This window comes from Salvelinus namaycush, chromosome 1, assembly GCF_016432855.1.
Source record: "Salvelinus namaycush isolate Seneca chromosome 1, SaNama_1.0, whole genome shotgun sequence".
Taxonomy (NCBI): Eukaryota; Metazoa; Chordata; class Actinopteri; order Salmoniformes; family Salmonidae; genus Salvelinus; species Salvelinus namaycush.
In genome coordinates, this window is record NC_052307.1 from 67,761,877 (window position 1) to 67,833,965 (window position 72,089).

Below are 72,089 nucleotides of genomic sequence, written 5' to 3' on the forward strand. Positions count from 1 at the left end.
TGCTCTGTGTATTTATTCTAGTTGATTTGTGATGGTGGGTGCAATTGTAAACTATGATTTATACCTGAAATATGCACATTTTTCTAACAAAACCTATCCTATACAATAAATATGTTATCAGACTGTCATCTGATGAGGTTTTTTCTTGGTTAGTGGCTATCAATATCTTAGTTTAGCCGAATTGGTGATAGCTACTGGTGTTGAGAAAAAATGGTGGACAAAGAAAAATGGTGTCTTTTGCTAACGTGGTTAGCTAATAGATTTACATATTTTGTCTTCCCTGTAAAACATTTTAAAAATCTGAAATGGTGGCTTTATTCACAAGATCTGTATCTTTCATTTGGTGTCTTGGACTTGTGATTTAATGATATTTAGATGCTACTATTTAATTGTGACGCTATGCTAGCGATGCTAATCAGTGTGGGGGGGGTGGGGGATGTTGTCATAGGTGTACCGACCTCGGGCTTGCAGCCATAGATAACAGTAGTCAGTGTAAATGTAGCCTGAGGCTTCTAAGACACACAGCATGTATATTTATAACCATTGTTGGGGTCAGTTTCAATTACAATTGATATTCAGAAGTCATATCCATGTGAGACAAAATATGAGTTAGATGATCATATCCCTACCTTCCAATGCTGGAATTAAACTAGAACAGTCTCCGGAAGGGTTTCTGCAGGTCTTCATACACTGAGCTCCACATGCCTTGTAGTGCCACTCACATTCTCCAGTGGGGTTGTAGTAATCACAGAACAGTGCTGTTTGTGGTGGACAAAATATGATGGGCAAAAAATAGTTCATTAATTGAACTAGAATAATGATCCCTTTTCATGATCAACTGTCCAATATGATAATGTGTCAACCTGGTCCAGTAATGAATTGACAAGTGCCGTAATGTAGTTGAAAATCACATTTAATGTTGATTGTGAAGAAACTTACGGCAAATTCGAGGGGTTCTCCAGGCTACGCATGCTCCAGCTTCATTGCAGGCCTTTGCATAAGCTGCCACTGCGGTACAGAAGCACTCACAGTCTCCACCACTGTCACAAGCACATGAGTCTCTCACACAAGCATCGTAGTAAGGAGAGGGGTCCACCTTAAATGCACAGCAATGTGTTGTAAGATATACAGAAGTTGCATGGTGAAGTACATTTCTTAGTCCACAAAAGACAAATCCACATATCTTACTAGTAGTGTATCCTAGTTGAATATATCCATACCTGGTTCTGGCAGGCTGCGAAGACATCACTCTTAATGATGCTGCACTGTTTCTGGGCCCAAGACGCTCTGTACGGGTTGGAGGCACATGGGTGCACTACAGCGGATACACTTGGGCAGCTTGATGAAACTTTCCAGCTGTTTCCAAATTCCACCGGATCAACAACTGTCGCCTGGGCTCTAGTGGTGAAGTCATTGTTTGCGTTGCCATCATAGTTTCCACACAGACCACACACTTGCCCCTGAAGAAAATAGATCATGAATGAAAATGATTGATTTGGCAGGGTTCTACAAAAGTCTTGGTAATATCAGTTTTGACTGAATACTGAATTCATTTCTTCATCAGAGTATCTTAATGTACCTGGTATTGTGGGCTAAGCTTGATAAAGAGACTGGTCTTCTTGTCCCACATGAGGATTAGACCACTTTTGACCTCAATAACCAGATAATTCCCCAGAAGGCTGATCTGTTTAGGAAACTGCTCTTGTGGAGTACTCCTGACAACTTGAGCGGTCCCATCTGCCAATATGAGCTCACTGGTCTGTAATAGAGAAATATGTATTCATACATAACTTGGTCTAAAATCAGATCTCAACTTGATGTTTGGTTGATGATTTGTTGATTGTTCTTTACACGAGGGATGGAATGTACAGTATTGTGTGAAGTCAAGTTGCTCATTACCCCCAGGAAGAGCTTGATGGTCTTGGAGCAGGTGGTGCCTTTAGTTCCACAAGGAACGTTCTCAGTGAGAACTCTGAAGCTGCCACTGCCATTAGTATTGCCACAGTAGTCCTGTGCGAAAGGAAAATATTCTTAATATGTTTAAAATTCACACTTTCAATGCTGATACAATTCTACCAAATAAAGAGACACAAACCTGAATGAGAGTGTATTCACAGTTTCCATTAAAGTTGAACCTTTTCTCATCAAAGGTGATATAGTGACCCTCTCCGTAGATTGCACAAACTCCATCACAAAGATGTGTGGTACACTGCCATTGACTGTCCTTGCAAGTACTGTGAACAACACACACATAATGTCATAAAAATTGCCTGACATTTTTTTCATTATTTGTAAGTCTGTGTACTTTATGTTTTCTCCCCCTGAGGTGTAAGACACAAAACAGGCATACCATGTATTGCATTCAACCTTAAGAGTCTCTCCAGCTTGGTAAGTAGCTCCATTGTGAGAACAAGGACAAAGTTCCTCCTTGATGCAGTCTCCGTTCCCATCAGACACCAGTCCAGTGGGGCACATACAACCTGATGTGCACTCTGTGCTGATCTAAAGGGATTGAACAAAGTGCACACATAAGTCATGGCAAATTAAAGAGATATGGACTATGTTCTTGTACACCGGGGGAGGAGGGGGGTGGGTATTTGACATAATTGAGATTCTCAAAAGTTTTTGTTCAGTCAACACAAAACTCAGTATAATAGTGACAATATGTGACAATCCCATTTAGAGTGAATGGGGGACTCACACAGGTCATGTCCAGAGTTTTGCAGCTCTTCTGACACTCTGAACCTGAAGCTCCTGGAGGTGCAGTTGAGCAGTTGAAGAAAACCATTGGCAGTGTGCATACTGGGGATATATGAGAATACAAGTAAAAAAAACTATTTTCAATTCTCAAACAAGCAGAATATAATTATCATATATCCAGACATATCCACATTCATCATCATCATTAATCACATTGTCTTACATGAATTGCTTGAATCCTCTTGGTTAAAACCTTTTCTCAATAGGGGGTGCTGTTTGCACTTTGTAAAAAATTCGTTCCCAAATTAAACTGCCTCGTACTCAATTCTTGCTCGTACAATATGCATATTATTATTACTATTGGATAGAAAACACTCTCTAGTTTCTAAAACCGTTTGAATTATATCTGTGAGTAAAACAGAACTCGAGTTGGAGCAATTTTCCTATGAGGAAGTGAGAAATCTGAAATCTGCAAGCTGTTCTGAGGTCAGTTTATTAATTTGCCTGTCTTCTATTGGTTGAGATGCACTGCATACGCCTTCCCCTGGGTGTCAGCAAATAGTGAGAATTGGAATGGAGTTGCTAGGCAGATCTGAGGCCTTATAAATAGGCTCGGAACGTGGTGTCCTCCCTTTCCACCATTCGCCATGACGCAAGACAGACCTCGGGATGGCGTTCTAGAAAGCTCCCGTTATAGCCCTTAGATATATCCGGCTCTGATTTTATTCGATATAGGTGTTAAAGACATCATAATGTTGTTATTTTAAACCGAGTTATATCAGTTTATATCAGTATATTGCGATTTTCGGGATTTTCTTTGCTCTGCGTTATGCTGAGTTGGGCACGTCTTCGCCACATGGCTAATGTTTACTGCTAATTCCAAAGTTGAAGGCGACAATCTACAACCGAGCAACGATTCTTTTGGACAAAGGACAACTTGCCCAAGATTCTGATGGGAGCTCATCAAAAGTAAGAACTATTTATGATGTTAATTCGTTGTTCTGTTGAAAAATGTTGACCTACTATTCCGCCATTAATTTCGGTGCGGTCTCGCTTTAACGCACGCTGTATGTCGTAGTAACGTTAATTTTAAAAATCTAACACAGCGGTTGCATTAAGAACTAATGTATCTTTCATTTGCTGTCCAACCTGTATTTTTTAGTCAAGTTTATGATTAGTTACTGATTAGAATAGGTGCCTCTCCCAAGATTTCTCCCGACATATTGTTGGCAGCTTGGCTACTATTCTCATTGTATAACCACGATTTTTGCCGCTAAATATGCACATTTTCGAACAAACTCTATATGTATTGTGTAATATGATGTTATAGGACTGTCATCTGAAGAAGTTTGAGAAGGTTAGTGAAAAAATGTATATCTTTTGCTGGTTTATTCGTTATCGCTATTGTTGGCTTGAATCAATGCTGTTGTGTGGTTGGCTATTGTAGTAAGCTAATATAATGCTATATTGTGTTTTCGCTGTAAAACACTTAAAAAATCTGAAATATTGGCTGGATTCACAAGATCTTTGTCTTTCATTTGCTGTCCGCTGTGTATTTTTCATAAATGTTTTATGATGAGTATTTAGGTAATTCACGTTGGTCTCTGTAGTTATTCTAGTTGCTTTGGTGAGAGTTGTGATGGTGGCTGCAATGGTAAACTATGATTTATACCTGAAATATGCAAATTTTTCTAACAAAACATATGCTATACAATAAATATGTTATCAGACTGTCATCTGATGAAGTTGTTTCTTGGTTAGTGGCTATTTATATCTTTATTTGGTCGAAATTGTGATAGCTACCTATGCAGGAAAAAAATGGTGGAGAAAAAAAGTTGTGTCTTTTGCTATCGTGGTTAGCTAATAGATTTACATATTGTGTCTTCCCTGTAAAACATTTTAAAAATCAGAAATGATGGCTGGATTCACAAGATGTGTATCTTTCATCTGGTGTCTTGGACTTGTGATTTAATGATATTTAGATGCTAGTATTTACTTGTGACGCTATGCTAGGCTATGCTAGTCAGCTTTTTTACTGATGGGGGTGCTCCCGGATCCGGGATTGGGATGAAGTAGAAGTTAATTTCAAATGTACCTGTTTTGTGAAGGATGCATGTAAAGGGTTAAATCATATTGAGACATATTTTTTATAAATAAATTGATCAATTAAATTAATAAATTGAAAGCAAAGATCATAAACTTACTAAATAGTCTTGCTCCCCCAGTGCAACTCAGTGTCCCTTGTCTGCAAGTACTGTAAAATAGTTACAGTATTAATAGTTATAGATAGTAAGATAATCAAATTAACAGCAAATATCATTATGACATGATTTAATACACAGTTTTGAATATATCCATGAAGTTTCATTTGTACTTGTATTTATTTTGGTCTCTTAGCTTTATATGTATCAAATCAAATTAAATGTATTTATATAGCCCTTCTTACATCAGCTGATATATCAAAGTGCTGTACAGAAACCCAGCCTATAACCCCAAACAGCAAGCAATACAGGTGTAGAAGCACTGTGGCTAGGAAAAACTCCCTAGAAAGGTCAAAACCTAGTAAGAAACCTAGAGAGGAACCAGGCTATGAGGGGTGGCCAGTCCTCTTCTGGCTGTGCCGGGTGGAGATTATAACAGAACATGGCCAAGATGTTCAAATGTTCATAAATAATAATAATAATCACAGTAGTTGTCGAGGGTGCAACAACTCAGCACCTCAGGAATAAATGTCAGTTGGCTTTTCATAGCCAATCATTGAGAGTATCTCTACCGCTCCTGCTGTCTACTGCTGTCTTTATATGTATGAGGGAGGTTCTTACCAGGTGGCACCGTCTCTGCTGATAGTCTCTCCTGCAGGGACCACCGAGCCCTTGTCATAGCAGGGACAGTTGGTGGGGGCAACACACTTGGCAGCCTCGTCCATGTAGGTGCCCTCTGCACAGCCACAGCCGTCCACCAGAACAAACTTCACCTGGCAAGATTGGTCTGTCATGCTCAGTGAGCGGCAGGTGCGTCCACAGCTGGTCATGTTGTAGGTATAAACTGTTTGACTGGGACAGGTGGCGAATTTATCTGAGAAAAGTCATTAGATATGAGTAGTATTAGCAAGATATTGATTTCCTTATATCTTTGTATTTGTGCAGTTTTCAGGTTATTTGTATTTAGTAACTACTGTTGTTGTTTCAGTAAAATCATTCTATTCTAATCAATTTAATCAGCACTCATTATAATGACACATTGCGAGAGGTCTCCATGGTGCCGTGCTGTCTACTCACTGCAGATAGTGTCTCTCCAGCCACTGAGCTGGATACCCTCGGCAGCACAAGCGTGGACATAAGAGGAGACGGCAGCACACATGCAGTCCTCACTCTTCTCACAGTTACAGCTGTCATACATGCAGTTCTGTTGGAAAAAGAGTCAAAGTGTGTCAAGACTATAACCTCATCACATAAGAGTTTAATGGTTTTACTTTATGATTGTATCCTTCTTAACTAACTTACGGTTTTGTAGGTGTCTGGTCTTATTTCAGAATGGCAAGGGGAGAACACTCCTTTAGGATCCGATAACATGGAACACCAGTGCTGGGCATATTTCTCTGTGAAAAAGACAATCATAATATCAACATAAGCATATACTATCTTATATAACTTTGTTATAATCATTCAAATAGTGATTAATCCGTAGGCTTAATAAATATGTACCATTTTCGATGCTCAAACTGCAGGGGTTTTCAAAGCTAGTCTTGACATCAGGGCAGCTGGCCATGGTTTTCCATGTGTTGGCAAAAGCTACAGCTGTGCCCTCCACCAATCCACTGATGACTCTGAACTCATCTGCCTGAACGTCATTGTAGTTTCCGCAAAGGCCTGTGGAAAATAATTGAAGTTATTTGATGTTATTAGATGTTTATGAATAGAGATACCGAAGAAAAAGGTATGAAACTGATGGATGAATCTGAAGCATACCACAGGTTGTTCCTTTGTAGGATGAGATGGCAGTTATGTAGATCTGCATAACTGGTGAAAGCTGGATCTGAAGTTGAACTCCAAGAGTTGTCTGGATAACAATGTAGAATGAGGAGGGCTTGAAGACGGTCACTTCAGCTGCAATACATGAAATAAATAGATGGACATCATTAAGGCTTCATCTAGTGAATATAAATGATATGGAGTTCATACACTGATCCACACTACAATTTAATTTGGCATTACAATGGATTGTCTCACCTGTATTGAGTGGGAGCTGAGAAAGAATCTGATTTACAAAAACACTTCCACATGACTGGACTCGGATCACCTGTGAATTAGATAAGATAATGGATTCAAAAAAATTCTAATTGGTTCATATATGTTTATTGAACAATCCCCTCTAGACACAAACATTACCATGCATGAGCATTTTAAAAGATTGCAAACAGCCTGGCAATATTTGCCAAATCAGGGCAATTTTAAGAAGGTTATTGTGTGTGTAGTCAAAAAGTTTTAGGGACATTTATTTGCAAGCCAGTATAATTATCTTCAAGAAGTGATTTGGTTTGGAAATAGGTTGACAGGTCATTCTGTTATTTTCTCTGAAACATATTTGGAGAGTTGTCTTACGGTGGATCTGCTGGAGAGGGCTAGGGTAACAGCCCTCATACAGGTCTGAGTGTCAGTCAACCCACACTTCACAATGTCTCCCAGCACGGTGAATTCAGTTCCATTGCATTGCTGAAAGAAAACAAGCATGATTTTGAAGGCAAAAACATGAAACGAGAGTGACTCGTTTGGACCCATTTCTATGTCAACATATGGCTTCAGGAAAAGCTATTTTACCTCACCTTTTCACCTTAGTTTGCACTGTAAACGTATCAAGAGTTTCTACTTGCATCTATTGCTTTGCTATACTGCACCACATGCACTGACCTTGGTCAGAATGTAAGAGCAGTCCCCATGGAAGGTGTAGGCTTTCCCATCATAGGTGTTGATGTGGGATCCTCCCTCCACAGAGCAGGTCCCAGGACAGTCCTTGTCTGTACAGGCCCACTGACCACCAGCACATGTGCTAAAGGGAACATTTACAGGCTCATATCACAACTGCATTCATACAGTATTTTATAAATATTTATGATATAGTTTCTATATCACAATGTAGATTTTGGCATGATTCATGAAAATGAGGCATGGGATATGTGATGTTTAAATCAGATGATGTACTTGGCCTACCATTCTTTACAGTTGCTGGTGTAAGATTCTCCAGATTTGTATACTTGTCCATTGTGGACACAAAGGCATTCGCTCAATGGAATACAGCCACTGTTGCTGACATCATCAAAAACAGTACCTATTTGGTGAGAGATCAGGCAGAATTCAGTAGATTTAAGTTATTCTAATGTGTTCTTTACACAGAGAACTTCATTGACTCGAGAAAGTAACTGAGAGAAACATCCAATATTTACTTATTTCATTATCAAAGACTTTTGCACACGTTGACATAAAAGGCATAATGGGTAAAAGGTGTGGTGTTTTCATGATGTGCTTAAGGTTAACTTGTACAACAGAGTTGAACCTATGTGGTACCTAGAGGACAGAAGCAGCCGTCTGTACAGTGGTCTTCACACAACTGGCTGGCCTCTGGGTTGGAGCAGGTGTCAACACAGGGGCTTCCACACTCCTGGTACTCCATGTTGTAGGGGCATGTCTTATCTGAGAAAATAAAGATTGTGATTAACTGTTTCCTTAAAATAGATTGTGAACATGATCATTTAGTGTTTGCTGGTCATGTTGAAGAGTATATGCATGCTTACAGCAGAACTGTTCAGTCCTCCATTGCTGGGGCTTCCCCCCTGCGTGAACACACTGACGGGAGTACTCTGAGATGGTGTTGCACAGGCAGAAGGAGTTGGTGCTGTTATCACAGTGGCACAGGTCTGCAAGGCAGGTCTTGATGAAGGAGTCCATGTCCAAATAATTAGCGCAGCTACTGAAAGCTGCACTGGAGAGTAGCTGCTGACAAAATTCCTACAAATAGAGACAAACCACAAAAGGTTACCATATAGAAAACATTTGTTGGATCACATGGATTAATTGCTATTTCTAACTTCTATTAACATTGTTTTGTATTCTTCTTCTATGGTTTGAATTTGATACCTCATCTCCACAACTCTCCACAGAAGTTAGCATAGGCTCCTCACAGACTTCCAGAGGGCCATCCAGTTTCCAGAGGTTTCCATAGTCAGAGCTAGAGAGTTTCCCACCTGCAACAACACAGACATTGACAATTAGCTTTTCCACCTACAGTATGTAATGTAGGTACATTTCAGTTTTGGCATTTTCAGAAATTATTTTACCATTGATGATGAACTCGTTGTATGTTTGGACTTCATTGAAGTCACCACACAGTCCGCAGGTCTGGTTTCTGTACTTCTCGTTCATTTCAATCTGTAGAATGACCAGATACAATGTGTTTTGTTCACAAAATCTCATCCTGTTCAGCACCATTCACATGTTCAGTCTTGGCTATCCTCCATGTTAATACTCTTTATTTGTATTAAAGTCTTTGTATTAAAGTCTTCTTATTAAAGTCTTTGTCTTTGTATTAGGGAGTGACAGAAAATGTAATTCAAATCTACAAATATTTGCAAACACTTCATCAAATAAACATTGGAACATTAGCCTGTGTGTGTATAGCGTATACATCTTCACATATCCTGTTTAATTCATCCTCGTTCTTCAGGTAATTCTGCCTTTCAATGTTAATATTTTAGGAGGGGAGTAGACAGTGATTCAGCCAACAAGGTGCAGCCAAAAACAGGTGTCTCCCCCATCACGATCAACTGCTGATCATTGCCATTGAAGGCAAAGATGCTATGCTTTTAATCTAAAGAAAATTTTAACATTATTAACTAATCAACCATTGAAGAGTAAAATTAAGAAAAGCAGGTATTTTACCATTAGGGAGTCATCCTTGTTCCAAACAGCAACCAGCCCCAGTTTGGCTACGACCTTCACATTGGATGTAGTCTTCACGATGCTGACTCCAGACAAGCTGAACGGCAGGGTCACCCTTCAGGAGGAAGAAGATGCTTAAGGTCATCCTATACATTATTATTGTAAAGTTTATTAAATTCCAGAATGTAGCACAAAATCCTCAAGAGAGGTGCTTGCAGAATGGCGTATAAGTCAAATGACAGGGAAACTCACGTCTGCCCATTGACCACAACAACACCCTTGGATAGCTCCACCACTACACCATCCAGCTTCATGGTGATCTTGCTAATGGTGGGCTGGTTGTTCACCACCTGCCGCCTCATCTGTATGTTGAAAGCCTCATAGCTGCTCTTACACAGTGAGGTCACAACATGGTTGCAGGTGGAGGGGAGCTGAAAAAAATCCCCGTCGAAGGTCTTGAAATGGTAGTTACCCCATGTGCTGCAGACCTGGTCATTGTGTGAGGCATTCACTCCTGAGGGACAAGGAATACAAATGTCAGTTCCTTCTTAGCTTATTGATGGATACCCAGTAATTTATTCAGTGTGCATTCTGTCAGTCATTTACCTGAAAGTGTGGGTATCGTTGTGATCATTGTCGGGATGATTGTTACACTTGTTGTGGGGCTCACTGAAATAAAAGCAATTCATGAGTATTTTACAATATTATATGAACATTCCAGATGGAATTCAATCATTGCAGATATAGATTGTTGCACTGCGCTTTTAGAAGTGTATTTGATTTGCACAGCAGTATGTCCAGACGAAGGGACATTTGAGGCATGATGTGACCCATTCAATATTTATGGCGAACCTAAGGCTCCATTAAATCCGTATCGCCAAAGTTAAGCGCTATCATGCAACGGAATTTTAATGGGAATGTTCCTGCGTTCGCAGAGTTTGCGTTCATGGTAAACACTGCATATGTCGGCTCAATCGGAAATTACCTTCAAATTTCAAGTACGACAGTAGGGATTGAATCGAGACCCTAGTTTACCAAAAGCTGCATGGTTAATGTGGCACTTCATTTCACTTGACAATTGATTCAAACAGCTGCAAGGGGATAACAATTGTAAAATCAATGTTTTAGGGTCAATCTTCTCTGCCTGAACTACTTTGATGTTCTATGAATTGCGTAGGTGGGGTCAAAACTTTTGGAATAGTCAGCCCTGGCTGACAGGTCATCCGACACATGCAACAGGCTGAAGATTCCTTAATCAAGTGTCATCTGCTGTCTAAACTAAACACATTGAATTTCGATGACAGTTCAGTTCCTATTTTACATATTTAGGCATCAAATGTTTCCTGTCAGTATTATTTGAGTAATATCAGACATACTTACCACAACTGATATTTTAACGATATACATTTGAGTTTTTGTCTGTATTCTGTTCTTGTTTTCATTCCCAATCAACATTTTTATTGAACACACCCATTGTGGGGAGTGCTTTATGTATTTATAACACTATAAACTATGCTACAACCACTCATGATAACAATCACAAATTATAACGATTTCTACAAAGTTTCTGATTTTTCACCACAAATGTGTAACATTTTCAAATTTAGACAGAAACAATCTCATAAACAAATGTGTATAAGGAACAGAAATAGGATGAACATTTAAATGAATAATGTAATCATATGATCATATGACTGCTACTGTATGCCTACTGTCAAATTCTTTCAAATGCATGTATAATTCATGTAATCACTTTTCTGTGTGTTGGTACATTTCTGAATAGCTAATGCATTTTTTTTTTTTTACATAATGAGATTTTACATAAAATATATAGTGTATGTTATCAAATCTGAAAGTGACCTAATCATACTAAACTTGTGGTTACAGCTTTTAAAACCTATCGACCTGCTGAGTGTCAATAATCGTAATCATTTGGCGTTGTCCTGAATATTTACTATTTGTAATTAACAATCAGTCTGATTTATGAAATAATATGTAGATTTTACAGATTTGTCAGACTTTTAAAAATGTAGAATAATTATATTATAGTAATAATCAGAATAGTTTCTGATTCAGGCAAATTAATAAATATTCTACCAACCTGTTTGTGTTGATTTGATCAGTAGTGCCAGGCATATCAGCCTCCATATCGGTGTATCCTTGGTTGTCCCCATGGTGATCCGGTGGGTAGTGAACAGGTCCTACACAGGTGATATGAGAGAGGTGCTTAGGATGGATCTGGTTTTTATAACCACCTGTATTTGAGGAGGGACCTTAAAGGTTAACACAAAGGTGGGGCCAAAGGTTAAACATGGCTCAATGACGACTTTAAGACTTCAATGTTCTGTCTATGAGGTTTTTCAGTACATTAACAGTATATTAAGCATGAGCATTTTTATACAGATTTAGCTATTTTCATTAAGTATTCGATTATTGGGATTAGTTGTGTACCCCTATTGTTATTATAAACTCAGGGGGTTCATAATGTGCTTTATTATAGACCTACACATCTATATTGCACAAGAGAAGTTACTTAATAGTCTTATGTGATTCCATTTTTACAAGGAGAGGTGCCTTCCTTCCTCATTCAGTATCTATCTCAGGCAGCAACTCCACTCCAGTGGTTTAAGCTTTTGGTATTTGGTATTGTATTAGGATCTCCATTATCCAAAATGCAGCATATACTACTCCTGGTGTCCACAACACAATACATGTTTTTTTCTTTATGTAATGTAAATTTGAATGTGTAATTACAGATACATTCATAATAAATAAGTAGTGAGGTTTGATAGAACAAAAAAGTGTATCTCCACAGCCATCAAAAACTCAGCCAATGTATAGCGGATTAATAATACATTAATCCACTCTATTGGCTCAGTATCTTGAGCACACATTGTCCAAATGCAAACATTTGTCTCGCTGCTGTTGCTCAAAGGAGCGATCAGGCTAATTGTATTCATAGTTAGTATTCATGGACTAGTGTGACTCACCGAGCTGATCCAGGAACTGCATCCTGATTAAAAATATGTATATATTAAATTGAAAATAATTCAAAAATTATTTTAACACACTAATGTGCATTTTTGCACAACTATTGTAAGTATTATTTCACAACTATTATAACGTTAATCACTTCAGCTTTCTCATATGGCCACTAAGTCTATCAACAGTATCAAGCTATTATTTTTGGGGTGTTTTTAAACTCAACAGGAATAACTAGTTTGTATATAGCACATACAGCCCATGCTGTTGCAAAATTAACTTAGCTTTAGTAACATATTAGCATTTTTTATGTTTCATAGCATATCTATGTTTTCCAAATTCATGTTTGAAAATGTTACTTTTTTTACTTTTTTGTCAAACGTTCCCTGTTCAATTGATGGTTGTCATTTTAAGGCTTATGGTTATTGGTAAGATTAGACATACCTTCAAACCCTCACTTTAAGCATACATTTAAAAAATGTCAATATGTTACGTGTCTCAACATAAATATGTGCCACATGTAAAATATCACACTAAACGACCAGAAAGTACACATTTGACTTAAAACCCATTACACAAGTTTGCTATACCTGCATGGCTTTCTACATTTCATTTTACATTGATACTAACTTATTTTACCACCGTTGCATATGTAACTGCCAAAATAAAGGAATCACATGAGTAAATGAGGGATACAAATTGAAAAGCAGGTGCTTCCACACAGATGTGGTTCCTGAGTTAATTAAGCAATTAACATTCCATCATGTTTAGCATGGTCGTGTGTATGTGTGTGTGTGTGTGTGTGTGTGTGTGTGTGTGTGTGTGTGTGTGTGTGTGTGTGTGTGTGTGTGTGTGTGTGTGTGTGTGTGTGTGTGTGTGTGTGTGTGTGTGTGTGTGTGTGTGTGTGCGTGCGTGCGTGCGTGTGTGTGTGTGTGTGTGTGGGGGTTTATGTTCTAACGCCCAGTTAAGATACTTTATGTTGGTGTTTCCTTCATTTTGGCAGTTCTGTCAAGCCAAATCCTGTTTGGTTTTAGTGATTTTCCTGCCATGAATGTAACACATTAAATATTGTACCGTCAGGTGATCAACATTTGTGGAAGAGTTGCCTTTTTTTATGAGGTCAATCATCTAACTTTTTTTTATCATCCATTGCTGACAGAGCCGACCTATGTGTGAAATGATCATATCTGTATATGATCATGTCTACATTCATCTGCTATAGGGTAGAATCTGTTGCAGGTTTGCAGGTTTGCAGGTTAATCCTTTTTGTATCTGACCCATCTTTACATTGGACAATGGAATATTCATAGTGGTCAGTCTGGAATTCATACAGAGCTCAAACCTCACTACCGTACCTAGGGCACTCATCCAAAATGCTAATGACTGATTTATGACTGATAATTGACCCAGCCTTTAAATGTCTTTCACACCGCCTAGGCTATGGCATATGCCCTTGTGTCTACACCCCAGGTGGTTTCTTTCCTAACAAAGCCTTCACTGAATAGCCTATCCATCCTTCCCCACCCATCCCCACCTAGGTCTTGCCAGAGGCTGTGTGCGGCTCCACCTTACCCAAAGGCTTCAACAATGTTTGATGAGTTTAGCAGCTCTGGGTTGCGTATTTGGCTGCTCTATCGTCATAGCTATACTTGGTTTTTGTATAGAACCATTATTACACAAGCTCTGGGTAAATAGATTGAGGTTGAGAGTAAACTCAATTCAGCATACAGAAGTAATATTATACAGAGCAAGTTGATGAGCACTCTGAATAACTCAAACAAACTGTGATGATTTATGGGTGACAGCTTAATGTTAAGTGTAACTAAAGGTTAGATTGAGGTAGGTTGATACAGGAACCTTTATGTAAAAGTAAGTGTAATATTAAAACATGTTGAATAGAGTGGGAGAAATGACTCAGGATTAACTATCCAGGGTGGAGCACACAGTTGAGCAACATATGTTACTGTTTATTGGCTATATAGGCTAGTAAAGAGAAGTTCTCTACAACACTATGTTTGAGAAATGTTTACATAAAAAAATAATATATATTGCTTAATTATTATATTATTTCATGGGTATTTTACTGTGCCTGGTCTAATTATGTCACACATAGGACCCACTTCCTATGAGCTCAGAGTTCCTTTTTGATGACTTGGCAGCAAGTATACAGTGCCTGGAGCTGGGTAAAACTAATAAACAGTCCTAGTATTATGGCCTTTGGGCAATGGGGTCCCTATTAAGTTGACCCTACCTGTTTTACTGCATACTTTTAATCTCACAGAAATGTTGTTTGCCTACATAGGTGGGACTTTCAATGTTGATTCAGCGTCAATACAATTAGCATTGAAATGTGTATCTAATCCACTCCACCTCAAGGCATAATCTACAAAAAAATCTGTCTATCCTGCCCATAGCACTTGGCACCACACTGACTTTTATTGAAATCAATTGTATGTTTTTGAAAATCATTCTCTTTCAGGTTAGGGTCTTCAAAAAAACTGTCGAAAGTATTTTTCCTTTTAAACAGCCTCTTAAGCCTCAACTAACTAAAAGATGTCAGCAAAATGTCCTTTTGGACACCAACACTTGTTATGCCAGTTGTAGACAAGTCAGTACAACATGATCATGTTATAAAGCAGGTATAGTGCTCTTTTCTGCAATATTAGTTTTGATTTGAATCAAGTCTATTTCACATTTTGTCTGATTGTTGTGAGGCTACAACATCAGTAAGGTAAGTCATCTGTAACAGTGGACTGGTTATAATAGCAAAATAGTTATTTCATTCCCTCCAACTAAGGTGGGAACCTTCCCATTTCTGTTCACACAGTTTGACAAACACTATCAAAAACATTTGAAAGAAATCGTTTAAGTGCATAATACTTTATTACTTTATTATTCCTCTAAGATGAAATTGTGTCTTTAGTACTGTATAGGGAGGAGCACAGGGTCAGCCACAGTGCTGTCCCTGGATATATCTAGAGGTTAGCTAAGTAAGTTGCTCAAGGACAACAGTAGGAGGTGGTGCCAGGGATCTGAAACAGCAACCTTTAGATTTCTGATCCGTTTCTCTAAACTAACACCATCTCAAATTGAAATAAGTGTTTGACACTTTGAATTGTGGTTGTTCCAGACAGGAAGAGGATAAGTCATTGTTGAACTGGGTGTCTGCAATCAAATATTTCCCAACTTCATTTCTAAAGGAATGAAAACAAGCATGTGGTATATATGCATAGCCTATTGCCAACTTTATTTATGTGTTTTGAATGGCTAAAACAAAATAAACTGAATAAGAAGCTGAAACTATTTCTCTTACGTTTAGCAGATTACTTTGCAGGAAAGTGAACAAGTTGAACGTAAATAGAGAACTAATCTAAGCAGTAAATGGATGGTAGTGAAGAGTTATTCATCTTCTCCTGCGTCGTGACCTTGTGACCTGGGTCGCCTCTGGGGTCACGCACTCTGTCCTCTGGCAGCCACATTTATTGATGTGGATGTAGGAGTGGTTGAACTTTGACCCGTCTGGGCAGATCATCTCCACTTCCTTCTTGGTGGTGGATACTTCCCGACAGCAGGTACAAGAGCGCTCCATCATGTTGGCCTCACGAGAATACCTGAAAGAAGAAAGGAGAGGTGATGTTATTAAGTGGAAGTAATGATGGTAGCAGTTGTAATTATATAACATTGGCTGTGTTTACAAATATAATTTGTAGTTTGCATGTAGACAGGCAGCCCAATTCTGTTTAATTGGGAGGATTAATGTGTTAGTGTTCCTGAAATATTTCAGTAATGATCAAAATACTCACATGGCATAGGTGCCACAGGATCCACCGCATGTTGTCACGTCCACCTCGTTTGCAGACTTGCAGCCATTGCTGTCCAGGTACACTTTGCCCTTTGTCACGTTGCATGGCTTAGTTATTGGAATACCTGCACACAAAAGTGTCAATTTCAAAAGCTAAAATAGTTTTTTCAATGCATGATAAAGGGCAAGAATGATTTACAAATGTCTATCAAAAAGGATGGTGTTAAAAAGACACTCACAGACATGGCAGCAACCATCTGGAGCAATGACTTCAGTTCCCTTAAAAACAAGAAAATGGAAGAAAAAACAAGAACATTTTTAAGTCACTGACGTAGCGTTTACCAAACTGTCTCCACATGTTTTTCAGTGCAGTGTTCTTGCATTGTTCACTTTAAGCAGCAGGTGTCAATAACCTCACATAAATACACAGTAGGTATACTATATTAAGCAACAGGCCTTGGTCTGAGTGACTGGGCATGTTTAAACTGTATTTCACAAGTATGATTTTTCACATTGTCCAGTTGTTTTTAAATGGGCCAGTTTCCCAGACCCAGATAATTTGCCAGATGGTTATTGTAACTTACGGGTATGCAGTCTTCTGGGTAGAAGTCAGGGCACACAGTCTTAGCCTCAATTGGGATGAATTGGTCCATAATCTTTGCACACTCAAACTTGAGACACTTGTCTCCAGATGGTATCCAGACAGAACCAGGCTGTAGAGGTGAGAATGTGAAATATATCAACAGGAGATTCTTCAAATGATAAAAGATAAGATATACTATATCATTGCTAAGATAGTTATTTTGCGTAACACTTGAGTGCTAGATTACAATTACATGTTGCTCTTTTTAAATAATCAGGCTAAAATAGGACTGATATGTTTTATGAATTGTAAAAAACAAAATGCAATTTGCGAATCTGTGTGAGAGATAAATAATGCTGCCTGATGCTATTTTACCTGAATAGTGTGTGTGGTATTATCTGGCAGCATAACCACACAGCTTGTCTGTACACACTTCCCACAACACTGCCCAGGAACGGCTTGATGATCATAGCCCTGAAAGGAAGAAGACAGACCAGAGAGGAGAAAACCTTTATGATCTCTCTTATACCAATGTGTGATCCTGGTAACTCACAAGTAATTACACTTATCCAGTAGTAGCCCATAGTGGACACATAGGAATCAGGGTTATTATAATATTTTGACATGGATAAGGACTCACATTACACTAAGATTGTTGAATTACATAATGAGGCCAAAGGGTGTCGATGTGTCAATGGAGATCACTTACCTGCTGGCAGTGAGTGTCACATTCAGTAGGTTGACACTCAATGATATGTAGATGGGATTGGGCATCCACTCTGTCACCACACACACAATTTTTACACTTGTCCCCAGGAACATTGGCACCAGGCTGGAATGAGAAAATACAATATTTCAATGGAAAATCTATGAATTGAGATGCTTTTTTTGTCCTATCTAATGTGGATGGATGGATTGACCAAAAAATATTGTTGCACCCTGATAGCTTAATGAAGGTATTTGTTTAGTTGAACTTATTTTTTTATTAATGTATGCAAGTAAAATAACATTGTCCTCTTTTATTAATAAGTTACATTCAAAAGTGTTGATCATTTATAAGTGGTGGGACTGGCCAAATAACATAGCATAGAATGCATCCGCACCTGATATTCAGTGTTGTTAAACACACAGACATCCTTTGGTACTGTGGGGCAAAGAACATGGAAAATCATTTAATACTGCAACTAACATGTTGGGATTTCTAGGATATGCACAAATACTGTACACACACACTCAAGCACATGCAAACGCATACTCACGGCATTGATACGTTGGGCAGCAGACTCCCATAGTTGCCTCTGTCTCGAATCCGACTGGACAAGTTATCTTGGAAGCAGAGCATCGTGTGACATCACACTCTGTTTGGAAAGAAAAAAATATTGTAAAAAAAAATGTGCAAATGGCCACATTGGTTGCATATATTAGGTAATCACCAAAAATGTAAATGTTTTTACTGAGTTGTTCCAAAGCCTCCATAAAGAGCATATTATCCAAAGAAGTCACTCACCGCATTTGTCCTTTTGACAACAGTCAACGGTTTCTACGACCTTAACTTGGCCCTCCTGACCACAGGTGAGAGGAGGCTGATGTTGGCATGCCACAGGCTGACACTGGATTTCCAGACTGTTCGGGTCACAAACACAATCCTGGCAGTTGCTCACCCAGGTCTCATTAGCCTGCAATGAGGAACATTTTAAGCATATCAAGGTTTGTATGGACACTACCAGTACAAAGTTCAATCATTCAGTGTGTGGAATCCTAAATTACTGAAGCGCTTTGTTCTATGAAAAGCACTATAGAAATGTAATACATTATTATTATTATTATTGTAGTTATTATTATTGCATACATTATTGTACATGATTGTCAAAAGTGAACTACCCACATGATGTTAACGTGTATATCAGAAATGAATAGTTTATCTGCCCTCCTAAAACCCGTGAGTGAAATTCAAACACAATTTTACCTCTTTCCATTCTCCATTTGGCAACGGGCAAATATCTGATGAACCAAAGAGAAAAAAATACATTAAAAAACGAAGTCATTGAAGTCCATTACACTACTTAGTTTTGATAATGTACTGTATGTACCGGAATCACTTGATAAATCAATATCAATCAAAATAAACCAAACCCCACACCATTGAAGTGTCTGAAAAATGCTGTGGACATTTTTATTTATTTTTTTTTACAAAAAGCTAAACCAGCTTTCAAAAGACAACTACAGTAGCAATGAACAATTAACACTTTGTGCTTCCCAAAGTGAAGGTCAGCAGGATGTAGCTCCTATTACAATACAATACTGTAAGTCACCACACCCTCAATATACAATGCTGTTATTTGACCATTCTTACCACAGCTGGGGATACAGTAGTTTGAACTGGAACTCATCAAAGTGGTACCAGGGGGGCAATAGCATCCCTCCAATTGTATATCTCCCATGACGCTGAACTCATTTTGAGTCTGGATAAATTTGAAATTGTACCTGCAGAGATATTCAAAAAAATATCAATAGCTGAGAGACTTTTCCCAATCATTATACCCATCCACTGAACAAGAACAGCATTATACATACCAGGCATTACAGGTTGGTTCAACTTGTGGGCCGCAGGCATTATAAACCTTGGGTTTTTCGCATGTGAAGTCTGTAGCAGGAGATAAAAAGGTAAATAACCAATAAGTTACATCATAGAGAGGCTATCTGAGCTTTATGGTCTTGAGGAGTGACCTACTTACCACATTGTCCATTTGTATAATTTCTCCACTCAATACAGACTCCTGCTTGTGCACATGCGTCAGCATAGGTCTGCAAGCTGGTGCAGCCAATGGTAACATCATCCATATAACACGCATCAAAGATACATGCCACACGGAATGGCTCGTAGGGGATTATCTTATGGCAACTCTCAAAGACCCTTGAAAAGAGGTTATGCTTCAGTTAGAGTAGATACTTAAATATGATAATTCACTTTGTTTTGTCATCAGGATTTGTCAAATGATTGCCGTGTTTTAGTATGTCAAGTTATTGTTCGCACTGAGATTATTCTGATTGAGAGGTTATCGATACTACAGAGTAGATTTATTGTGAATACTAATTGCTACGTACTTGCTTTGAATGAGAAGACAAATGGGTGGATAGCAGCCTATTGTTTGTGTTGGTGGCTGCTCTGGTGGTGGTGGTGTGCACTGACTGTTATTGTGGTCAGAAACATGCCATTGGTGTGCCATGTCTGGACAAGATGAATCGATAGTCCCATTTGGCAAGCGGCAGTCATCTGTCCGGTTATTGTCACATGTACCTGAATGAGATTGAAAACCATCGTTAGACAATGAGACATCATGGGGTAATCATGGTAACAGAGTGACCATAAAACACCTTTACTCACCACACTGTCCCTCAGTGTTGCCACTGAACTTGTCCCAGGGCAGGTATATGCTAAACATAAGACCAGTGAAAGACACCTTGGCATTAATTGCTGGTATGACTAAAAGGGTCTCAATTCCATTGTCTGTGATGCGGAAGTCCTTGGTCTCATATGCTGGGATGATGCGTTGCTGGTTTACATAAATCTAAGACAAAAATATTAAGAGATCGACAAAATGGTTACAATAATTTGTATACCCAATATCTCCTATATCTAATACATAGAGGAAGTATATCCATCTTAAATGAAAGCTAATAAATATTTAAGCTAATCGAAAATCTAATCTCTATTATAGGAAAAATGTCTTGAACATACAGTATTTGAGATATTTTAGTTACCAGACTTGTGAACACTCCATCAACATCCTTCGTGGTCATGAATATCTTGTAAGATTGGTAATAAATTGTCAGAGACTGAGGGCAGGAAAGTCCATCTGGGGCATCACAATAGTAATTGTCGATTATAACACTGAAGTTGTACTTTGGCAGGATTTCTTTGACCAAGACGTAAGAACAATTTCCTTGGAAGCCATAGTATGTTCCATCAAAGGTGACATAGTGAGGATCTCCCCAACCATAGCAGATACCTTTGTAAGAAGAAAACAATTAGCATTTAGAAGGACACGGATATGGTAGTTTTATGCTAAATGAATAGTGTGGTGCTGAAATGTTTCCAATGTGAGACATTCATGTACATTTACTGCTATTAACTATAAGATAACTCTAAACCAGTCAAGAGTAAGGATTATGTTTCAGATTTTGAACTAAAATCAATCGCTAAAGTGCATTTTGTAAAACAAAGACTACACTTATTTTTAAATTTGTTGTGAACTTACATTGACACACATAGTGGAAACAGCATCCAGATTCGTCATACACTTTGATTGGAGGATAGTTATTTTCACATGCTATAGGCTTCGGAGTCTCACAATGTACATTCTCATTGATAACTTTCCCGTTGGCACATGTTCTGTTGCTGCACTGGTTATGTATCCAACTGTCACCATTCTACAAACACAGAAAAGTATTAGGCATACAGGAAATGTCTACAAAATCATAATTTTTTATATTTGTTATTAATCACCCTTTTGTAAATAATAATTCCAATGGAATGTTTCCAAAAAGGTTAGATATAGAAGAGAAAATACCAGTTTTGGAGGATGTACATGGGGACAGTTTTTCTCAGTTGGAAATTTTGTGGTGGTGGTTGGTCTTTCTGTTGTATGTGGTATTGTTGTTGTTGTTGTTGGGAGCAGTGTAGTGGTGGGTGAAGTAGTGGTAACTGGGGTAGTTGGTACATCACATCTGACGGAACGGATTTCTACTTTGCAAGTCTTGTTGCAGAGACCAATGTAGCACCATCCTTCATGGTCAGAGACATTGTAAACAATTGAGCCTGAAAGTATTTAGAAGAGTATTACATTTTGTACAATTTAACATGTATAATTCAATATAAATTGAACATTCGAATGGCTGAACTAATGGTAATATACAAAAGGTTTCAAATGTGAAAAGGTGGAGAAAAAAAAACTTACCAACGGAGAAATCACGATGATTGAAATAGCAAAAACAAACGTTTCCAGTGGATGGACTTGTTGGTGTTATTGTTCCACCAGTTATTACAGGAAATGAGGTTGTAGGAAAAGTACTAGTTATGGGTGGCTGAGTTGTTGTTGTTGTTGTCGTGGGAACCAATTCTGTGGTGATCGGGATGTGTGTTGTGGGCGCACATTGACAACATTTCACTCGTATCTCGTAATCGAAGCACTTTTGCTGAAGACCTTGCTTATTGTTTTGACAAATCAGTCCAACGGATGGATTGCAAGTCACGTCTTGGCCAAGCTGAGAGATCTGAAGTCCAGGGTATTGTTTTGCTCTACATTCAACTGCCTCTGGAGCTGAGCAAATGTGATAACCACTAGCAATGATGTTCTTAATGGATTCATTATCTCCACCTTCAGAGCCAGAGGTTGGCTGACCAAGGTTGATCCAGTCTGACCACACACAACTTTCTTCACCACTGCACGGGGTAGTGTATACTCCTGTTGAGGTTGATGTAGGAGTAGAGGTTGGAGGTGTAGTAGTGGTGGAAGGCAGAGTTGTTGTTTTTGTTGTAGATGTAGATGGAGCTGTCGAAGTTAAGATTGTAGTAGTGGGTGTAGGAGTAGTGGTAGAAGGAACTGTTGTTGTTGTCGGGACATGTGTTGTTGGCGCACATTGACAACATTTCACTCGTATCTCGTAATCGAAGCACTTTTGCTGAAGACCTTGCTTATTGTTTTGACAAATCAGTCCAACGGATGGATTGCAAGTCACGTCTTGGCCAAGCTGAGAGATCTGAAGTCCAGGGTATTGTTTTGCTCTACATTCAACTGCCTCTGGAGCTGAGCAAATGTGATAACCACTAGCAATGATGTTCTTAATGGATTCATTATCTCCACCTTCAGAGCCAGAGGTTGGCTGACCAAGGTTGATCCAGTCTGACCACACACAACTTTCTTCACCACTGCACGGGGTAGTGTATACTCCTGTTGAGGTTGATGTAGGAGTAGAGGTTGGAGGTGTAGTAGTGGTGGAAGGCAGAGTTGTTGTTTTTGTTGTAGATGTAGATGGAGCTGTCGAAGTTAACGTTGTAGAAGTCAGTGTAGGAGTAGTGGTAGAAGGAACTGTTGTTGTTGTTGTCGGGACATGTGTTGTTGGCGCACATTGACAACATTTCACTCGTATCTCGTAATCGAAGCACTTTTGCTGAAGACCTTGCTTATTGTTTTGACAAATCAGTCCAACGGATGGATTGCAAGTCACGTCTTGGCCAAGCTGAGAGATCTGAAGTCCAGGGTATTGTTTTGCTCTACATTCAACTGCCTCTGGAGCTGAGCAAATGTGATAACCACTAGCAATGATGTTCTTAATGGATTCATTATCTCCACCTTCAGAGCCAGAGGTTGGCTGACCAAGGTTGATCCAGTCTGACCACACACAACTTTCTTCACCACTGCACGGGGTAGTGTATACTCCTGTTGAGGTTGATGTAGGAGTAGAGGTTGGAGGTGTAGTAGTGGTGGAAGGCAGAGTTGTTGTTTTTGTTGTAGATGTATATGGAGCTGTCGAAGTTAAGATTGTAGTAGTGGGTGTAGGAGTAGTGGTAGAAGGAACTGTTGTTGTTGTCGGGATAAGTGTTGTTGGCGCACATTGACAACATTTCACTCGTATCTCGTAATCGAAGCACTTTTGCTGAAGACCTTGCTTATTGTTTTGACAAATCAGTCCAACGGATGGATTGCAAGTCACGTCTTGGCCAAGCTGAGAGATCTGAAGTCCAGGGTATTGTTTTGCTCTACATTCAACTGCCTCTGGAGCTGAGCAAATGTGATAACCACTAGCAATGATGTTCTTAATGGATTCATTATCTCCACCTTCAGAGCCAGAGGTTGGCTGACCAAGGTTGATCCAGTCTGACCACACACAACTTTCTTCACCACTGCACGGGGTAGTGTATACTCCTGTTGAGGTTGATGTAGGAGTAGAGGTTGGAGGTGTAGTAGTGGTGGAAGGCAGAGTTGTTGTTTTTGTTGTAGATGTAGATGGAGCTGTCGAAGTTAAGATTGTAGTAGTGGGTGTAGGAGTAGTGGTAGAAGGAACTGTTGTTGTTGTCGGGATATGTGTTGTGGGCGCACATTGACAACATTTCACTCGTATCTCGTAATCGAAGCACTTTTGCTGAAGACCTTGCTTATTGTTTTGACAAATCAGTCCAACGGATGGATTGCAAGTCACGTCTTGGCCAAGCTGAGAGATCTGAAGTCCAGGGTATTGTTTTGCTCTACATTCAACTGCCTCTGGAGCTGAGCAAATGTGATAACCACTAGCAATGATGTTCTTAATGGATTCATTATCTCCACCTTCAGAGCCAGAGGTTGGCTGACCAAGGTTGATCCAGTCTGACCACACACAACTTTCTTCACCACTGCACGGGGTAGTGTATACTCCTGTTGAGGTTGATGTAGGAGTAGAGGTTGGAGGTGTAGTAGTGGTGGAAGGCAGAGTTGTTGTTTTTGTTGTAGATGTAGATGGAGCTGTCGAAGTTAAGATTGTAGTAGTGGGTGTAGGAGTAGTGGTAGAAGGAACTGTTGTTGTTGTCGGGATATGTGTTGTGGGTGCACATTGACAACATTTCACTCGTATCTCGTAATCGAAGCACTTTTGCTGAAGACCTTGCTTATTGTTTTGACAAATCAGTCCAACGGATGGATTGCAAGTCACGTCTTGGCCAAGCTGAGAGATCTGAAGTCCAGGGTATTGTTTTGCTCTACATTCAACTGCCTCTGGAGCTGAGCAAATGTGATAACCACTAGCAATGATGTTCTTAATGGATTCATTATCTCCACCTTCAGAGCCAGAGGTTGGCTGACCAAGGTTGATCCAGTCTGACCACACACAACTTTCTTCACCACTGCACGGGGTAGTGTATACTCCTGTTGAGGTTGATGTAGGAGTAGAGGTTGGAGGTGTAGTAGTGGTGGAAGGCAGAGTTGTTGTTTTTGTTGTAGATGGAGCTGTCGAAGTTAGGATTGTAGTAGTGGGTGTAGGAGTAGTGGTAGAAGGAACTGTTGTTGTTGTTGTTGTCGGGATGTGTGTTGTTGGTGCACATTGACAACATTTCACTCGTATCTCGTAATCGAAGCACTTTTGCTGAAGACCTTGCTTATTGTTTTGACAAATCAGTCCAACGGATGGATTGCAAGTCACGTCTTGGCCAAGCTGAGAGATCTGAAGTCCAGGGTATTGTTTTGCTCTACATTCAACTGCCTCTGGAGCTGAGCAAATGTGATAACCACTAGCAATGATGTTCTTAATGGATTCATTATCTCCACCTTCAGAGCCAGAGGTTGGCTGACCAAGGTTGATCCAGTCTGACCACACACAACTTTCTTCACCACTGCACGGGGTAGTGTATACTCCTGTTGAGGTTGATGTAGGAGTAGAGGTTGGAGGTGTAGTAGTGGTGGAAGGCAGAGTTGTTGTTTTTGTTGTAGATGTAGATGGAGCTGTCGAAGTTAACGTTGTAGAAGTCAGTGTAGGAGTAGTGGTAGAAGGAACTGTTGTTGTTGTTGTCGGGACATGTGTTGTTGGCGCACATTGACAACATTTCACTCGTATCTCGTAATCGAAGCACTTTTGCTGAAGACCTTGCTTATTGTTTTGACAAATCAGTCCAACGGATGGATTGCAAGTCACGTCTTGGCCAAGCTGAGAGATCTGAAGTCCAGGGTATTGTTTTGCTCTACATTCAACTGCCTCTGGAGCTGAGCAAATGTGATAACCACTAGCAATGATGTTCTTAATGGATTCATTATCTCCACCTTCAGAGCCAGAGGTTGGCTGACCAAGGTTGATCCAGTCTGACCACACACAACTTTCTTCACCACTGCACGGGGTAGTGTATACTCCTGTTGAGGTTGATGTAGGAGTAGAGGTTGGAGGTGTAGTAGTGGTGGAAGGCAGAGTTGTTGTTTTTGTTGTAGATGTAGATGGAGCTGTCGAAGTTAGGATTGTAGTAGTGGGTGTAGGAGTAGTGGTAGAAGGAACTGTTGTTGTTGTCGGGATGTGTGTTGTTGGTGCACATTGACAACATTTCACTCGTATCTCGTAATCGAAGCACTTTTGCTGAAGACCTTGCTTATTGTTTTGACAAATCAGTCCAACGGATGGATTGCAAGTCACGTCTTGGCCAAGCTGAGAGATCTGAAGTCCAGGGTATTGTTTTGCTCTACATTCAACTGCCTCTGGAGCTGAGCAAATGTGATAACCACTAGCAATGATGTTCTTAATGGATTCATTATCTCCACCTTCAGAGCCAGAGGTTGGCTGACCAAGGTTGATCCAGTCTGACCACACACAACTTTCTTCACCACTGCACGGGGTAGTGTATACTCCTGTTGAGGTTGATGTAGGAGTAGAGGTTGGAGGTGTAGTAGTGGTGGAAGGCAGAGTTGTTGTTTTTGTTGTAGATGGAGCTGTCGAAGTTAGGATTGTAGTAGTGGGTGTAGGAGTAGTGGTAGAAGGAACTGCTGTTGTTGTTGTTGTCGGGATGTGTGTTGTTGGTGCACATTGACAACATTTCACTCGTATCTCGTAATCGAAGCACTTTTGCTGAAGACCTTGCTTATTGTTTTGACAAATCAGTCCAACGGATGGATTGCAAGTCACGTCTTGGCCAAGCTGAGAGATCTGAAGTCCAGGGTATTGTTTTGCTCTACATTCAACTGCCTCTGGAGCTGAGCAAATGTGATAACCACTAGCAATGATGTTCTTAATGGATTCATTATCTCCACCTTCAGAGCCAGAGGTTGGCTGACCAAGGTTGATCCAGTCTGACCACACACAACTTTCTTCACCACTGCACGGGGTAGTGTATACTCCTGTTGAGGTTGATGTAGGAGTAGAGGTTGGAGGTGTAGTAGTGGTGGAAGGCAGAGTTGTTGTTTTTGTTGTAGATGTAGATGGAGCTGTCGAAGTTAACGTTGTAGAAGTCGGTGTAGGAGTAGTGGTAGAAGGAACTGTTGTTGTTGTCGGGACATGTGTTGTTGGCGCACATTGACAACATTTCACTCGTATCTCGTAATCGAAGCACTTTTGCTGAAGACCTTGCTTATTGTTTTGACAAATCAGTCCAACGGATGGATTGCAAGTCACGTCTTGGCCAAGCTGAGAGATCTGAAGTCCAGGGTATTGTTTTGCTCTACATTCAACTGCCTCTGGAGCTGAGCAAATGTGATAACCACTAGCAATGATGTTCTTAATGGATTCATTATCTCCACCTTCAGAGCCAGAGGTTGGCTGACCAAGGTTGATCCAGTCTGACCACACACAACTTTCTTCACCACTGCACGGGGTAGTGTATACTCCTGTTGAGGTTGATGTAGGAGTAGAGGTTGGAGGTGTAGTAGTGGTGGAAGGCAGAGTTGTTGTTTTTGTTGTAGATGGAGCTGTCGAAGTTAGGATTGTAGTAGTGGGTGTAGGAGTAGTGGTAGAAGGAACTGTTGTTGTTGTTGTTGTCGGGATGTGTGTTGTTGGTGCACATTGACAACATTTCACTCGTATCTCGTAATCGAAGCACTTTTGCTGAAGACCGTGCTTATTGTTTTGACAAATCAGTCCAACGGATGGATTGCAAGTCACGTCTTGGCCAAGCTGAGAGATCTGAAGTCCAGGGTATTGTTTTGCTCTACATTCAACTGCCTCTGGAGCTGAGCAAATGTGATAACCACTAGCAATGATGTTCTTAATGGATTCATTATCTCCACCTTCAGAGCCAGAGGTTGGCTGACCAAGGTTGATCCAGTCTGACCACACACAACTTTCTTCACCACTGCACGGGGTAGTGTATACTCCTGTTGAGGTTGATGTAGGAGTAGAGGTTGGAGGTGTAGTAGTGGTGGAAGGCAGAGTTGTTGTTTTTGTTGTAGATGGAGCTGTCGAAGTTAGGATTGTAGTAGTGGGTGTAGGAGTAGTGGTAGAAGGAACTGTTGTTGTTGTTGTCGGGATGTGTGTTGTTGGTGCACATTGACAACATTTCACTCGTATCTCGTAATCGAAGCACTTTTGCTGAAGACCTTGCTTATTGTTTTGACAAATCAGTCCAACGGATGGATTGCAAGTCACGTCTTGGCCAAGCTGAGAGATCTGAAGTCCAGGGTATTGTTTTGCTCTACATTCAACTGCCTCTGGAGCTGAGCAAATGTGATAACCACTAGCAATGATGTTCTTAATGGATTCATTATCTCCACCTTCAGAGCCAGAGGTTGGCTGACCAAGGTTGATCCAGTCTGACCACACACAACTTTCTTCACCACTGCACGGGGTAGTGTATACTCCTGTTGAGGTTGATGTAGGAGTAGAGGTTGGAGGTGTAGTAGTGGTGGAAGGCAGAGTTGTTGTTTTTGTTGTAGATGTAGATGGAGCTGTCGAAGTTAACGTTGTAGAAGTCGGTGTAGGAGTAGTGGTAGAAGGAACTGTTGTTGTTGTCGGGACATGTGTTGTTGGCGCACATTGACAACATTTCACTCGTATCTCGTAATCGAAGCACTTTTGCTGAAGACCTTGCTTATTGTTTTGACAAATCAGTCCAACGGATGGATTGCAAGTCACGTCTTGGCCAAGCTGAGAGATCTGAAGTCCAGGGTATTGTTTTGCTCTACATTCAACTGCCTCTGGAGCTGAGCAAATGTGATAACCACTAGCAATGATGTTCTTAATGGATTCATTATCTCCACCTTCAGAGCCAGAGGTTGGCTGACCAAGGTTGATCCAGTCTGACCACACACAACTTTCTTCACCACTGCACGGGGTAGTGTATACTCCTGTTGAGGTTGATGTAGGAGTAGAGGTTGGAGGTGTAGTAGTGGTGGAAGGCAGAGTTGTTGTTTTTGTTGTAGATGGAGCTGTCGAAGTTAGGATTGTAGTAGTGGGTGTAGGAGTAGTGGTAGAAGGAACTGTTGTTGTTGTTGTCGGGATGTGTGTTGTTGGTGCACATTGACAACATTTCACTCGTATCTCGTAATCGAAGCACTTTTGCTGAAGACCTTGCTTATTGTTTTGACAAATCAGTCCAACGGATGGATTGCAAGTCACGTCTTGGCCAAGCTGAGAGATCTGAAGTCCAGGGTATTGTTTTGCTCTACATTCAACTGCCTCTGGAGCTGAGCAAATGTGATAACCACTAGCAATGATGTTCTTAATGGATTCATTATCTCCACCTTCAGAGCCAGAGGTTGGCTGACCAAGGTTGATCCAGTCTGACCACACACAACTTTCTTCACCACTGCACGGGGTAGTGTATACTCCTGTTGAGGTTGATGTAGGAGTAGAGGTTGGAGGTGTAGTAGTGGTGGAAGGCAGAGTTGTTGTTTTTGTTGTAGATGGAGCTGTCGAAGTTAGGATTGTAGTAGTGGGTGTAGGAGTAGTGGTAGAAGGAACTGTTGTTGTTGTTGTCGGGATGTGTGTTGTTGGTGCACATTGACAACATTTCACTCGTATCTCGTAATCGAAGCACTTTTGCTGAAGACCTTGCTTATTGTTTTGACAAATCAGTCCAACGGATGGATTGCAAGTCACGTCTTGGCCAAGCTGAGAGATCTGAAGTCCAGGGTATTGTTTTGCTCTACATTCAACTGCCTCTGGAGCTGAGCAAATGTGATAACCACTAGCAATGATGTTCTTAATGGATTCATTATCTCCACCTTCAGAGCCAGAGGTTGGCTGACCAAGGTTGATCCAGTCTGACCACACACAACTTTCTTCACCACTGCACGGGGTAGTGTATACTCCTGTTGAGGTTGATGTAGGAGTAGAGGTTGGAGGTGTAGTAGTGGTGGAAGGCAGAGTTGTTGTTTTTGTTGTAGATGTAGATGGAGCTGTCGAAGTTAACGATTGTAGTAAGTCGGTGTAGGAGTAGTGGTAGAAGGAACTGTTGTTGTTGTTGTCGGGACATATGTTGTTGTGGTCGCACATTGACAACATTTCACTCGTATCTCGTAATCGAAGCACTTTTGCTGAAGACCTTGCTTATTGTTTTGACAAATCAGTCCAACGGATGGATTGCAAGTCACGTCTTGGCCAAGCTGAGAGATCTGAAGTCCAGGGTATTGTTTTGCTCTACATTCAACTGCCTCTGGAGCTGAGCAAATGTGATAACCACTAGCAATGATGTTCTTAATGGATTCATTATCTCCACCTTCAGAGCCAGAGGTTGGCTGACCAAGGTTGATCCAGTCTGACCACACACAACTTTCTTCACCACTGCACGGGGTAGTGTATACTCCTGTTGAGGTTGATGTAGGAGTAGAGGTTGGAGGTGTAGTAGTGGTGGAAGGCAGAGTTGTTGTTTTTGTTGTAGATGGAGCTGTCGAAGTTAGGATTGTAGTAGTGGGTGTAGGAGTAGTGGTAGAAGGAACTGTTGTTGTTGTTGTCGGGATGTGTGTTGTTGGTGCACATTGACAACATTTCACTCGTATCTCGTAATCGAAGCACTTTTGCTGAAGACCTTGCTTATTGTTTTGACAAATCAGTCCAACGGATGGATTGCAAGTCACGTCTTGGCCAAGCTGAGAGATCTGAAGTCCAGGGTATTGTTTTGCTCTACATTCAACTGCCTCTGGAGCTGAGCAAATGTGATAACCACTAGCAATGATGTTCTTAATGGATTCATTATCTCCACCTTCAGAGCCAGAGGTTGGCTGACCAAGGTTGATCCAGTCTGACCACACACAACTTTCTTCACCACTGCACGGGGTAGTGTATACTCCTGTTGAGGTTGATGTAGGAGTAGAGGTTGGAGGTGTAGTAGTGGTGGAAGGCAGAGTTGTTGTTTTTGTTGTAGATGGAGCTGTCGAAGTTAGGATTGTAGTAGTGGGTGTAGGAGTAGTGGTAGAAGGAACTGTTGTTGTTGTTGTTGTCGGGATGTGTGTTGTTGGTGCACATTGACAACATTTCACTCGTATCTCGTAATCGAAGCACTTTTGCTGAAGACCGTGCTTATTGTTTTGACAAATCAGTCCAACGGATGGATTGCAAGTCACGTCTTGGCCAAGCTGAGAGATCTGAAGTCCAGGGTATTGTTTTGCTCTACATTCAACTGCCTCTGGAGCTGAGCAAATGTGATAACCACTAGCAATGATGTTCTTAATGGATTCATTATCTCCACCTTCAGAGCCAGAGGTTGGCTGACCAAGGTTGATCCAGTCTGACCACACACAACTTTCTTCACCACTGCACGGGGTAGTGTATACTCCTGTTGAGGTTGATGTAGGAGTAGAGGTTGGAGGTGTAGTAGTGGTGGAAGGCAGAGTTGTTGTTTTTGTTGTAGATGGAGCTGTCGAAGTTAGGATTGTAGTAGTGGGTGTAGGAGTAGTGGTAGAAGGAACTGTTGTTGTTGTTGTCGGGATGTGTGTTGTTGGTGCACATTGACAACATTTCACTCGTATCTCGTAATCGAAGCACTTTTGCTGAAGACCTTGCTTATTGTTTTGACAAATCAGTCCAACGGATGGATTGCAAGTCACGTCTTGGCCAAGCTGAGAGATCTGAAGTCCAGGGTATTGTTTTGCTCTACATTCAACTGCCTCTGGAGCTGAGCAAATGTGATAACCACTAGCAATGATGTTCTTAATGGATTCATTATCTCCACCTTCAGAGCCAGAGGTTGGCTGACCAAGGTTGATCCAGTCTGACCACACACAACTTTCTTCACCACTGCACGGGGTAGTGTATACTCCTGTTGAGGTTGATGTAGGAGTAGAGGTTGGAGGTGTAGTAGTGGTGGAAGGCAGAGTTGTTGTTTTTGTTGTAGATGGAGCTGTCGAAGTTAGGATTGTAGTAGTGGGTGTAGGAGTAGTGGTAGAAGGAACTGTTGTTGTTGTTGTCGGGATGTGTGTTGTTGGTGCACATTGACAACATTTCACTCGTATCTCGTAATCGAAGCACTTTTGCTGAAGACCTTGCTTATTGTTTTGACAAATCAGTCCAACGGATGGATTGCAAGTCACGTCTTGGCCAAGCTGAGAGATCTGAAGTCCAGGGTATTGTTTTGCTCTACATTCAACTGCCTCTGGAGCTGAGCAAATGTGATAACCACTAGCAATGATGTTCTTAATGGATTCATTATCTCCACCTTCAGAGCCAGAGGTTGGCTGACCAAGGTTGATCCAGTCTGACCACACACAACTTTCTTCACCACTGCACGGGGTAGTGTATACTCCTGTTGAGGTTGATGTAGGAGTAGAGGTTGGAGGTGTAGTAGTGGTGGAAGGCAGAGTTGTTGTTTTTGTTGTAGATGTAGATGGAGCTGTCGAAGTTAACGTTGTAGAAGTCGGTGTAGGAGTAGTGGTAGAAGGAACTGTTGTTGTTGTTGTCGGGACATGTGTTGTTGGCGCACATTGACAACATTTCACTCGTATCTCGTAATCGAAGCACTTTTGCTGAAGACCTTGCTTATTGTTTTGACAAATCAGTCCAACGGATGGATTGCAAGTCACGTCTTGGCCAAGCTGAGAGATCTGAAGTCCAGGGTATTGTTTTGCTCTACATTCAACTGCCTCTGGAGCTGAGCAAATGTGATAACCACTAGCAATGATGTTCTTAATGGATTCATTATCTCCACCTTCAGAGCCAGAGGTTGGCTGACCAAGGTTGATCCAGTCTGACCACACACAACTTTCTTCACCACTGCACGGGGTAGTGTATACTCCTGTTGAGGTTGATGTAGGAGTAGAGGTTGGAGGTGTAGTAGTGGTGGAAGGCAGAGTTGTTGTTTTTGTTGTAGATGGAGCTGTCGAAGTTAGGATTGTAGTAGTGGGTGTAGGAGTAGTGGTAGAAGGAACTGTTGTTGTTGTTGTCGGGATGTGTGTTGTTGGTGCACATTGACAACATTTCACTCGTATCTCGTAATCGAAGCACTTTTGCTGAAGACCTTGCTTATTGTTTTGACAAATCAGTCCAACGGATGGATTGCAAGTCACGTCTTGGCCAAGCTGAGAGATCTGAAGTCCAGGGTATTGTTTTGCTCTACATTCAACTGCCTCTGGAGCTGAGCAAATGTGATAACCACTAGCAATGATGTTCTTAATTGATTCATTATCTCCACCTTCAGAGCCAGAGGTTGGCTGACCAAGGTTGATCCAGTCTGACCACACACAACTTTCTTCACCACTGCACGGGGTAGTGTATACTCCTGTTGAGGTTGATGTAGGAGTAGAGGTTGGAGGTGTAGTAGTGGTGGAAGGCAGAGTTGTTGTTTTTGTTGTAGATGGAGCTGTCGAAGTTAGGATTGTAGTAGTGGGTGTAGGAGTAGTGGCCCAAGGAACTGTTGTTGATATGGTAGCTGGAGCAGTCGATGTCAACATTGTAGTAGTGGGTGTTGTAGTGGTGGTAGGAGTTGTAGTTGTGGTCAGAGGTTGAGTTGAGGTTGGAGGAGTAGTGATTGTCATTGGTTTACTTGTTATTGTAGTTAAAGTGGATGTTGACATTGTTGTAGTTGTGACAGTAGGTGTAGTTTCTTGTGTTGTAGTGTGACATTTCACAGTCTTACAACATTTGACCTTAATTTCATAGTCAAGGCATATTGGAGGAATACCTTGATCTTTGTTCTGGCATATTAATCCAACCTTCGTATTACATTCTACCTTCTGTCCTAATTCAGACAATGGGACCCCTGGATATCGCACTGCTTGGCATATGACATCTACTGGTTTTTCACAAATATCTTTCCCAGATTCTATAATCTTTTTAATTGATTCATTGTCGCCACCCCCAGGACCAAATTGAGGATAGTCCACATTATACCAAGGTGACCACTCACAAACTGTGCAGGTAGGGGTTTTTGTAGTCAACGTGGTTGTTGATAAAGTGGAGGTGGTTGCTGTTGTAGTTGTTGTTGTCTTCGTAACAGGTGGTCTTGTAGTTGTTGGTGAAATGGTTGTAGGCTTAGATGTGCAAAGATTTTCATCACAGCAGAGGACTCGAACTTGGTAGTTAAAGCACAGTGGGAATGGGCCTGACTGGTCTTCATTTCTGCAAGTCAACCCTTCTGCTACATTACACTGCACCACTTGGCCTACTTGGCTTATGCTAACATTTGGGTACTTCTCGGCTCTGCATTGGATCTTGCTTGGCTTCTCACATATATCGTGTCCCTCTGCTCTTATGTTGTTGTAGGTTTCAGAGTCTCCTCCTGGAGTTCCAAGTGTAGGGAATGTGGTATCAAACCATTGTGACCACACACATGGATATCCACATGTAGTAGTGAAGGTTGTTGGAGACGCTGTTGTCTCTGTTGAAGATGTGGCTGGCTCTATAGAATCAGGGTATACATTACAGTTAGTCAGTTAAATACAAAAATATAAAAATACCTTTTCTTCTTTTAGAGTGGTGGTAATGTAACACAATCTAAGGAAGGTGCCTAGTTAGCAATGTCTTCAGCCATTTTGATCATAAGAGATACTTGCTGTAGTGTTCACACTTCATATGCAACAATGGTGGCTGGTGGAACTTTAAACAGAGAGGACGGGCTCATAGTAATAACTGGAATGGAATAAATGGAATGGTCTCAAACACAAACACCTGATTTCCTTGTGTTTGACACCATTCCATTTACTCTTTCCCACTCATTATTATGAGCCGTCCTCCCCTCATCAGCCTACTCTGATATATAACCAAGTCATACTAGTCACTAGTCACTCAAGCATCAGTTTCAGGTACCCACCAGTTGGCGTTGGTGTTGAGAAAGTGAAAACATTTGTTGTCACTGTAGAGAATGATGTAGAGGTAGGAACATTCGTAGATGGAGTTGGATGAGATGGAATAGAAGTTGTTGGAGTTGTAGTTGAACATGGGTACATGTCCCTGTGAATGGTTCCATTCTTCCCACAAACTGCTGTCATACAGCTGCTATGTCCATCTGTTGTATCGTATATGATATGCCCATAGGGGTATTTGTTCCCATTGTAGGTGCAAGTGCAAGCTGAAATGATAAGATATATTTTAGGGTACTGGAATGTTGAAAACATTATTAATGTGTTTTTGTTTTTGTTCAGGGATGCATTCATACCTTGTACATCGTATTTGCAGTCAACTGTCACGGAATTACAATAGCTTTGGAAAAAGAAACATTTACAATTCTACTTAGTTTAATTTTTGACATTCAAACAAAGTTACGGTGTTCACAATTTTAGCCAAGACCAAGATTCTCTGTATTACTAAAGACATACCATGTCTGGCAGTTTTCTGTGGTCGGTACTTTTTCTCCATTATTGTAGTGTTTTCCATCTCTGCCATAGCAGCCACACTGCTCCTTCTCCACACACTTCATTATATCTTCATCAAAGAAAGGTTGAGCAGGAGGACATTTTGGATAGCAACCTAAAGAAGAAGAAAAATATTCAAATATTAATGATCAAAAAGTAATTGATTGATAGAGGTAATTTAAAGCTAGAATCTTTTGTTGCTACAGCAATTTTTTGACCTATAAATGAATAATATATACCCATTAATTCTTGAAGAATATAACTTATAAATGCCTCCTGAGCTTAGTTCAACTGTCGTACCCCATAAGAACCCAAAATACATGTTTGTTTTACCACAATGTTTGTAAACAATACAAATTAAGTCAAACACTGTGTAGCCTCAAAACATGGTTAAAACAATAATTTTTATATCATGAATGGTCAGCCCTTGCATCCATAGCCCTGTATGAATTTGAGAGTGAATACAATTCTCCTGGGCCATCTCTCAGCTTTTTACCGAAACAGAGGCGGGGTGGCGACTTTGTTACTGTTTCATTTAAGGACTCTAGCTTTAACATTAAATAAATAATAAGTACATGTTATGGAAAATTGTTGTTGCCCAAAATAGATCCTAAATTAATGTCTACTGTACCTTCAAGAGGTGGTATCTGAGTGGAGCAGCTCCCGGAAGGATTCCTGCAGGTCTTCATACACTGAGCTCCACATGCCTTGTAGTGCCACTCACATTCTCCAGGGGTGTTGTAGTAATCACAGAACAGTGCTGTATGTGATGGACAAAAGCTCTCTGTAAGTATTATCTTCAATTTGGTTTAAACTGAGTGGATTAAGCATATTTTTATGTCAGCACTTAAATTAATTGAACATTTCGAAACTCACGGCAGATTTGTGGGCTTCTCCAGGCTATGCAGGCTCCAGCCTCATTACAGGCCTCTGCATAAGCTGCCACAGCGGTACAGAAACACTCACAGTCTCCACCACTGTCGCAAGCACATGAGTCTGTCACACAAGCATCATAGAAAGAAGAGGGGTCCACCTAATTGGAGAACATAATTTAGTCAACATGATCATATAAAATTCCAAAACATTCAGTGAACGACTAAAGTCTAAACCTACTTTAGAATGGCAGTCTGCGAAAACTTTGCTCTGTATGATGCTGCACTGCTTCTGTGACCAAGACTGCCTGTAAGGGTTGGCAGTACAGGGGCTCCTTTTGCTCTTTGCATCGGGGCAGCTTGCAGAGACTTTCCAGCTGTTTCCAAAGTCGAGAGAATTGACAACAACTGCCTGGCTCCTGGTAGTGAAGTCATTGTTTGCGTTGCCATCATAGTTTCCACACAGACCACAGACATGTCCCTGAAGAGGACATAGCATTAGATTCAGTTGAATGATAAAAAGGAGTCATAACAGACTTGTGAATATCGGTTAATGGAATACTAGAAACATATTTTAATATCTCATTTGTCATCCAATCAAGGTTGAAATGTACCTTGAACTGTGGGTTAAGTTTGATGAACATGCTTGTTTTCCTGTCCCACATGAGAATCAAACCATTATTGGCTTCAATCACAAGGTAGATGCCCATTGTGCGAATCTGGTAAGGAACCGCCTCCCCTGTATTTCTCTCAACGACTTGGTAGTTCCCTTCTGTCAGGATTAATTCATTGTTCTGAAAGAGATTTTAAAAAAAATATAAATTTATCTAATTACTGATTATGTTATAATGTATGCTATAATGTGTTTTTTTTTGCCTAGCCTCATGAAGCTTTGATGTGTGTATTTTGTAATGTCTGCTTTATATTATGTATGTATTTATGTATGTATGTATGCATATATGTATGTATGTATGTATGACTGAAAAGTAGTAGTCTTGGCTTCAGTAATGGTATGTGCCAGGCAGGAAGCAGGAATCTAGTTACCCCCAGGAAGAGCTTGATGGCCTTGGAGCAGGTGGTGCCTGTTGTTCCACAAGGGATGTTCTCAGTGATGACTCTGAAGCTGCCATTGGCATTGTTGTTTCCACAGTAGTCCTGTTTAAGGTAGACTCAATTTCAGTCATAAATGTAACAACAGCCAACACAGTATTATGGTGGATGGTACATTATCTCCAACCACACGTGGTAAGTCAATCATTGAAATAATGAAAAGGTTCATCTCGTTGGGAATGCTACAGTAGCATTCACAAAGCAACAGCAGATAATGTCCAAACAGTTTCAAATATTGCTTTTAAGACTCCCCAGAAACACCTACAGTATATACCTTTAAAAAATGAACACAAACCCTTATTGGTCATCATGTATTAATACTTAACCAATAAAACAAATAATATTGGTGTTGATCACTTAGACTATCACGTTACCCTGCAAGCATACCTTTGTAAGAGTGTATTCACAGTCTCCTTCGAAAGTGAATCGTTTCCCGTCAAAAGTAATGTAGTGTCCATCTCCATAAATGGCACAGGTTCCATGGCACAGGTTAGTTGTGCACTGCCATTTTCTGTCTTTACAAGTGCTGAAAGTGGCAAAAACAGATATTAAACTGAAGTCTTAATTGGTTTAAAACCCCAAATGAGGCAAGATGAGCTTACCAGGTATTGCAGTCGACCTTGATTCTGTCTCCTGGTTGGTAAGTAGCTGCATTGTGAGAACAAGGACAAAGGTCTGGCATGATGCAGCCTCCTTTTCCATCGGATACCAGTCCAGAGGGACACATACAGCCTGAAATGCACTCTGTGCTGATCTGTAAAGTGAAAATTATTGATTTGAAAATCTGTTGTGTAAAAATGGTGTAAACTATAAGTTAATCTGGTTCCCAGAAAGTTCCGCCCAAATGCGTGAAGATTCTGGTGGACCAAAAGGTCAAACTTGGCCTTTGTTAGCCATTAGTCAATACAGAGAGACCAGGAGAAACTCCCAGCGCATAGGTATTGGCTTATTCGGCTTAATCTACCAAACAATCATCTCCCACAAAACCTTCCCAATAACCTTCCCCCATACACTAGCACATCACAAGCACAGAGCCACGCCTCGCAGTCGTGTGATTCGCTCAAATTAAATGATGGCAAATACTTTACTCAATAAGGAAACTCCCATAGAACTATATGATCACTCCCACTAAGGACAAAATGGAATCGTTAATGTACCAGGCTTATATACGCTGTGCACAATAGCTAGGAGACTATGTTAAATTTACCAATATATAAAAAACTGAAAGTTTATATTTTACACTTGATTTTTATTCACAATCCTTTGGCCATTAGATACACTGAGTGTAGAAACAATACGAACACCTGCTCTTTCAATAACATAGACTGACCAGGGGAATCCAGCTGAAAGCATTGATCCCTTATTGATGTCAATTGTTAAATCCACTTCAATAAGTGTAGATGAAGAGGAGGAGACAGGTTGAAGAAGGATTTTCAAGCCATTAGACAATTGAGACGGATTGTGTATTCATATCAATATTAGGAAAGTGTTCTTAATATTTTGTACACAGGTTTATATCCGCTGTGTGAAATGGCCTGGAGACGAAGTAAATAGGGGACTTACACAGGCCATATCCAGAATATTGCAGCTCTTCTGACACTCTAACCCTCTCACTCCTGGGCTTGCACTGGAGCAGTTGACGAAAACCATTGGTGCAACACATGCTGTGGAAATAAAGGGAATTCATGTATCATGACTCTGTTGTGTCTTTCACAAAATCAATATGCTCTGTAAAGTGTGTACTAGGATGGAGAGATGATAATTCAACATGCACATAGCCTGGTTATGTTGCCAATTGCATACTACTACCACACACCACATGTGTATATAGGATTTGACAGAGTGCCATTAAAAGAATAGACTTATTTCAAATTCAGTGTTGCCTGGCACAGTACAATATCTCAAAATTGTGAGATGTTTTGACAATTTATATACATGAACTTACATGGATGATCAGGTGAATCTCCAATACAATGGAGTTTGCCCTCCTTGCAGGTGCTGAAATAAAATGATGTTAATGGTACTTGAATGTCCCTATGCTCACTGCAGGAAAGCAAGGCCCAAGGCCCTTGGTTCATAAAGTCCAAAAAATATGCCTTTAAAATAAAATGTGTTGTGAATGACATTGATATGCAGTTTGAGTATAGGTAGGTAAATAACTCGGTCCATACCACATGGTTCCATCCTTGCTGATGACCTCTCCAGGGGACACCACTGAGCCCTTGTAATAACAAGGGCAGCTGGCTGGTGCAACACACTTGCCCTCATCATCCAGGTAGGTTCCCTCAGAACAGACACACCCATCCACAGACTCGAAGGTGATTGAACAGGTAAAGTCAGAGTCGCTGTAGCAACGGCAGGAGCGATCACTGCTTTTTATGCTGTAGCTGTAGACCATGGTGCTAGGGCACGAGGTGGAGTATTTGTCTGGGGATGGCAACAATTACTGTTAGATGTAAATATTTATCATATTTGTATCTTATTCTCCCACAATTGACACATCTTCTTAGGTATTATGGTGTGATTGTCACTCACTGCAGATAGTGTCTCTCCAGCCGCTGAGCTGGATACCCTCGGCAGCACAAGCGTGGACATAAGAGGAGACGGCAGCACACATGCAGTCCTCACTCTTCTCACAGTTACAGCTGTCATACATGCAGTTCTGAATAGAAAACCACAGTCAGAACAGCATCCATATTATACTGTACAATATTTTTAATTAGTTGTGTGTGCATAATATGCACAAACACTGTGCAGAAAACAATATTTAACAGCAAGCAAAATTATTCTCAATTGCCCCAGAACAAATGTAATCACATGATACATACATTTGTGTATTAGATATGCTCATGAAATATTCAGAAATGAATAGTATGGGGATGGGGTCTCACGTCTTTGTACATGTCTGGGCTTATTGCTGTGTGGCATGGAGCAAACAACCCTTTAGGATCAGCCAGCTGAGAGCACCAGTGCTGGGCATACTTCTCTGAAATAGTGAAAAAATAAACCACATGAATTAGTTAGGCCAACTTTAAGAAACACTTGCACCATTCTCCATAACAATTAAAACAGACATGGAAAGGGGATTAACCATGCAGCTACCATTGTCAAGACTTAAGCTGCAGGGGCTTTCAAAGCTACTCTTGATGTCTGGGCAGCTGGCTCGTGTTTTCCAGGTGTTTGCAAAACCAATGGCTGTGCCCTCAGTCACTCCACTCAGGACCTTGAAATCATCTCCTTGGTTGTTGTTGAAGTTTCCACAAAGACCTGTAGGGTGAACATGTATTTATGTACAGGGAAAATAAATCATTCCCAGAACATGAACACCTCAGTGGACTGTGGTGGTTGGTCAACGGATGATGAGACATACCACAAGTTCTCTGCTGCCAAACGGTGCTTGCAGCAATATAGACCTGCATGATTGGTGAGAGTTGGATTTCCAACTGGAGGCCAAAGGTGGTCTGGACGATGATGAAAAATGAGGAGGCTCTGAAAATAGTTACTCCAGCTATAAGGAACAAAGTGGGAAGAGGAAGGAGTAAGATTCAGCATTATGATGTTAAGTAAAATATGTGTCAGTGTTGAATGATAAAGCTACATCGCCATCACGACATTCCCATTTATCATAATGTATTCCCCATACAATGATGTGCTTACCTGTAGGACACAAATGTCATATATGCCTAGTCACGACTACATTGAGATGACGGTATGTTTATTGTGCAACTCTAACTTACCAACAGAAAAGGGCAGCTGAGAATAGATTCCATTTACAAAGGCTTTTCCATTGGGTTGTATGTTGATCACCTGCGTAGAGGGGCATTGTGTATCCATATTCTTATTCATGATATTCAAATTATACATTAAAGTCTAAAACCTAACAACATTAGGGGAAAAACATCTACTGCAGTCAAAGGCTGAGAGCATGTCAGTCAAAGAATACTTACAGTGGCTCCTTCTGAGAGGGACAGGGTAACAGCCTTTAGACAAGTCTCACTGTCAGAAAGCCCACACTGCACCAGATCACCCAGTACAGTGAATTGCATCCCATCACAGTCCTGAAAAAAACATGAATAAGTTGTTACAAATATTTGCCTTAATAAAAGGAAAAATCAATATCTCAGTGTAAAACAAGAGACAGAGTAAACATGAACAACCCAGATTTCTCCATAGATAAACGTATGAATGCAGGATGAATAGTATTGTCCCAACTCTGTTCCTGGAGAGCTACTCTCCTGTAGGTTTTTGCTCCATCCCCAGTTGTAACTAACCTGATTCAGCTCATCAACCAGCTAATTAGTAGAATCAGGTGCCCTAAATTAGGGTTGGAGTGAAAACCTACAGGACGGTAGCACTCCAGGAACATGGTTGGAGAGCCCTGTTCTATATAGTTTGATTACAATGTTCATCATAAACCTGGATTTGTTAGAAGAAAAGTAAAGAAGCTGGAGACAAAGCTGTAATACAGACATAATAACTACAAAAAAAGTTGACAAGTTGTAAGATGTCTTATGTGGATGAGATTGATGCACACAGATCTTTGGTGAGGAAACTGCATATTGACCTTGGTCAGAACATAAGAGCAGTCCCCATGGAAGGTGTAGGCTTTTCCATCATAGGTGTTGATGTGGGATCCTCCCTCCACAGCACAGGTGCCAGGACAGTCCTTGTCCACACACTTCCACTGACCACCAGCACAGGAGCTAAGGGCAACATATCAATTATTCAATGGAACTTACAAATTGTCACTGCTGGAATAAATTTTAGACTCAAGTCAAAATTCTTAGCCTGGTTTTCTTACCAATCTTTACAAGTGCTTGAATAAGACTCTCCGGGTGCGTAGGTTTTTCCATTGTGGCGGCAGGAGCATTGACTCAAGGAGATACAACCATTCTTGTTGACGTCATCAAAAACGGTTCCTTTGGGTGAGAGCATACATGTGTTTATTATGTCTCCATCCCAACATACTGCCCTACATAGGCAACACCTAGTAACTATGTTACTAGTTACAACACCTAGTAACTAAAATCTGAATTCAAAGTATTTTTCTGTCTAGACAGACAATAATTTCTGACACTCTGGCTTGTTTGTGTCAGGAAACTAAATACCACATGAATCAGATAATATACCTGGCCATTACAACAGATCAAAGATTTTTGACCAAATGTGTAGTTGCCTTTGTAACGCAACATAGTCCGGTCCACAATATGCAATCAATTGCTTTGCATTCTATCAGTATACAGTCTGCTACATTCCAATGCATTTTATCACATCTCTTTGAAGAAGAGGATGTGCAGAGAATGTTTAAATATGTCTGCCTACCTGGAGGACAAAAGCAGCCATCTGAGCAGTGTTCCTCACACAGCTGGCCTCTCTCAGGGTTGGAGCAGGTGTCAACACAGGGGTTTCCACACTCCTGGTACTCCATGTTGAAGGGGCATGTCTTATCTGCAAAAATAAGGTTATTTCAAAATATTAGTATACTGTTGCAACTAACCAATGTGCGATTAGATTTTTGATATGGGGAGTAATGGCATGCTTACAGCAGAACTGTTCAGTCCTCCATTGTTTTGGCTTCCCCCCTGCGTGAACACACTGACGGGAGTACTCTGAGATGGTGTTGCACAGGCAGAAGGAGTTGGTGCTGTTATCACAGTGGCACAGGTCAGATACACAGGCCTCAACAAATGAGTCGATGGCCAACAAGTCCTTACAGCTGCTGAAGGCAGGACCGGAGAGCAACTGCTCACAAATTGGTTTCTATCAAACAAAAACAGAGAGATGTTATAATTAGGACATATACAGTGGAGTCTGAAATTATTGACACCCTTGATAAAAACGAGTAGAAAGGACTGTATAAAATAAATAATTCAAAAATGTAACGATATTGTATGCAAAACAAATTTGGGATTTTTTTCAATTTTATATTAATACAATTGCTTCTAGAAAGAGATTTTGTCTAAAAAGTAATACAAAAAAATCTCTAAAAGGTAGGGGTCAAAATTATTGACATCGTTGTTTTCACTATCTTTCAATACCTCACCTTGCAAGGAAAACTGCAATAATCCTTTTTTTAAATGTTTTATGAGTTGAAGAACACATTAGGAGCACAGGAGGTTGGTGGGAACTTGATTGGGGAGGACGGGTTCGTGGTAATGGCTAGAGCGGAATTAGTGGAATGGTATCAAATACATCAAACACATGTTCTCCATGTGTTTGATGCCATCTCCATTATGGCATCAAACACTCCGTTCCAGCTCCGTTCCAGCTATTATTACGAGCCGTCTTTACCTCAGCAGCCTCCACTGATTAGGATCCTTGATAATCATCGTCTGTTCTTATGGACGGCCTTTAATTCAAACCACAGATTTTCAGTGGGTTTCAAAGAGAGACTGAGATGGCCATTGCAAAAAGGGGCTATTTTGCAGTCTCCGAACTTGACACCCATTGAAAATCTGTGGTTTGAATTGAAGGGCAGTCCATAAGCACAGACAAAGGATATCAAGGATTTGGAAGGATTCTTTATGGAGGAATGGTTTAAAATCCCTCCCAATATGTTCTCCAACTCATAAAACATTTTTAGAAAAAGGCTCAGTCCTATTATTCTCTCAAGGTATTGAAAGGTATTGAAAACAGGGGTGTCAATAATTTTGACCCCTGACCGGAGAGAAAGAAAATATGACTTTTAAACAAAATCTCTTTCTCAGAGCAATTGTATTAGTATAAAATAATATATTTTTCAAAGAAATGGAGCATATATACTGTAGCAGTATACAGTATAGTCATTTTTGCTAATCTTTATCAAGGGAGTCAGTCATTTCGGACCCCACATGTTGTTAAGTACACAGCAGCCTAGCCAATATCCCTATTCTTATCATAAGCGATAAAGTTTAACCTACCAGATTGGGGCATTTATGATTCGAAGGTAGTGTATTTTCAGTACAGCTTTCAGTTGGACCATCCAATTTCCAGAAGTTTCCGAAGTCGACAGGGGACAATTTCATACCTTTGGCATAAAAATAAATCAAATTATTGTTGAATGTCAACTGTATTCCAAATAATAGGCAATGGTTGATGTGTTGATAGTGTCAGTGAAAATGTACCATGGCTATAGAACTCATCAAATTGTTGAACTCCATTAAAATCTCCACATAGACCACAGGTCTTGTTTCTGAATTTGATGTCCATCTCCACCTGAAATAGAAGACCATTAGACATTTTAGGGCGACAGTTTACCTCCATAACCGCATAACACTCGACAAAAACGGGAAATGACTGTAACAAAACGAACATTTAACCGCAGTGATAACCTATTACTTAAAATAACTTTAGATTAGTACTACCTATAGTCATTCCAAATGCCTACATTCATTCCAAGTGCCCACCACAGCACAGGCCTTCAAATGTATACATTAACCACACTGCAAAAACCTAACTCCACAACAGAAATATTCATAAATGCATAATTGTTGTACTACCAAGAAGGAATCCTCCTGGTTCCATATGGCTACCAATCCCAGTTTTGCTTTGATCTTGATGTGGGAGGGAGTCTCTTCAATGAGAATACCAGACTGGCTGAATGGTAAGGTGGCACTGGAGGAAGAGGAAGACAAAGCATTAGATTTAACTAGAACTTAGTCAGACCAACCAATTTTACATTAGCTCAATTGACTTCATTTTAAGACATTTTCATTAGTAGTACAAAAACAGCAATCTCATCTCAATCACTGTAAAAATGTGCTGGAGCATAATTACACAGTATAAAGTTGCGTCTAATCTTTTAAGTCAAAGTGACTGGGACAACAATATGACCTCCAACTACTTGAGCACTGATTGAGAAATACAGCTACATGAGAAATTCTTGACGAACTTACTTCTTCCCATTAACAACAACGGAACCCTTGGATAGCTCCACCACTGCGCCATCCAGCTTCATGGTGATCCTGCTAATGGTGGGCTGGTGGTCCACCACCTGCCGCCTCATCTGGATGTTGAAATCCTCATAACTGCTATGGCACAGTGAGGTCACAACATAGTTGCAGGTGGAGGGGAGCTGAAAGATGTCTCCGTCAAATGTCTTGAAGTGGTAGTTACCCCATGTGCTGCAGACCTGGCCATTATGTATAGGACTCACTCCTGAGGAAACGGATAACCAATTCAGCTATGATAGCATACAATTCAGCAGGTTTTATCTTTAGATACAGAGAAAGAAATGAGTAGACAACGGGGAGCAGAATTATTTCAAACTTTTGCCCCTTGTAAGATCTTGCTTTTAACTAGTAGTCCATTGGTTGACTGCAAGATTGGCCTCACTCACTCACCATAAGAGTCTACTGACACACCCGTGTGTCAATCTCATTAACATCATGAAAACATCCTCATCAAAATCTGTCAGTTTAAGCTAAAGATCTGTTTTTTTGCATGGGCTCTCTGTCTGTAGCGTCCGAACCGTTTGGTCTACGACCCCCACAAGTGTCACGGGACACGTCTGATGTCAGTACCACCGATGTGCCAACCTCTGTCTGTAGCGTCAGAACCGTTTGGTCTACGACCCCCATAAGTGTCACGGGACTCGTCTGATGTCAGTACCACCGATGTGCCAACCTCTGTCTGTAGCGTCCGAACCGTTTGGTCTACGACCCCCACAAGTGTCACGGGACTCGTCTGATGTCAGTACCACCGATGTGCCAACCTCTGTCTGTAGCGTCCGAACCGTTTGGTCTACGACCCCCACAAGTGTCACGGGACTCGTCTGATGTCAGTACCACCGATGTGCCAACCTCTGTCTGTAGCGTCAGAACCGTTTGGTCTACGACCCCCATAAGTGTCACGGGACTCGTCTGATGTCAGTACCACCGATGTGCCAACCTCTGTCTGTAGCGTCCGAACCGTTTGGTCTACGACCCCCACAAGTGTCACGGGACTCGTCTGATGTCAGTACCACCGATGTGCCAACCTCTGTCTGTAGCGTCCGAACCGTTTGGTCTACGACCCCCACAAGTGTCACGGGACACGTCTGATGTCAGTACCACCGATGTGCCAACCTCTGTCTGTAGCGTCAGAACCGTTTGGTCTACGACCCCCTCAAGTGTCACTGAATGGAAGCATGGCGGTAGTTTTGTGCCAACAAAAAAAAGGGGTTAAATATGTGTAAAAAAACACAAATATATCCTGAGCTTTCTTATATCTCCAGACATTTCAAAACCTTATTCCTTAGGATACATTTTTTGGGCATTTATGAACGTGTTATTCAAGGCGTTTCTATGGCCAAATTCAATATTTGATCAACTAAAAACCAAGAATTTTCAAAGTACATCCAATCTCTATCATGTTTATAAACTGAATTATTTAGGCTACTTCATGCTTTTCAAAAACAGCTAATCCACAAAACCTGTTGCACAACTTGCTATGACTGTCTCCATCATGGTTATTGTCCTTTCACCATTGTCTGTGGATATATAAGGCTGCAGTGTTGATCATTGTCATCATCCTCAGGGCTCACACATCTGTATAACACATGTATTATGAAGCTTACCTGCAATCTCAGGCATCCTTGACATTGAGGGAATGATGTTAACTGTGGCCTTTGATGTATCCTCTGAAATCAAAGTGTATGTTAATAAGTTATATGAAGTTTTACTGTAAATCATTGTGGAATCCTGTGTATTTCAGGCTCTGTTATGTAGTTCTCTTGCCAATCCTACATTTACCTATTCATCAATCATAACTCATGCTTAAAAGCACATAAAAGCAGGACTTAGCATTGACAAATATTCCCTCATTGTTTGGCTGTCCAATGAGATAAACATTGGCGCTATTGTGAGAGTGCTATGACATACAGTAACATACAGTTTAGCCCTGTCAACACTAAATTACAAGGTTTCATGTAAAAAACAATAATGGATTCTACCTACCACTTTGAGAGGCAGTTAAACCAATCGCCAGAGCCATCCATATTAACACCCATGTGGGTGTCTGTGTTGTCCCCATGGTCATCCTCTGGGTAGTGAACACAGGTGGTATGAGAAAGGTACTTGTTGGTTCTTGGCTTTATACCACCTGAGTGAAGGGAAGGTCCTTGGTTTTTCTGGACGTGAAGGTGTGGCAGAAGGGCTGGCTCCGTTCCAAGCATTTCATGGCCATCTCATGCCAATATGAGAGGTTTAAACCCCATTTTCTCAATGCACAGAAAAACGTGTAATAAACAAGTGGTTCCTAGATTTGTTTACCTTCTGACCAAGTTCCAAAATGTATCGTGACCAACCAAATAAACCAAACGTATATGTCAACCTAGTCTTGAGTTGAGCCAGGAGGATATAGCCCTGACCCATCATTCAGGAGACACAGTGTCCATAGACAATGTTCATAACCATTATTATTGCATTAGTTAGATTATTGCATTAGTTAATCTATTAGATTAATTGTATTTATTAATTCATATATATATATATGGACTAAATAAAACACCAAAACAGGTCATGAAGTGTTTGTGTTCATTTGTTTATCTCTTATGACTCATTTAATAGACCAACATAACACAATGCAGGTGTGTTCCTATGATAAGAGTGATTACTGATTCAATCTATTGTCCGTACACTGAGGCTGAAATGTCTTATTGTTTCTCCTGTCACAAAGAGTTTTTACACACAATGGCAATATTGCTCATGACTTGATATGAAGGAAAACCCTTGTTTACTTTACTAATTAATTGTTTTATAAACACGAAACATTTTCAAAATGCCATTAGTATTGTTGCAATGCACAATGTGGTTATGTGGTAATGTGTAATGTAGCTCCACCATCTCATGTCCTTATGTCAATATTCTTGTAGAAGGGTCGTTCCATTTGATTTCGATAACTTTTTGACTGCTCACCTTTTAACTAGAACAAAACTTTCTAGACATTTTTGCCCATCATAGAGGTAGTTGGCAGGTAGCCTAGTGGTTAAAGCGTTGGGCCAGTAACCTGAAAATGTTTTTACCTTTAACATCAATAATCCCAAAATGCATGAACTGATTCAAAAAATATTTTTTTGCATATGTTGTAGCTTAGACCCTATTTTACATCATCTGCAGTTTTTGTGTTGTGCTTGACATCGGTTTAGACACAGCATGCTCTTGAATACAGGTTGTGTGTAATGTTTTGGCTGATAAAATCAACATTTTAACTTTTAAAGGTTTTAAAAGTAAAACTTTTTTAAATGGTTGGAGTTCCACATATCACAGAATGTTGAAATGAATGGGAATATCAGTTGTTTTAAACTATGCTGTCAATCTTCCACACAAAACCTATTGAAATCATAGAAATATAGATAATAGAATAGCCATTCCTATTTAAGTTGATGTTCGACAGTGTGTGGACCGGAAGCCTTCTTTGTGGATAAAAAAAAATCTAGTTTTATTTAAAAATGTATTTTCAGGATTTTATCAAATTGTTTTACAACCCTGTTTGTAAGATTTTAAATGATTTAAAATTAAACCGTTTATCTTTTCCAGTGCTGAAGACATGGATGCCTCATGGTAGGGTGGGGTATGCAAAATGGGTCAACTTTGAAAACCTCTATCTCCTAAATGTTTCTGACAGCTTCTACCACAGCAAATAAGTATGGAAAGTTTTGATCAAATCAAAAGGGGTGCGGTCAAAAACGGATTGAAATCAAATGGAACGACCCAGAACTAAGGTTCAAAACGAGAGTGTTTTGGCATGAAAACCCCTTTTTGGCTTCAAAATATGCCCATTAAAACTGTGAATTAATAGAATGTATTGTTGAAAGCTGTGTTCCATTTGCAAAGCATCACTTGACTTGAGATTAGAAAATGTCACCTTTTTTTAACCAGGTAGGCTAGTTGAGAACAATGATATTGATACCATATTGTGATTTAAACATATAGTCATATCCTTGAAAGTAAATAAATGGTAACATTTTATATGTTGGTACACATATTAGCCGCTAATATGTAGTTCATCAGTATGTACAGTACATACGCATCTAATAGCAATTAGCAACTAAACTTCTTTCCATAGCATCTTTAAATTAGAATGACCACTATGTATTATCACTTGCTGCTAGTATACTGTACAGTGGTCTCCATGTGAATTTGGACAGTGATGCTCTCCATATGAATTTAATGTGTCAAATGAGGTCATTTCTGGACAATATCTCTGCAAGTATCTTTAAATATGAAAGGCAACTATGTATTAGCACTTGCTGCTATTTCTGCAAATAACACACTGTCTTTATTAGTTCCACATTGAGACAGCTACTAAGAGTATGTTTCTTGTGTAACTTTCTCTTTATTAAATAGTAATGTCTTTATTATGGCTAACACATGACTTATAATGTGTGAATAGGAAAACACTTAAACAAGGCCTAATATATGGCTAATAAGACACAATAAAGGCATTTTAGCTACTTATATACACACTTGTAAACTAAAAACAAGTGGTTTATACTGTATGTGTAGCCTACCTTAAAGTAAAGTGTTACCAAATAAATCAGTTTGTATATTATACCAGTATTCATGTTTAACAACACAAGAAGAATAATACGTAATTACCCCATAACATGTTGCAAAATAATTGGTTTTAGTCATTAGCACACAGTTCCATGGAGACTACACACTAGAAGGGCCATACACACCTGGACACAACAACCACACCTGGACACAACAACCAACCTATGCAGCTCTATGCCGTGTATCCCTATGGCAAATAATGAACTTAATAATACTTTTGGGTCATCGGTACAGATATCCAGGACTGTACATATACCATACATCAAAATTAGTTGGGTCATAAATTTTTAGCTAGCAGTGGCTAAAGTTAGCTGACATTTGTAGTGGCTGTTTAGAGAACTGATTACAGTTTCTCCTGGCCCACAGACTACTTTTAGGATGAGGAACCATCTAATGACAAGTTGTAAAATCCTGAACTTCCCCTTTAACAAAGCCTGTTTTGCTTTATGTCTTGCTGTATGTACTGTATAGCAGCTTTCAATTCATCTTGAAATTAGGAAGAAATGTCAGCCCGTCTAGCCATATAACACAAGAAAAATTGGACTGCACTGATGCCTCAACCTCTTCACTTAAACAGACGCATTTTGATGGGTATTTTTTTATTACCTTAATTTGATTTCTGTGGGGGCACAGAAATTGTAGGCTAAGGGTTGAAGGTGTGACAATTGAATCATTCCATAGTTCATTAATCACCTGAAAAATGTGCCATTGATTGGTCATTCCCAATTCATTCAATGCCACTCCTTAGAATCACCAAATGGTTGCACTGCCAAAATTAGTCAGCATTACACTTTCAAGATTAGGATCTGGATCCCGGCACTCATGGATATGCACCCATTTAAAAAGTAATAAAGCTGTATTTGATGTCCTTGACGTGATAGAATTATCATATAATTATGATTTGAAACTAATCATTTGATGGGGGACCTCCCTGAGAGGTCAGCAGGCCTTACATTTACCCATGAGTTATATCAGAACAACAATTTCTCAAGCGTAGCTCAAAGGAGTATCACTCTGGCAGTCTCACAGGGACTTAGCTATTCAATCAATCCTGCAAACAATCCTGCTATACATACACTCCCCTTCGTATTTATTTGGACAGTGAAGCTGTGGTGACATGGTGACATTCTGTACTGTTGCCTCATATAATACATTTGATCTCACATCCAAAATGCTGGAGTATAGAGCTAAAAGTTTTAGCTTCACTGTCCAAATAAATATGTAGGGGAGAGTACATACATAACTGCATGGGATTCAACGTTTCTTAAGTCTCTGTATATATGTTGTTTTAGACTTATTCAAGTCAAAAACAACATTGGTAACTTAGGTCCCAAAGATGCAAAATCCCAGAAAATGTAAAGATGCAACATCAGAGCGAAAAGTATTTATTTTGTTGAACCATAAACTGATTTATAATCGCCGACTCCATTTAGAAGAAGGAAATATACATGCATCAAACAATACCTACCAAAAATCACTATCACTTCCTCCTTCCTGATTTGGAAATGTCTCATTCCATATCTGTGACAGGGCTATTTAGTCCAAAGGGGAAATGCACAGCCCATGCCAGTGAGGATGATGTCTAGCTAAGGCTGGGTTTATACTCCACCAAACATTCACCGTAGCAAAACACCAGTACTTAAAGCTGTAACATTCAGCATGCAACAACATCTCTGTACTTAGCCCTCTGTGTAGTGCATGGTGATGTCACAAAGCCTCTACTGAGTGTGTCTAGGGGAGTATAAATTCAGCCTAATACAACATTTGCTAAGTGAAAACCCTGATCAGTAACGTGTCCCTCTCTCCACATCATGTTGATATTTTACACACAGAGCTTTTCATTTTACAGTTGCAACCCATAGGTCTGTGGTTAGAACTCCATGGGTGGAGTGTGGATTTCTTTCTGGGACGAGATTGTCAATGTACATGGTGTGTCACTGAGAGCCAGACAAACCTGGGCGTTAGTCTACGTCTTTATTGTAACCAAGCAGACAAAACAATACGTAAACATAGCTAAACAAAGTGGGGTAACTACATACTGTATACTCTACATTTGGTGTGATGTTATGATGCAGACAACAACAAAAAAAGCTTCCAAAATAAATGTTTTTAGTTATTTAGTTTGTATGTCAAGCAAATTTCTGTTTGCATATATTAACTTTACAAGTGGAAGCTTTTCATTCCCACTTGATATCTTAATTCTGTTATCTATATTAGTTCTGAGCAAATTCATTAATAATACTATGCAAGGCTTGGTTAATCTCTCAAACTAACAATATCCTTCAAATGTTTTTTGAAGAGTTTTTCTATACATACATGTAGCTATAAAGAATTCAGAAACCTCAAAAAAGTGTTTGATGAATTGTGGAATGTTCCAGCATCAGTTCATACTGTGGGTTCTATCACCATTGACAAGGTACTGGTTCAAAAGCCCTACCCACCTCTAGATACACAGGTGGAGCGGCTGCCCACAGGGAGTGTCAGGAAGCAGTGACTCAGATTTGTGAAAAAAGTTCTGGACGGAAAGACCTTACGTGGTGAAACACAGGCGCTTAACATATGCGTCTGTTTGCGTATGCAATTATACAGTCCCTGCTGTGTGTCCATACCTCAATACTTGTCAGCCCTTATGCAAATATTTGCAACTCATTGGTGCCATCCAAGTTACACATTGGTAAGCAACCAAAAAACCTGCTAGTCTTTCTCACGCTAATATTAGCATACAACCACTTTGCCAAAATTACAGTCTAGCATTATCTTAAAATGTATAACATGTACCTAGGTTGTAACAAATGCACTGACAGACAGATCCCACCCCCAACCCTAGAGCAATCTGGAAGTCAGGGCAAGGGTCATGTGGTTGAGACCTCAGATAATGAGAATCAAAACCTCTCTGCCTCAAGTGTATGTGGCTGCATTTACGTATGTACAGTAGAACAACAGTCTAATGTTGTAAATAGAACGTCAAATATGATTCGTTGCTACAATTAGCCCTTTTCTATCTTGATATGTGGAATTTACGTCATGCTTTTCTTTCTCAAGCTCAGTTGGGACAACATCAGGTTACAGCATTACCAAACAATGATAAACTCCTTCAACCAAGTTGTCACGCCCTGACCATAGTTTGCTTTGTATGTTTCTATGTTTTGTTTGGTCAGGGTGTGATGTGGGTGGGCATTCTATGTTGTATGTCTAGGTTGCCTATTTCTGTGTTTGGCCTAGCATGGTTCCCAATCAGAGGCAGGTGTCAGTCGTTGTCTCTGATTGGGAGCCATATTTAGGTAGCCTGTTTTCCTTTGGGTTTTGTGGGTGGTTGTATCCTGTGTTAGTGTTTTCACCATACGGGACTGTTTTGGGTTGTTTGTTTTGTACTTTTGTTATTTCGTTCAGTGTTCTGTTTGATTGATTAAATATATCATTATGGACACTTACCACGCTGTGTATTGGTCCGATCCTTGCTACTCCTCCTCAGACGAAGAGGACGAAACCCGTTACAGAACCACCCACCAAAAAAGGACCAAGCAGCGTGGTATCGGGCAGCAGCGAGTTCTGGACTCCTGGACATGGGAGGAGATTTTGGACAGTAAAAGACCCTGGTCACAGGCTGGGGAATATCGCCGCCCCAAGGCATAGCTGGAGGCAGCGAAAGCTGAGCGGCGGCGATATGAGGAGGCAGCACGGCAGCGCGACAGGTACGAGAGGCAGCCCCCCCCAAAATTGTGGGGGGGAGGCACATGGGGAGTGTGGCAGAGTCAGGTTGGAGACCTGAGCCCACTCCTCGTGCTTATTATAAGCAGCGCGTTACTGGTCAGGCACCGTGTTATGCGGTTAAGCGCACGGTGTCACCAGTGCGCGTCCATAGCCCGGTGCGCTACAGGACAGCCCCCCGAAAGTGTCATGCGAGTGTGGGCATCCAGCCAGGGCGTATTGTGCCTGCTCAGTGTGTCTGGTCTCCGGTACGCTGTTTCTGTCCAGGGTATCCTGCGCCGGCTCTGCGTGCTGTGTCTCCGGGGCGCTGGGAGGGTGCAGTGCGTCCTATGCCTGCGCTCAGCTCGTGCCGGGCGAATGTGGGTATTGAGCCTAAGGGGGAGGTGCGCGTAGTATGCACCAGATCTCCAGTGCTCACCCACACCCCGGTTCAACCTGTGCCTGCACTCTGGAGGGTCCGGGCTAGAGTAGTCATCCAGCCTGGGGGAGTGGTGCCAAGGCTGCGCACCAGAGCTCCAGTGCTCCCCCACAGCCCGGTCCTTCCGGTGCCTCCTCCAAGCACCAGGCCTTATGTAGGTCTCCCCAGCCTGGTGGGTCCTGTGGCAGCCCCACGCACCAGGCTGTCTCTCCGTCTCCTCCCTACAGGTGCTTCCGTCTGTCCTGAGCCGCCTGAGCCGCCCGTCTGTCCTGAGCCGCCTGAGCCGCCCGTCTGTCCTGAGCCGCCTGAGCCGCCCGTCAGTCAGGAGCCGCCTGAGCCGCCCGTCAGTCAGGAGCCGCCTGGGCCGCCCGTCAGTCAGGAGCCGCCTGAGCCGCCCGTCAGTCTGGATCCGCCTGAGCCGCCCTCCAGTCCGGATCTGCCAGAGTCTCCCTCCAGTCCGGATCTGCCAGAGTCTCCCTCCAGTCCAGAGCTGCCCCTCAGTCCGGAGCTGCCCCTCAGTCCAGAGCTGCCCCTCAGTCCAGAGCTGCCCCTCAGTCCAGAGGCGCCCCTCAGTCCAGTGGTGCCCTTTATTAGTGTTCCTAGTCCAAGGTCGGCGGCGAAGGTCGCCGCGCCAAAGACGCCACTTAAGCGGGCTAAGACTATGGTGGAGTGGGGTCCACGTCCCGCGCCAGAGTCGCCACCGCGGACAGATGCCCACCCAGACCCTCCCCTATAGGTTCAGGCTTTACGGCCGGAGTCCGCACCTTTGGGGGGGGGTACTGTCACGCCCTGACCATAGTTTGCTTTGTATGTTTCTATGTTTTGTTTGGACAGGGTGTGATGTGGGTGGGCATTCTATGTTGTATGTCTAGGTTGCCTATTTCTGTGTTTGGCCTAGCATGGTTCCCAATCAGAGGTAGGTGTCAGTCGTTGTCTCTGATTGGGAGCCATATTTAGGTAGCCTGTTTTCCTTTGGGTTTTGTGGGTGGTTGTATCCTGTGTTAGTGTTTTCACCATACGGGACTGTTTCGGGTTGTTTGTTTTGTACTTTTGTTATTTCGTTCAGTGTTCTGTTTGATTGATTAAATATATCATTATGGACACTTACCACGCTGCGTATTGGTCCGATCCTTGCTACTCCTCCTCAGACGAAGAGGACGAAACCCGTTACACAAGTCATATTGGACATGGGACATTATAGTTTGTGTTGAACACGGAAAACTACTTATTGTGATTTGAAATGTGTGGAATTTTGAAAAAATTACAAATAAAGCACTAATATATCTTGACTAGATACAGTATTCAACCCCCTGAGTCAATACATGTTAGAATCACCTTTGGCAGTGATTACAGCTATGAGTCTTTCTGGGTAAGTCTCTAAGAGCTTTCCACACCTGGATTGTGCAACATTTGCCCATTATTATTAAAACATTTTTTGGTTGTTTATTATTGCTAGACAACCATTTCCAGGTCTTGCCATTTTCAAGTAGATATAAGTCAAAACTGTAACTCGGCCACTCAGGAACATTCACTGTTTTCTTGGTAAGCAACTCCAGTGTAGATTTGGCCTTAAGTTTAAGGTTATTGTCCTGCTGAGGTGAATTCATCTCCCATCAGACTGAATCAGGTTTTTCCTCTAGGATTTGCCTGCGCTTAGCTCCATCCCATTTCTTATCCTGATCCCCAGTCCTTGATAATTACAAGCATACCCATAACACTATGCTAGAAAACAAGGAGAGTGGTATTCAGTAATGTGTTGTATTGGATTTTCCCCAAACATTATTGCGGTATTACTTTAGTGCCTTGCTGCAAACAGGATGCATGTTTTGGAATATTTTTATTCGGTAAAGGCTACCCTCTTTTCTCTCTGTCAATTAGGTTAGCATTATGTCGTAACTACAAGGTTGTTAATCGATCCTCAGTTTTTTCCTATCCCATCTATTAAACTTTGCAACTGTTTTAAAGTCACCATTGGCCTCATGGTGAAATCCCTGAGAGTTTTTTGTAATATTTTTTATTGTTATTAGATTTTTTAAACCTTTATTTAACTAGGCAAGTCAGTTAAGAACAAATTATTATTTACGACGCTGGGCCAATTGTGCACCACCCTATGGGACTCCCATTCATGGCCGGATGTGATACAGTCTGGATTCAAACCAGGGACTGCAGTGATGCCTCTTGCACTGAGATGCGGTGCCTTATACCGCTGCGCCACTCAGGAGCCCAAACTGAGTTAGGAAGGGCGCCTGTATCTTCGTACTAATATTCATTCTCTGCTTGTTTTTTTTACCCATCTACCAATAGGTGCCCTTCTTTGTGAGGCATGGTTGAATCAGTGTTTGAAATTCACTGCTCTACTGAGGTACCTTACAGATACTTGTTTGTGTGAGGTACAGAGATGAGGTAGCCATTCAAAAATCATGTAAAACACTATTATTGCATGGAACTTATTATGTGACTTGATAAGCACATTTTTACTCCTGAACTTATTTAGGCTTGCCATAACAAAGGGATTCAATACTTATTGAGATTTCAGCTTTTCATTTTTTTTAAAATTTGTAAACATTTCTAAAAACATAATTCCTCTTTGACATTATGGGGTATTATGGGCCACTGACCCCAAAATCCAAAAATAATAAATGTTTAATTCATGCTGTGACACAACAGAATGCGTAAAAGGTCAGGTGGTGTGAATGCTTTCTGAAGGCACTGTACATCATTAGTAGGCTTAGTAGACAATTAGCCTTGTATAACCACCATTGTTCTGTAGGCCTAAGAGCATGCATTTCACAGCCTACATAGCCTATATAGTATAGCCTACCTAAAACAACCGTTAATACATTTCAAGTCCCTAAACTCGGCAAGAGTCTATTGTCCTGCTAATAGCCCATCAAGGGTGGGTGGCTTCTTTTGTATTCCAATTTATTGGAAAGGCTACCAAACCATTTACACCTAGACTACGGCTTTTTAGCGTACTTACAGTTCACATTCACTCCGTTCTCCACCTGCCTCTCCTTCCATGACACCAGATACTTCATTCTATTGTTGTTAACTATTTAAGTGATAATGCCCTTGAACCTGGTGTTTGGGGGATATATTGGCACGGGTGTTGGGCAACCATGCCAATATATCCTCCAAACACCGGCTTCAAGGGCATTATAACTTTTATACAACTGGCCTGCCTGTCTGTCTCGTCCCGACTCCCGACCCCTACACGTTCATTACTATAAGACAGCTGGAGATCGAATTTGAATATTGAAACAATGTAGCAAATGTTGGCGAGACATCCAGCAATGTTTTTACAAATCTCAGCTGTTGAAAACGAAATGTTCATCTAAAAGAAATGTTAGACAATGTCTATATACTTTTAATTGTGGCGATCAAGTTTATAACTTGCCTGGCTGGGCTGATGACAGTGTATTGCGCAGTCAGATGGAACAGAGTAAATTGGCATTTTAATGTCATAGATTTATCCGGTGGTTACTTGTGGAAGACACCGGCTGGAATGTGCTTTTAACCAATCAGCATTAAACCCACCCGTTGTATAATTGGTGACATTCCACATGTAAATGTAATGAATAAAATAAATAAATTAAATAGTGCAGGTCTTGTAAATATGTGAAACCTTTTTATTTTATTTTATTTATCTGTGCTCAGTTGCCGAGGCTACTTGTTAATTTAGCAGACATCACTTGCGTATATTCAGTCAACCCATATATTTTAGGAATATAATGGAATATAACAGAACATCTTAATATCTCTTAGAATTAAAACATTTCAGAGTAACAACAGTTATAGCAAGTAATAGACCACAGTTCAGATACAGCTTCTTCTGACAAAGTAGAAACAAAAAAGAGGTGTCTTTTCCAGGTGTGCGCACGGGACAGAGGAAGATCAATTCTTCCGCTATTATTCTAAATTCAATCAACCTCTTTTTCATCCTCATCATTCCGTTAATTCAATTGAAGTCAAGTGCACAATTGTCAGTTTCTATGTGGTTTCTATCACACGTTCATCAATTCACGTCATTCCTTCAGTGAGGAGAAAAAACCATTAGCGCCTGGGTTCCAAAGCTTTACACTGAACCCAAAAGCATAATCAGCGTTCTAACTTCCCCCTGTGGTGACATAATTTATTGTACTATACCACAATCTACCTGAATGCACTGCTGTGTAGACTCAAAACTATTCATTAAAGAACCAATGTAGCAAATGCTTTTGTGTTATTTACAGTAAAAAATAAATGTAGACACTGCTAGTTTCCAGTGACCTGCTCCCTTTCATTTCTAAGGATTCATCCCAATGTTTCTCTGTGTGGAACCTGCTTAGGCACTGTTAGGTATTTGATTAGAATGGTATAATTTCCCATAAGATTGATTTACATTCCTATTATTTACAGTGTTCACTTCAAAATGTGTCAAAACATTTGATCTAAACAAATCCATAAGTAACTCAGGCTTCTAACGTGAACTAGTTAACCCACTAGAGTCCAACCCTGTCATATGGAATTTTATTTATTTATTTTATTTCACCTTTATTTAACCAGGTAGGCTAGTTGAGAACAAGTTCTCATTTGCAACTGCGACCTGGCCCGTATAAAGTAAAGCAGTTCGACACATACAACAACACAGAGTTACACATGGAATAAACAAACATACAATCAATAATACAGTAGAAAAATCTATATACAGCATGTGCAAATGAGGTAGGATAACTGAGGTAAGGCAATTAATAGGCCATGGGGGCGAAGTAATTACAATATAGCAATTAAACACTGGAATGGTAGGGTGTGCAGAAGATGAATGTGCAATTAGAGATACTGGGGTGCAAAGGAGCAAGAGAAATAAATTAATACAGTATGGGGATGAGGTAGATTGGATGGGCTATTTACAGATGAGCTATGTACAGGTGCAGTGATCTGGGAGCTGCTCTGACAGCTAGTGCTTAAAGCTAGTGAGGGTAGTAAGAGTCTCCAGCTTCAGAGATTTTTATTTTATTTTACCGTTATTTTACCAGGTAAGTTGACTGAGAACACATTCTCATTTGCAGCAACGACCTGGGGAATAGTTACAGGGGAGAGGAGGGGGATGAATGAGCCAATTGTAAACTGGGGATTATTAGGTGACCATGATGGTTTGAGGGCCAGATTGGGAATTTAGCCAGGACACCGGGGTTAACACCCCTACTCTTACGATAAGTGCCATGGGATCTTTAATGACCTCAGAGAGTCAGGACACCCGTTTAACGTCCCATCCGAAAGACGGCACCCTATACAGGACAGTGTCCCCAATCACTGCCCTGGGGCATTGGGATATTGTTTAGACCAGAGGAAAGAGTGCCTCCTACTGGCCCTCCAACACCACTTCCAGCAGCATCTGGTCTCCCATCCAGGGACTGACCAGGACCAACCCTGCTTAGCTTCAGAAGCAAGCCAGCAGTGCTATGCAGGGTGGTATGCTGCTGGCATGAGATGTTTGCAGTTCGTTCCAATCATTGGCAGCAGAGAACTGGAAGGAGAGGCGGCCAAAGGAAGATTCGGCTTTGGGGGTGACCAGTGAGATATACCTGCTGGAGCGCGTGCTACGGGTGGGTGCTGCTATGGTGACCAGTGAGCTGAGATAAGGCAGGGCTTTACCTAGCAGAGACTTGTAGATGACCTGGAGCCAGTGGGTTTGGCGACGAGTATGAAGCGAGGGACAGCCAACGAGAGCATACAGGTTGCAGTGGTGGGTAGTATATGGGGCTTTGGGCTTTGGTGATTTTTAAGATCGCCATACCAAGGATCATTTAGCTATTTGATTTTTAATTTTAAGACCCCTTAAGGTACGAAAAAAAATCTATACAAAAATTATGGGATGAAACATGGAACAACAGATCCCCAAAAAATCCAAAGGAAGTTTGTTCTAAAGTGTCTGTCCTATACCTGAGATACATAAGAAATAAACTATATACAGTATATATTTTTTTTTACATGTATTTATCCCCTTATTTTAGGCACTAAACTATGTCCATATACAGTATACATTACATCAGCAAAATTATGTGGACACCCCTTCAAATTAGTGGATTAGGCTATTTCAGCCACACCCATTGCTGATAGGTGTATGAAATTGAGCAAAGTGCCATGCAATCTCCATAGACAAACATTGGCAGTAGAATGGCCTGTACTGAAGAGCTCAGTGACTTTCAATGTGGCACTGTCATAGGATGCCACCTTTCCAAAAGTCAGTTCATTAAATTTCTGCTCTGCTAGAGCTGCCCCGGTCAACTGTAAGTGCTGTTATTGTGAAGTGGAAACATCTAGGAGCATCAACGGCTCAGCCACGAAGGGGTAGGCCACACAAGCTCAGAGAACGGGACCGCCGAGTGCTGAAGTCTGTCCTCGGTTGCAAACTCAGTACCTAGTCCCAAACTGCGTCTGGAAGCAAAGTCAGCACAATAACTGTTCATCAGGAGCTTCATGAAATGTGTTTCCATGGCCAAGCAGCCACACAGAAGTCTAAGATTACCATACGCAATGCCAAGCGTTGGCTGGAGTGGTGTAAAGCTCGCCGCCATTGGGCTCTGGAGCAGTGGAAATGCGTTCTCTGTAGTGATGAAACACGCTTCACCATCTGGCAGTCTGACAGACGAATATGGGTTTGGCGGATGCCAGGAGAATGCTACCTGCCCAAATGCATAGTGCCCACTGTAAAGTTTGGTGGAGGAGAAATAAGGGTCTGGGGCATGTTTTTCATGGTTTGGGCTAGGCCCCTTAGTTCCAATGAATGGAAATCTTAATGCTACAGCATACAATGACTTTCTAGATGATTCTGTGCTCCCAACTTTGTGGCAACAGTTTGTTTCAACAAAACAATACCCCAGTGCACAAAGCAAGGTCCATACAGAAATAGTTTGTCGTGATCGATGTGGAAGAACATGACTGGCCTGCACAGAGCCCTGACCTAAACCCCATCAAACACCTTTGGGATGAATTGGAACGCAGACTGCCAGCCAAGCCTAATCGTGTGTCTCGGTGTGTATGTTTTGATTTACAGTGTTGTGAAAGAGATCCATTAGCAGTGAAACAACACAGCTCCCAACCAGGAAGTGATTTATGTATTCAATAAGGGTCTCTGGCTTTCACTCACTCTTTCCCCTCCAAAAATTGGAGAAGGATGATGGTGCAAAGCAGCAGAACCCTAACCCTAAGTTAAAACTTGTAAAACAATGAGCTGTTTTATTTTCAGTTTGTGTATCAACATAGTGATGAAGTGTGTTTTGATCTAGTAAGACAGCTTAGAGCTTTTTCAAAGTGTTCGCTTCCAATTTAATAAGGATCAGACCCTTTTTTTCAATGTTCGCCTAAAATGACATACCCAAATCTAACTGCCTGTCGCTCAGGAACTGAAGCAAGGATATGCATATTCTTGATACTATTTGAAAGGAAACACTTTCAAGTTTGTGGAAATGTGAAATTAATGTAGGAGAATATAACACATTAGATCTGGTAAAAGATAATACAAACAAAAAAACATGGGTTTAATATTTATTTTTCATCTCATCTTTGAAATGCAAGAAGGGTCATACATTGAGATATGATCCTAGGTGCAATTTAGATGTTGTCCAAAAGATGGCAACAGTGTGTGTGCAAAGTTTCAGACCAATCCAGTGAATAATTAAACTTTGTATCAAGACGGCCAGGAGTTTTCCCAAATGTGCCGAATTACATATAAAAATTCTATGATAATAAAAAAATTAAGTTTACACACTCCCAAGAATGTCATACATGATGGATCATTTGCTTCCCTATAGAAAATACACTAACCTTCACATATCTAAATGGCTGGGTGGGGTGGGTGTGGAGCCAGAGACAGCAGTGTGGTCAAACTGTAGAACCCAGTTCCTACATATGAATATAAAAATAGATTTTTTCAAACAAAACTACACTACATTTTATCACTGGGACCCTCAGGATGACAAATCAGAGCAAGATTACTGAATGTAAGTACATTATTTACATTCAGAGGTGAATGTATCAAACCAGTTGCCGTGATAAAAGTGTTTTGTTGTTGTGCACTATCCTCAAACAATAGCATGGTATTATTTGTCTGTAATAGCTACTGTAAATTGGACACTGCAGTTAGATTAACAAAAATGTAAGCTTTCTACCCATATAAGACATGTCTAAGTCCCGGAAAGTTGGCTGTTGATTACAACATTTCTAGGCACATTATATATTGAGCAACAATATCCTTTTGACAAATCTGACCACGACTCCATTTTTTTGCTCCCAGCCTATAGACAGAAACTTAAACAGGAAACGCCCGTGCTCAGGCCGGTTCAATGCTGGACCGACCAATCTGATTCCACGCTTCAAGATTGCTTTGGTCATGTGGACTGGGATATGTTCCAGATAGCCTCAGACAACAACATTGATGTATACGCTGATTCGGTGAGTGAGTTTATTAGCAAGTGCATCGGTGATGTTGTACCCATGGTGACTATTAAAACCTTCCCCATCCAGAAACCGTGGATTGATGGTAGCATTCGCAATCAAACAAGCTAAGCATCAGTATAGAGAGAAAGTAGAGTCGCAATTCAACAGCTCAGACACGAGACGTATGTGGCAGGGTCAACAGTCAATCACGGATTACAAAAAGAAAATGAGCCCCGTCGTGGACACTGACGTCTTGCTCCCAGACAAACTAAACAACTTCTTTGCTCGCTTTGAGGACAATACAGTGCCGCTGACACGCCCCGCTACCAAAACCTGTGCTATCTCCTTCACTGCAGCTAACGTGAGTAAAACATTTAAACGTGTTAACCCTCGCAAGGCTACCGGCCAAGACGGCATCACTAGCTGCGTCCTCAGACATGCGCAGACCAGCTGGCTGGTGTGTTTACGGACATATTCAATCAATCCCTATCCCAGTCTGCTGTTGCCACATGCTTCAAGAAGGCCACCATTGTTCCTGTTTGCAAGAAAGCTAAGGTAACTGAGCTAAACGACTATCGCCCCGTAGCACTCACTTCCGTCGTCATGAAGTGCTTTGAGAGACTATTCAAGGATCATATCACCTCCACCCTACCTGACACCCTAGACTCACTTTGCTTACCACCCCAATAGGTCCACAGACGACGCAATCGCAATCACACTGCACACTGCCCTAACCTATCTGGACGAGAGGAATACCTATGTAAGAATGTTGTTCATCTATTACACCTAAGCATTTAACACTATAGTACCCTCCAAACTCGACCCTGGGTCTCGACCCCCCCCCCCCCTGTGCAACTGGATCCTGGACTTTCTGACGGGCTGCCCCCAGGTGGTGAGGGTAGGAAATAACATCTCCACCCCGCTGATCCTCAACACTGGGGCCCCACAAGGGTGCGTTCTCAGCCCTCTCCTGTACTCCCTGTTCACCCATGACTGCGTGGCCATGCACGCCTCCAACTCAATCAACAAGTTTGCAGACGTCACTACAGTGGTATGCTTGATTACCAACAACGACGAGACGGCCTACAGGGAGGAGGTGAGGCCTCTCAGAGTGTGGTGTCAGGAAAATAACCTCACACTCAACCACAGGAGGCTGAATAAATTTGGCTTGTCACAGAAAATACTCACAAACTTTTCGAGAGCATCCTGTCGGGCTGTTTCACCGCCTGGTATGGCAACTGCTCCGCCCACAACCGTAAGGCTCTACAGAGGGTAGTGAGGTCTGCACAACGCATCAGCGGGGGGAAACTACCTGCCCTCCAGGACACCTACACCACCCGATGTCACAGGAAGGCTAAAAAGATCATCAAGCACAACAACCACCCGAGCCACTGCCTGTTCACCCCGTTATCATCCAGAAGGCGAGGTCAGTACAGGTGCATCAAAGCTGGGACCGAGAGACTGAAAAACAGCTTCTATCACAAGGCCATCAGACTGTTGAACAACCATCACTAACATTGAGTGGCTGCTGCCAACATACTGACTCAAATCTCTAGCCACTTTAGTAATACAAAATTGGATGTAATAAATGTATCACTAGTCACTTTAAACAATGCCACTTTATATAATGTTTACATACCCTACATTACTCAACTCATATGTATATATTGTACTCTATACCATCTACTGCATCTTGCCTATGCCGCACGGCCTTCGCTCATCCATATATTTATATGTACATATTCTTATTCATTCCTTTACACTTGTGTGTATAAGGTAGTTGTTGTGAAATTGTTAGATTACTTGTTAGATATTACTGCACTGTCGGAACTATAAGCACAAGCATTTCACTACACTCGCATTAACATCTGCTAACCATGTATATGTGACCAATAAAATTTGATTTGATTTGATTTGAACTGTCCCGGTTTAGGGACACCGATCCTGTGGCATAAGGTTCTAAATACAAACCATTTATTCGGAGGAGGGGAAGCTGGAGGTGTGGAGCGGGCCTAGGGAAACCTTTTAATGAGAACACATAGGAAACAAACTGCAAGTATCCTTGAGACTGAATCATTAAGAAAATGATTGACAGCACCGTTGTTCTCTATGGAGTGTAAAGGCTGGATATTTTTTTCCATTCATACTGTGAAGTGGTGGAATTCTGATAACTCAGCTTTCAGTGCTCCATCTAAGCTTGACTATGATGCTGGGAAAAGGCAGGATCAAATGCTCTAGAACAATTTTAACCTCTAACGAGTCACCCTCCCGGATCCGGGATCCTCCTCATCAAAAAAGCTAGCATAGCCTAGCCTAACGCGACAGGGATATCATATAATATAATTTCATGAAATCACAAGTCCAATACAGCAAATGAAAGATAAACATCTTGTGAATCCAGCCATCATTTCCGATTTTTAAAATGTTTTACAGCGGAAACACAATATATATTTATATTAGCTCACCACAATAGCCAAACACACAACGCCATGTTTTCACCATGTTTCCACCGCATAGGTAGCTTTCACAAAACCCACAAATAGAGATAAAATTAATCACTAACCTTGAACAACTTCATCAGATGACAGTCTTAAAACATCATGTTATACAATACATTTATGTTTTGTTCGAAAATGTGCATATTTGAGGTATAAATCGTAGTTTTACGTTGCAGCCACCATCACAAATAGCACCAAAACAGCCAGAATAGTTACAGAGAGCAACGTGAAATACATAAATACTCATCATAAAACATTTATGAAAAATACATGGTGTGCAGCAAATGAAAGATAAACATCTTGTGAATCCAGCCAATATTTCCGATTTTTTAAGTGTTTTACAGCGAAAACACAATATATATTTATATTAGCTCACCACAATAGCCAAACACACAACGCCATTTATTCACCGCCAACATAGCTTTCACAAAACCCAGAAATAGAGATAAAATGAATCACTAACCTTTGGACATCTTCATCAGATGACAGTCTTATAACATCATGGTATACAATACATTAATGTTTTGTTCGAAAATGTGCATATTTAGAGGTACAAATCCTGGTTTTACATTGTGAATATGTAGCCATGATGCACCAAATTGTCCGGAGATATTTTGGACAGTCACGTAATCTAACCAAAGAACTCATCATAAACTTTACTAAAAAATACATGTTGTGCAGCAAATGAAAGATACACTGGTTCTTATTGCAACCGCTGTGTTAGATTTTTTAAAAAAAACTTTAGTACAACATACAGCATGCAATATTGTGAGACAGCGCTCACCTATTCTCCGCCTTGTTGGAGCCAACATATTCCACAAAAATACGAAATAACACCATAAATATTCTCTTACTTTTGATGATCTTCCATCAGAATGTTGTGCAAGAACTCCTAGTTCCAGAATAAATCGTTGTTTTGTTTTAGAATGTCCATTTCTTCTGTCGAATTAGCAACTTTGGCTAGCCATGTGGAGCGCACATGTCCAAGAACTCTTGGCGCATGGAACAAAAAATTCCCAAATTCCCAAATAAACGTCGAATAAACTGGTCAAACTCGGTTGAAAATCCTACTTTATGATGTTTTTCTCATATGTATCCAATAAAATCAGAGCCGGAGCATTTCGTCGTGTATACGTAACGCATTTCTGAACACAATGTGGAGTTCCCCTGTGCGCCGTTGAAAACTGACAAAAGAGCGGACCTGTCACTCCAAAAGCTCTCATTCGGTCTCACATCAAGCTAGACACCCCATTCAACCTTCTACTGCCTGTTGACATCTAGTGGAAGGTGTATGAAGTGCTTACAGATCCATAAATATAAGCCAGTTGAATAGGCAGGCCCTGACACAGAGCCCCATTTTCAGAATTTTCACTTCCTGTTTGGAAGTTTGCTGCCAAATGAGTTCTGTTTTACTCACAGATATAATTCAAACAGTTTTAGAAACTTCAGAGTGTTTTCTATCCAATAGTAATAATAATATGCATATTGTATGATTTAGAACAGAGTACGAGGACGTTTAATTTGAGCACGATTTTTTTCCAAAGGGAAAACAGCGCCCCCTATTAAGAAGAAGTTTTAACAGGGACAGAGAGAAGTGTGCAATCTATCAGTTTGGGGGAAATAAGGAGGGAAAAGAAAGAGGAGAAGAGGAAAGTACAAGAGGAGATGGAGGGAGAGAGGAAAGAGAAGTCATGGAAGCTGGGGTTTCGAGAGAGGCAGGCCAGATCCTGCTGACTGCTCCACTTTCTAACAGCTGCTTGGGGAACCTCACAGTGGCCATTTGAACAGCACAGACACAATGGGCAATTTTTATTTTACTTTTATTTAACCTTTATTTAACTAGGCCAGTCAGTTAAGAACAAATTCTTATTTACAATAACGGCCTACCCCGGCCAAACCTTCCCCCAACACTGGGCCAATTCTGCGCTGCCCTATGGGCCAGTTGTGATACAGCCCAGGATTGAACGCGGGTCTGTAGTGATGCCTCTAGCACTGCGATAAAGTGTCTTAGACCGCTGCACCACTCAGGATCAATAAATCCAGAGAGAGAGTGAATGAGAGGGAGAGATAGAATGAACGTGGGGAGAGAGAGGAAGAGAAAGAGAGGGATGGAGAATGAAGGAGAAAAAAAGGAAGAGCATCAGTCAGCGCGGGAGAGGGAGTACAGAGCAGAGAACTTAATAACACCCATTCATCCCCAAAAGCCAGGTGTGGAGGAAATTAATCCTAATAGGGGGGCTGATGAGATTTGCCAGTTTCCCTCTCTACTATTGTCCTCTTTCTGCTCTAACTCTATATCTCTTTCCCTGCTTTTTCTCACTCTGTTTCGCTCGCGCTCTCCCTCTCTCTCCACTACTCCAGCCAGTGGTTGATGCTCTACAGATCCAGCAGAGCAGAAGAGGCAAGACAGACTCAAAAAGAGCCAGAGAGATCAGAGGAAGGTCAGAGGGGAGGAACGATGGAGAGAGAGAAAGAGGAGAACACCAGAGGCAGGAGCCAAGATGAGAGGGACTGATTGCTGCTGTGCTCTGACTTCACTATCCCCACAGATGGCTGATCCTCTATGATAGAGGGCAATAGACAGACACAGCAGACAGATCAGAGGTCTGGCTTAGAAAAGTGTTACATTGCAATAAGTTGTAGCAGAGGGTGTTCTTTGATACAGTACCAGTCAAATGTTTGGACACACCTACTCATTCAATGGTTTTTCTTTATTTTTACTATTTTCTACGTTGTAGAATAGAAATGAAGACATCAAAACTATGAAATAACACATATGGAATCATGCAGTAACCCAAAAAATCTAAATATGTTTAAAACAAATGAAATTATTATTTCGATTTTAGATTCTTCAAAGTAGTCACCATTTGCCTTGATGACAGCGTCGCACACTCTTGGCATTCTCTCAACCAGCTTCACCTGGAATACTTTTCTAACAGTCTTGAAGGAGTTCCCACATATGCTGAGCACTTGTTGACTGCTTTTACTTCACTCTGCGGTTCAACTCATCCCAAACCATCTCAATTGGGTTGAGGTCGGGTGATTGTGGAGGCCAGGTTACCTGATGCAGCCCTTCATCAGTCTCCTTCTTGGTCAAATAGCCCTTACACAGCCTGGAGGTGTGTTGGGTCATTGTCCTGTTAAAAAACAAATCATAGTCCCACTAAGCGGAAACCAGAAGGGATGGCGTATCGCTGCGGAATGCTGTGGTAGCCATGCTGGTTAAGTGTGCCTTGAATTCTAAATACATCACTGACAGTGTCACCAGCAAAGCACCCCCACACCATCACACCTCCTCCGCCATGCTTCACGGTGGGAACCACACATGCGGAGATCATCCGTTCACCTACTCTGCATCTCACGGCGGTTGGAACCAAAAATCTAAAATTTGGATTTATCAGACCAAAAGACACATTTCCACCGGTCTAATGTCCATTGCTCATGTTTCTTGGCCCCAGCAAGTATTTTCTTCTTATTGGTGTCCTTCAGTAGTGCTTTCTTTGCAGCAATTCAACCATCAAGGCCTGATTCACGCTGTCTCATCTGAACAATTGATGTTGAGATCTATGTTACTTGAACTCTGTGAACCATTTATTTTGGCTGGTGACTCGATTGAACTTATTGTCTGCAGTAGAGGTAACTCTGCGTCTTCCATTCCTGTGGCAGTCACCATGAGAGCCAGTTTCATCATAGTGCTTGATGGTGTTTGCGACTGCACTTGAAGAAACTTTCAAAGTTCTTGAAATGTTCCTGGTTGACTGAACTTCATGTTTTAAAGTAATGATGGACTGTCGTTTCTCTTTGCTTATTTGAGCTGTTCTTGCTGCTATATGGACCTGGTCTTTTCCAAATAGGGCTATCTTATGTATACCACCCTTACCTTGTCATAACACAACTGATTGACTCAAATGCATTAAGAAGGAAAAAAATTAGACAAATTAACTTTAACAAGGCACAACTGTTAATTGAAATGCATTCCAGGTGACCTTATGAAGCTGGTTGAGAAAATGTCAAGCGTGTGCAAAGCTGTCATCAAGCCAAATGGTGACTACTTTATAGAATCTGGAATATAAAATATATTTAGATTTTTTTTAACACTGCTGTGGTTACTACATGATTCCATATGTGTTATTTCATAGTTTTGATGTCTTCACTATTATTCTACAATGTAGAAAATAGTCCAAATAAAGAAAAACCCTTGAATGAGTAGATGTGTGCAAACTTTTGACCGGTACTGTATGCCTTAAACATCCAACATGGGAGATGTCATGTTGGACACTTAGCCATTGCAGAGAAAGGAGGTTGTCAGCCCACAGACAGTATGGCTCATTGTCTAGTCTGTTTTTGGGGCCGTTGTATAGTATCAGGTTGGTTGCCACACCTCATTACTCAGAAAACACTTTGGATTTTAAGATACATTTATTTGGACTGACATTTCGGGGAGGGACTGTGTTTTTGTCTGCGTGCACACACAGACACACACGCACACACACACACACACACACACACACACACACACACACACACACACACACACACACACACACACACACACACACACACACACACACACACACACACACACACACACACACACAAACAGCCATTCAATTTTGGAAAATTAGCCAGAAGTGTTCAGCGCTCTCTTATTTTTCGAATCTAAAACTACACTATAAATACAAAACTATGTGGACACCTCTTCAAATTAATTATTTCAGCTATTTCAGCCACACCCGTTGCTGACAGGTGTATAAAATTGACTTTGGCAGAAGAATGGCCTTACTGAAGAGCTCAGTGACTTTCAACATGGCATCGTCATAGGATGTCCAACAAGTCAGTTCGTCAAATTTTTGCCCTGCTAGAGCTGCCACGGTCAAATGTAAGTGCTGATTTTGTGAAGTGGAAATGTCTTGGAGCATCATCGGCTCGGCCTCGAAGTGGTAGTCCACACAAGCTCACAGAACGGGACCGCTGAGTGCTGAAGCGTGTAGCGCGTAAAATCACAGAGTGCTGAGCCTTGTGCAACGTCAGCACAAGAACTGTTTGTCTGGAGCTTCATGAAATTGGTTTCCATGGCCGAGCAGCCTCACACAAGCCTAAGATCACCATGTGCAATGCCAAGCGTCGGCTGGAGTGATGTAAAGCTCACCGCCAGTGGACTCTGGAGCAGTGGAAACGCGTTCTCTAGAGTGATGAATCACGCTTCACCATCTGGCAATCCGACGGACGAATGTGTGTTTAGCGGAAAAGTTTGGTGGAGGAGGAATAATGGTCTGGGGCTGTTTTGCATGGTTTGGGCTAGGCCCCTTAGTTCCAATGACATTCCAGATGATTCTGTGTTTACAACTTTGTGGCAACAGTTTGGGGAATGCCCTTTCCTGTTTCAGCATGACAATGCCCCCATGCAAAGTCAGGTCCATACAGAAATGGTTTGTCAAGATCGGTGTGGAAGAACATGACTGGCTTGCACAGAGCCCTGACCTCAACCGCATCGAACACCGTTGTGATGAATTGAAACGCTGACTGCGAGCCAGGTCTAATTGTCCAACATCAGTGCCGACCTCACTAATGCTCTTGTTGCCGAATGGAAGCAAGTCCCCGCTGCAATGTTCCAACATCTAGTGGAAAGCCTTCCTAGAAGAGTGGAAGCTGTTATTGCAGCAAAGGGGGGGACCAACTCCATATTAATGACCATGATTTTGGAAAGAGATGTTCGACAAGCAGGTGGCCATATACTTTTGGTCATGTAGTGTATTTTGAGAGCAGAGAAATAGGACATGTTCACTCACAAGCACACGTGTAGAGGATGATAAATGTGTCTCTCCATCTTGCAATGTGGGATGAGGCTGAGTTATCCTTTTTCTTTAAGCCTCAATGCAATCTGTTACTGCTCAATGTACGACAGATACAGGAGTGCATCCTAAAATAACTCTACAAGACAGATACCCACATACTGCTGGGTGGCAGCCTGGTGAAGCCTGGGCCTGGTTTCAAAAAGATTGGAACAGAGGAAGGAAGGAAGGAAGGAAGGAAGGAAGGAAGGAAGGAAGGAAGGAAGGAAGGAAGGAAGGAAGGAAGGAAGGAAGGAAGGAAGGAAGGAAGGAAGGAAGGAAGGAAGGAAGGAAGGAAGGAAGGAAGGAAGGAAGGAAGGAAGGAAGGAAGGAAGGAAGGGAGGGGGGGCAGAGAGAGTGAAGGGACAGAGAGAGAACAGTAAAATAAACTGAATGAGAAAATAGGTCTTGGGAAGGGATGTTGAGAAGTATAAGGGAGGAAAAGAGAGTACATTAGATAGAGGAGAGAAGGTCATCTTTCTGGAGCCCTATCTTTCTGAGCGGTCTCTAACAACAGCCTCATTAAAACAGCAGTGAATCACAACTGTCCCTGCGTTTTCACAACCATTCAACTTTTTCATTTGGTTAGAATTTGTGGATTCCATCTTGAGTCTCAATTTCTCTGCCATATTTCACTTATTTATGGGCTTGCTGGTCTAAATCACTCATCTCTCTCTTCACTCCACTCTGGCTTTAGAATACACTCACAATCTTCAGCCCAATTTTCTAAAGATTTGATTCAGAAGGTAATCTTTTCTGACCTTTAAAATACAGTAAAAAGGCAACCGTATTCTTTCTTTCTCTCTCGCTATGATTTTCCCCAGCCTGATTCTAGCTGAGCTGGAGTAAGAGTAGCGAGGGCAGGGCAGGGCAACACTTGGCTCTGTGTGTGTGTGTGAGAGCAGTGTGTGTGTGTGTGTGTGTGCGTCCCTCTCATATCCTACTCTTCTCTGTGTTCCTCTTCCTCCGTTTCTTCTGCGATGACCCTTTTCCACCCTTCTCCAAGTGCTGAAGAAATGTACTCTCTTATAGTTTACCCTGGTAGATGTTATTATGAGGACAATGGCTTGTGAGCAAAGGAATGATTTCCAGGTCTAGTAATTATGTTATTCAATGACTCTCGAAGGGGTAGAGAGAGAGAAGGTGAGGGAGAGATTGGGATGCAGTGAGTGGGCTTTCCTCCATTGACCTTCTCCCTATGGTTTGATTACACTCACTCCATCTTTCCATCCATCCATCCATTGCCTTTTACCCCCCTTGCTCTCTCTCTTCCCTCTCTCCATCTCCTCCCCCTGGATTTATCCAGACTGATGAGAGACACCTTGGAGGGGCCATCAGACCTCTTCAGCTGAGCACAGACAGTCAATTACCCCTGGTTAAACACACTGGTTAAACACTACTGTGTGTGTGTGTGTGTGTGTGCGTGCGTGTGTGTGTGTGTGTGTGTGTGTGTGTGTGTGTGTGTGTGTGTGTGTGTGTGTGTGTGTGTGTGTGTG

At 41.2% G+C, this 72,089-nt stretch overlaps 1 protein-coding gene across 1 annotated transcript; it reads right to left on the reverse strand.

The window, feature by feature from the left end:
- Positions 1 to 5,518: 5,518 nt before the first annotated feature.
- On the reverse strand, positions 5,519 to 45,763 carry LOC120052695. Its single transcript, XM_038999758.1, has 63 exons — positions 45,707 to 45,763; positions 45,080 to 45,366; positions 44,684 to 44,798; positions 44,309 to 44,399; positions 44,105 to 44,211; positions 42,749 to 42,965; positions 42,528 to 42,653; positions 42,007 to 42,124; positions 41,770 to 41,908; positions 41,153 to 41,263; positions 40,943 to 41,012; positions 40,576 to 40,713; positions 40,308 to 40,472; positions 40,097 to 40,191; positions 39,741 to 39,867; positions 39,377 to 39,632; positions 39,156 to 39,203; positions 38,769 to 38,877; positions 37,808 to 37,959; positions 37,593 to 37,731; positions 37,140 to 37,250; positions 36,710 to 36,889; positions 36,337 to 36,576; positions 36,100 to 36,256; positions 35,855 to 35,983; positions 35,188 to 35,338; positions 33,129 to 33,302; positions 32,646 to 32,801; positions 32,157 to 32,318; positions 31,674 to 31,829; positions 31,191 to 31,346; positions 30,705 to 30,860; positions 30,222 to 30,377; positions 29,728 to 29,838; positions 29,245 to 29,400; positions 28,762 to 28,917; positions 28,276 to 28,437; positions 27,793 to 27,948; positions 27,307 to 27,462; positions 26,821 to 26,982; positions 26,335 to 26,493; positions 25,849 to 26,010; positions 25,360 to 25,521; positions 24,874 to 25,029; positions 24,388 to 24,549; positions 23,902 to 24,063; positions 23,416 to 23,577; positions 22,927 to 23,088; positions 22,449 to 22,602; positions 20,385 to 20,568; positions 16,418 to 16,541; positions 16,048 to 16,225; positions 11,734 to 11,833; positions 9,885 to 10,146; positions 9,633 to 9,747; positions 9,032 to 9,122; positions 8,832 to 8,938; positions 8,489 to 8,702; positions 8,262 to 8,387; positions 7,608 to 7,714; positions 7,302 to 7,412; positions 5,979 to 6,105; positions 5,519 to 5,775 (listed from the first exon to the last, which is right to left on the reverse strand). Exons 1-63 carry the CDS (start codon positions 45,761 to 45,763, stop codon positions 5,519 to 5,521), a joined length of 9,354 nt encoding a protein of 3,117 aa, XP_038855686.1.
- Between the last annotated feature and the right edge of the window lie 26,326 nt (positions 45,764 to 72,089).

Bases quoted from the DNA above. Each gene is read 5' to 3' on its own strand.
- LOC120052695 (XM_038999758.1), bottom strand. From the start codon at position 45,763: ATGGGGGTCGTAGACCAAACGGTTCTGACGCTACAGACAGAGGTTGGC. The intron at 45,367-45,706 runs GTACTGACATCA...ATGCTATCATAG, and splicing joins CAGAGGTTGGCACATCGGTG to CTGAATTGGTTATCCGTTTC. The intron at 29,839-30,221 runs GTGAAGAAAGTT...TAACTTCGACAG, and splicing joins ATACACTACCCCGTGCAGTG to CTCCATCTACATCTACAACA.